General features: G+C 45.7%; 1 protein-coding gene and 1 non-coding gene across 2 annotated transcripts; both read left to right on the top strand.

The window, feature by feature from the left end:
• Nucleotides 1–14,487: 14,487 nt before the first annotated feature.
• On the top strand, nt 14,488–36,534 carry LOC121833464. The gene is made up of 5 exons (XM_042286786.1): nt 14,488–14,497; nt 25,690–25,758; nt 29,175–29,293; nt 29,381–29,500; nt 36,499–36,534. Exons 2-5 carry the CDS (start codon nt 25,707–25,709, stop codon nt 36,532–36,534), a joined length of 327 nt encoding a protein of 108 aa, XP_042142720.1. The 5' UTR covers nt 14,488–14,497; nt 25,690–25,706.
• On the top strand, nt 16,814–16,886 carry Trnas-gga. The gene has a single exon. It is a non-coding gene; the product is annotated as a tRNA-Ser (tRNA).
• Nucleotides 36,535–51,690: the final 15,156 nt, after the last annotated feature.

Here is a 51,690-nt window from a genome sequence, read left to right as displayed (position 1 = left end):
AATTTTACTTCTCTAGACAAATTTTTTTACGTGCGCTTAACATAGCCCAATTTTCTGAGGGCGCGGGAGCAAATATAGTCGACGTGCCTATCCCATTGAAGGTTGGAAGTAAAAATAACACCTAAATATTTGAAGTCGCTTACCTCCCTTAGTACTATTTCATCAATGCCATAGCTAAAAACGAAAGGTGATTTCTTATTCGTAATTTTCATAAACACAGATTTTTCAAAGTTTATTTCCATTTGCCATTGCTTGGTCCAATTGAAGAAGCGTGCGAAGGATTCATTAAGTAATAATTGGTCATTAGCCGAATGAATATCGTTATATAGGACGCAGTCATCGACATAAAGACGAACTTTAACGGGAATGTTATCAACAATATCATTAATATACAGGAGAAATAAAAGGGGCCTTAATACGGATCCTTGCGGAACACCTGAACTAACCGTAGCTTCTGATAAATTAGCATTCCCATACGAAACAAACTGTGACCGGTCCTTTAAATAATCAGTGATCCAGTCGAGTAAAAGGGGATTTTTAAGTATGACCTTTAACTTCAACAGTAGTTTAGAATGAGAAACTTTATCGAATGCCTTCTAATAATCTATGAATATGGCATCAACCTGTCCTTTATTATTTAAAGTCGTGGTGATATGAGTGAATTCCAGTAGTTGCGTGATGGTTGAAAAATGACGACGGAAACCGTGTTGCTGAGGGCAGATAATTGAATTGCATTCGAGGTATTCGGAAACATGGGAGTCGACTATATGCTCGAGGAGCTTACTACAGGTAGAGGTCAATGAAATAGGTCTGTAATTGAGAAGGCTCTGTTTTTTTCCAGATTTAAAGATGGGAACAACTCCGGCTGATTTCCAAAGTTTAGGAACTCTTCCAGAAGAGAGAGACTTCTCGAAGATTAAGGTCAAGTATCTCGATGTCCAAAGAGAGTTACGGCGAAGAAATGAATTAGGAACACCATTGGGACCTGCGCTTTTTTGCAGTCAATGTTTAGGAGCAAATGGAGGACGCCAGAAGTACTGATGGGAATGTTTTCTAACGACGAACACGGGAGATTGAAAGAAAAGGAAGGTTCACAACCGTTATCTTCAGTGAATACGGACTGAAAATGTGCATTAAAGCCATTCGAAATGTCTACGGGGTCAGTGACACATTCATCTTCAATAATAAAACTGCGGGAAATGTCATTTTTAGGAAGGATCGACCTCCAAAACTTAGCCGGATTTGACTTCATAAAGTTAGTCAATGTAACGTTGAAATAAGTATATTTAGCAGCTGTCATTGTTTCCACTAATCTATTTTTAGGCTTTCAAACCGTTTGACGTCCGAAGGACTATCACTAAGTTTTAGTTTCCGATTTCTTTTTAGTCTGCGGGTTAATAGCAATACCTCTCTAGTAGTCCATGGCTGGGCTTGATTTGTCTTTTTATATTTAACTGGTACAAATTGTTTAATACAATCATTTACTAATGAGCAAAATTTGCCAAGCAACACATCAACAATATAGTCACGGCTAAAGGTCTCGAAATCATCAAAGCCAAAACTAAGTTCGTCAAGTATTGACTCGTCATTAGCTCTATTAAAGTCTAAAACAGTAATAATCTCGGGTTTTACGTGTAAGGCACGAATATTAAGTGTCACAACAACAGCTCTGTGGTCTGAAATACCATCAACCTTTTTGCACTCATAACCAGATTTGGCAATGCTGTTACTAAGAAAAACTAGGTCAAGAGTTGAGTTATCTCTAGTACATTCACTAACAACTTGATCTAAATCGAATGACACTGCATTATCAACAAGTGCATCACATATAATTTTATCACGACTACCAACTATTAACGTTTTCCAATTTACGTCAGGTGTCTTAAAATCTCCAGTCAGAACGAATTTACCACCACCGAACTTATGCTTTAAAATGTAATCGTGAATATCAAAAATAACTTGAGGGGAAGTACCCGGAGCTCTATAAACTGCCCCAATAACAAGAACAAATTTATCGATATTGTTGCGAACAATCTCGATTGGTACACACACAGTTGAAGTCGCCAAGAAGGGCAAGATGTCTTTTTGTAGTCAAATAAAGGGATACAAATGAGAAAAAAAAATGTTCTTAGCCGACACTGCATTAGGGGCATAAACACACAGGAACTTCCAATCCTTATCATCGTATTGTAGGACGCACAAAAGAGAGCGCCCCTCCACATCAGTGGCCAAGGAAATTGACGAAAAAGCTCTGGCTTTCTTCAGAAACTAAAAACATCCAGCTAAAATACGGCGCCCATGACTTACGCAAATTTCAAAATCAGTCAAGAAAACTTCCCATGAAATTTCGGTTTCTGGCTCTGTTGAAATCAAGGTTTTTTGTAAAGCGAGGATGTCGATCTGTTGGTGACACAAGAGCTGAAGAAGTTGATGTTGTTTTCTTCGAGATCTTAAACCTCGAACATTTAAGGTGGCCACGCGAACCGGACGGGCGCTACGCACGACAATTTATGTTTGAGGGATTGTGGGCTGGAGAATTTTCCGCGACAGGTGCAGAACCTGTTTTATTCTTCTCGTACGGTTTATGTCGTTTGGCTGCCTGTTTGTGATCTAAAAGATCTGACTGCGGGACAGAGCTGTCACCTGGCATTTCTTCCTTGCGTGGGTCTTCGAGAACCATGCTAGTCTCAGTCGTGGTTCCCTGACCGTCTTCCTTGAAAGGCGTTGTCCCTTTAAGGTTCTTCTCTTGTGTCGTGCTGACAGTAAGAGGTGGAAAGTCCTCTGATGCTTCCCTCGTCGCGGAAGATCCCGAGCACACCATCGCCACAGGAACTGTTGTGTTCGCTCATTGGAGTCGTGCCTCAGCCTCGCATGATGACTGTGTATGGCGATTTTTTTACTCGTAGTGAACGGGAGAAGAAATGTCGCCTGTAGGTTCAACGACCTCACGGACGTCCCTGAGGTTTTCTTTCGAAGGTTCTTCGCTTCAGAACGTTCCTCGACACATATTGCCTAAGTAAGGACGCTGTCCTCTGCCGTATGCCAAAAGCGTCGGCATCGAGAGAATCATGGTATACGACAGTACCGGCGGATGTTCCCGATTTTGTAGCACCGTAGACAAAGCGGGGGTCGACTGTGTTCAAGCACGAGGCGCTGGCATCCGAAGACCATTAGCAGGTATTGCATATTTGAAGACTTCAGTCCTTCGCCTTATCGACAGTGTCACTTCTCTGTTTATGGTCTGCAAGTTCTTTATTTTGGGAGCCCTCTACTTTTCACGTTGGATTAAGATCACTTTTCCAAACGTCTCTAGTGCTTCAACTATTTGGCGGTTTTCAATGTGACTCGGTAACCCCAGCAATTTTAGCTTCACATCCTGGGTTTTAGGATCGAGCACAAGGCATGTTCGACCTTTAACGGCATGCTGACAATTTGGCTTTTGTAAGGGCATTCGCGCACGTTACCGTCCAGACATGAGATCTCTGGTATTTTTCGAGACTAATTACTTATGTCATCTTTTTTAATAAGGGGGAAAATGTCATCCCTAAAGTCCGAGGCACGATATGGTCGGGCGGCGGGCTGCCAACAGAAAAAGTCAAAAGTTCCCTAGCGGACGCCTAAAATTTCCCTATTTTTGCCAAAATTTCGTTTAATTTCCCAAATAATTTATAATATCAACGTTCATTGTTTTCTGAATCCCTTCCATTTTTACTATGAGAAATATGTTATATATCCAAGGACGTTTCAAATTACTCGGGTCACGAAGGTCCTCAAGGTAGGAAGAATTCCATGCCGTGTAGTATTTTCTCTAGTCCCAATAAACCCGGATGATTTTTATTCTGACTACAAAAACTGACACCGGAAACACGGAACTTGTGAAAACAAACGCAAGGACACACAGAACTTTGAAAAAAAAAATTGGAAACACGGAACCTTATTTTTCAGTACGGTCCCGTGATGTCGGAGTTTATTTTTCTTCAAATTCGGAAATATTTTTATTTACAAGTTTAATCCGTGCGTGCTGTCGTGCGTGCGTGCGCGGGCGTCCCTCTGTGTGCGTGTGTGTGTTGTGCGTGCGTGTGCGTGTGTGCGTGCGTTTCAAATCTGGGTCTTGAGAAAATGATTGACGGGAAGGGGATTCTTTAGCCTTGTGGGCCCGTGCACACGACCCGAATAATTTGAAAGCGCCCTTGAACAGATAAGATAAGGAAACAAAATAAGGGTTGTGATTTCCAAGGAAGAAGCCTCGCGAACGTTTCATTTGGGGCTCTGATCTGAATTTATACAGTTACAAAAAAGAAGAGCAAATCTTCTCCGGATTATCAGCTTTTCTTGTATTTTTAAGGAGAGATCTGATTTGGTGCTTTTTGGCGTTTCCATATTTCAATTAAAACGTCTCAAAATGTTTTTTTCTTTTTTTTATAACTACTATACTTTGATTTCTCGCAGTTCTCGAAGGAAAAAAAATACCGCGCACAACTCGCTCTAAGTCGCCTTTGAAGAAAGGTGAGAAACCCGTACGCAAAAAACCTCAAAAAGACTATAAGCGGGCTCCATCGCAGAAGAAAACAATGAGATCTGTACAGCAGGTGGCGGCAACACACTCGTAAAAAAACAACCCTTCGAACACCTGCGATCAAGTGTAACCATGACGCGCGTCGTTGCATTTATTTATTTATTGATTTATTTATTGAAAATCACGCTTACGTAAGTCATGATACCGGAAATAAAGGAGTTACAGCTCGAAACAATACAATTCTCGAATGACGTATGTCCGGTTCATAGGAATTTTATGCTGCCGTGGCGTGATTAGTTGGACACTCGAAGAAATCTCAAAGTAAACATATAAAATAGCGTAAAAAAGGACAAGAAGCACACAGGACAGGCGCTAACTTTCAGCTAGTTTTACTCAGGAAAAGCAACCATTTATATGCACACGGCAGGCAAAGCAGCACCAAATATAAGTTTATTAATTTCGTACCCGACCATTCTAAGACTGATATTCAGTCCCATGAAGCACAATAGAAGTGTCGGTGACACCTGCCGTCCCACTTTTTTTTTTTTTTTTATAAAGAATGCGTGCAATAGCTTTCGAGCTACCGTCTCTCGGCTTCTCGACAGCATCCTTATTTGCGGAGGTCGCAGAACACAGCCACAAGTGTTGCAATGTACAGGTGAATGAGAGCCATATTTATTTTTTACTGATAATGCGTGCTCTCGTGCAAGGTCATTGATGTACCGCCCCGTCTGGCCTATGTATACCTTACCACAACTCAGTGGTATATCGTAGACCACACCCACTGTGCAGTCTACGTAAGGGCGTGTCGTGTTTCTTATGACATGCACTTATGCTTTCTTATAATAAATGTGCGAGCACAACCCAGCCATCTTCTTTGGGGCAGAGAACACAACGGAAACATCGTATTCGCTTGCAACTTTCTTCAGATTGTCGGCGACCTTGTGGATGTACGGAATAACTTCTGGCATTTCTTTTCTCTGCCTCGTAGGGACCTTCCTTTTCAACCCCTTCATTTTTCGTAGGGCGGTCTCCGCCACAGAAACCAAGACCGAAAAGGGGAAACCAGCCAAATCCAGTCTAGAAATCTTACATTTAAAACTAGCATCCGCCTGGTGGTCTCAAGACTTCAGCAGTGTAGATAGACTACAGGCATGAAGTTGCATTAGCTCTCTTAACCGTCTTCGAATGAGCTCAATCAAATGTTCCCGTTGTGTTCTCTGCCCCAAAGAAGTTGGATGGGTTGTGCTCCCACATTTCTGATGAGAAGGCAAAAGTGCCGTGTGATAAGAAACACGTCACCCCTTACGTGGACTGCACAGTGGCGGGTGTGGTCTAGGAAATCCCACTGAGTTGTGGTAAGGTATAAATCGGCCAGACGGGGCTGTGCCACCAATGACCAAGCACGGGAGCACGCATTATCAATAAAATATAAATACGGCTCGCATTTGACTATAGATTGCAACACCTGTGGCTGTGTTCCGCGACTTCAGCAGATAAGGATTCCGGCGAGAAGCCGAGACATAGTCGCTCGAGAGCTCTTGAAAGCATAAAAAAAAAGTGGGACAGCATGCGTCAGCGGCACTTTTATTGTACTTCATAGTAATGAGTATCAATTCTTGAATGATCGTGCACCAAAATGGCCAACTTTTAGTTGGAGCTGCTTTGCCTGTCGTGTGTATATATATGCTTGCTTTTCCTGAGTAAAAACTAGTTGAGAGTTAACGCTTGTCCTGTATACTTCTTGTCTTTCTCTTTTTTGCGCTATTTTATATGTTTTACTAAGATGAAATAACTAGCCCAACAACGTACCGCACAAAATCTGAAGCGTCCCTTTTCACGCCATCGATAGACGGAATCAATCAAGCAGTTCCAAAAATGCATCGTCACGGCGTTTGCTGTCTCCCCGGGTTCCTCTCCCTGGCATAAACCCATCACCCACAGAAAAAAAATTAATAAAGCCCAGTATCACGGAGGGAGCCATTCCTGTTGGTGATCAGTTATATCGGTGATAGGAAAAATACAAAGTTGATGAGCGCCGCGGCAAAGCAATCTTGCCAACACTTGTTTAGATTTAAATTCCTGTACCTTGTCTCATCCTACGATGGACTGAAGGCCAAAGCCACGGGCCGCCAGGTCCAATCACGTTACCCGCTGAACTATGACATGCTTAACATTAATTAGGGGTGGACGAATAATGTTCCGAATCAGAAAAGTGCTGTATCGTTTCTATATCTTCGACACTGCAATGAGCCTGTATGTCGTGACTTCCTTTGCAATTTAAAATTGATGTGTCACTCACTGCTATTCGATTCTCGAGCCACTGTACGCCCGTCCCCATTAGTGATCCCAGAAGCGGGCACCAATACGTGCATCGATGCGAAACACCACGCAACCTCTAAGTGACTCATGATTGAATATTGCGGTCCGTAGCTTTTGCCTCTAGTCCATCGTAGGGTGAGACGATGTAGTACTTCTTTTACAAGTGACGACAGCCAATACAAAAGACAAAGCAAATTCCGGTGGAACGAAACGACGGCATGCAGTTCAAACCTCTGCTGTGCTCCGCCATCCGCTTCCCAATGCCTGCACCGCCGCGCAGTCGGTGCTTCAAAGAATGCCGCTATTTGTAGGAAGCTTTATCGGGGGACTTTAGTTCGGATTTAAGTTCCAATATATAAGAGCATCCTACAAGTAGCGATATTCTTTGAAGCGCCGACTGCGTGAAGGTGCAGGTTTTAGGAAGCGAATGGCGGCACACAGAAGAGGTTTGAACTGCATGCCGCCATTGCGTTCCAGCGTAATTTGCTTTGTCATTTGTATTGCTTGTCGTTAGTTTTAATGAAGTATCAAGGGACTTTAGCCTGGATCCATAAGGTCGTGGCGTAGGCTGCAGTCGGTTTTAAACGAAGTAAAAACTCAAAGATCAGTTTACCCTGCGGCATTCACCATGACGTTTCACTTTGCGGTGGCTCTTTCAAAGTTCCCACACGCATCCGGGTTAATGCACCAGGGAACGGCAAACAAGCTTGGACCAGGACGGGAAGAATAAAGAAAGGCCTGTCCTTCAAGGGACGCTTCAGTTGCCTGAGCTTCAAAGGACGCTCCAGATCCTTGATTCTTGATAGTCGACCCTGATCAAGTCACTCAAAGAGCATGTCGACCCCCCCCCCCTTTCTGGAAGGAGTGTGGTCTTACTGACGGTGATATGTAAATACACCCAGCAGCGCATTATAATTTGTCTTCTGCTGGCCCTCCTTTTTTTCGGCCTCAGCGTTTATGCTAGGAAGATTCCCAGCCAGCTGGCAAACGCAGCTTCTCTTAGAATTCTCAACGCCGCGAGAGAATTATTTCCTCAAACTCTGACACCCTCATCGAGGGAGTGGAGAAGATTAAAAAAGTACTTTCAAATCAAAAGCCTATCAAGCTTGTTACGGAGTTTTAGAATAAGTGGTCCCTACACTCGGGGGCCCCTAAAAATAAAGGCTCACCACTGTGCATGCGTCGAATTCTAACTGCTTTATTGGATAGTGCGGTCCCTAAGGCCACTAGGGCAAACATGGCGCCACCCTGCATCATTCTCTAAAGAATAAATGCGTCATGATCGCTGCACTAATAGGCACGTTCATCTGCAATGAAAGGTGGAGCAGGCTTTCGGCTACTTTTAAGCCTGAAGAGAAGCGGTAATCGTTGACATAGCATTGTCTCGCGAATCCCACTCGCTGTCTTGACGCGACTTTGCACACGGACGAAGACACAGAAGAGGAATGCGTAAAGCACGGTCTAGAGTCATTGAATGTTCCCAGTGTACTGAAACTCTCAAGCTTCGCTTCAGAGCCGACTAGCGGCGCAGTAGTCGCGATTCCCATTATGGCGCTGCCCTATGCCGTCGAAGCGCAGCACGCATAGTGTAGCATTCCCTCTCGTGTGAGCTCTTCAATCCACTTTCCTGGCCTGTGGCGACACAGGTTTGTTTTTATTAAAGTGCTTATTTCGTTCCGAGTGGTGCGTGACTTGTTCCTCGTTGTCTCCTCTTGCCCTCTCGCCTCGAAACACATCGAAGTCGAGTGTTGGGATATAGCGTCTGAGGCGTAGAGTTCGAAACGCAGCACCAGCGCAACCGGAGCGAGCAAACGAGCTGGCATTCTTTTTCGGCGAACCACATTAGCGGCTACTTGAAGTAAAAAAACAAACATCTAGAGAAAATCAACGACCCTTCCTTTTGGTCCTAACTCATCGATGCCTAGAGCACGCGTGCGAGCCATGGTAACGCGGAAATCGTCCTATATACGTTTTTTTTTTTGTTTAGGGCCAATCCTCAAGATGGCCGACTGATAACTTTCGTCACGAGCTAAACCAGTCAATCAGAACTGGCTTCTGCGGGATTGACTTCCGGTAAGCGGACTGAATGGAATTCGGTATTCTGGGGACATTCGATGGGTTCCCCAGCATGGTCTATACTCCTTTCACCCTTAAGCTGAGAACACAGCCAAAGCTGCAAGAGCGAGCTAGCTCGCGCTCCCGGCTTTGAAACGTGCATTTCTAGCAAGAGCGCTCGACCAGCGGAAGTACTGCTCAAATCAACGACCCTCAGCTCTTGCGCTTGTGCTTGCGGCATTGGCTGCAGGCTCAGCTTAAGGATGAACGAAGACGTTTTCTGTTTCCGGTTGTTCTCAGTCACGTGCGTTCCGTATCTGGTATGCTGGACAAAAAATATAATAACGCATTTCAACCTGGAATATGCGAGAATATATACGTGAAGCAAAGAGGAATGTGTGACAATCAAGCATTTTTCGTGAACATTTTCCAGCGGTCTGGAGAGATCAAAACTATGTTTTACCCTCTGCCAGAAGTGAGGACATTTAAGATGGCTGCGCCCTTGAGGAAAAGGTGTATAGCCATTCTCTCAAAATATCACAAGGAAAAAATTTGACTCGAGCCACATGCTCGAAAACAGCACGTCTGAATGTCTGTGCATTGTACAACGGGTGTGCTGTACAAAAAGCGAGCTACAAGAGAGAGGGAGAAACGTCTCTCGTGAAAAAGATAAATACGAAATTTTATTGATTTGGTCTTTTGTTAAAACATTTATTGATTGCTCATCAACGGGTAAATGTGGTTTTAAATTACCCTTTATATCTCTGACGCAAGCACCAGTGTTTGTCAAGCGCAAATATAATATGTGTTTATATTTTTCAATTTATTGATTTCGCGTGTTTACCCTATTGGCGCTGCAAGCGAAAAAAGGAAGCATGTCATGCTGGGCCGACAGCGCGAGTGTCGCTGAGCTCGTGTCCCCCTATGACTTAGGTGCCCCCAAGCGTAGGAGCCAATTCTCTAAAACTACCTATTCTTAAATTTTGTGCCCTTAATTTGCCGACACCTTCTGGTGTTGGCAAATGTGGACGTTTGCTATAACTGCGGTTCCCACAACCTTCAATAATTTTCGAACTATCCAAGAGTTCAAAGAATGCGCTCCCATCTTCCCATTCCAGTCAGAGTTGGGGTAAAAACTTCTTCAAATATTGAAATGTATGCCGAACAATTATGGAGTGGCTGATGCAGTTTCGTTATCTGCGACAGTACGGTGCTTTCATCCTTCGGGATTCCGCGCGAGTGACCGACATTCGCGGAGGGGCGCTATTAATGTGATATTATAAGGAATCGTGATGTGATTGCAACTGGAGCTAAAAACGCAGCCCTTATACGAGGCTACCAGAGACAACTCAAATCAACATATGCAAAAGCAGCCTAGAAATTATTCAGCTAGGCCGCCTTTATAACTGTCGTTTTGTCCTGTGCTTTATCACTGATTTAGATTGTTTAGTGTATAGTGTACGAGTATTGATTTTGTATATTTCTCCCTTGCCACTCTAGCTAAACTAGAGTAAAAAAAATTAAAAATAAAATACACAATTTTCAATAGAAATGAAATTTCGATAACTGGTTTAGCAGCCAGATCAGCAGTGCGGTCTACTGCGCCAACAACTGCGCTGCTGGGGACGTTTTTAGGTTTTATTGCGTATTATAAAGTTTTTTTAGCATTGCTCAGCAAGACTACAATGACAGGCCCGTGTACAGTCTTTTAAAACATTTCGTGTTAGTGTGTTACAAAACATGCTCCTAGGAAAGTTTGTTTCTACTGATGCCGTTTACTCACCTGACTAAAGACCTCAGATACAGCTCACGAATTCTTAATCAACACTTAGTTTTTTCCAGGAATTATCTGAGAGTAAAACAAGACGAAAAAGCACGTCTCGTTCCTGCCGTTTCTTTTAAAAAGTCAGGCGGATTTAAATCGGATCTAAAAAAAAGAAAAACTTCTTTCTTTTTACTTGTTTTTTTTTTCTTTGCACGAATACTGTTTAAGTGACAGCAACAGTTTCATATTGGAATTCGCTTTCATAATGATAACGTTATCATTTATATATTTCTAAAAAAAGAAAATATTTTTATTTTATTTTCTGGAGTACTACAGAGAGATCGCGGAAGTGGACATAGGCCCTAAATGTTGGGATTGATAACCCCTGAAAAAAATTATATTTTATTTTCGAAACCCAACCAGTCAGGGTAGTTATATTTTCGAGCTAAATACAGTCCATTATTCAAAACAGTTCTCTCACGTGCATGCGTTTATTGAGCTCTCAAAACCGGAAATTAGATGTTCGGGAGACTAGATATTGCCCCGGCCGTGATACCTTGGAACAGAGTGCGAAGTCCGCCTCCAGTAAACTCCAGTGTGAATGATATTTACAGCTCTAATCCAATTCACATTGTCCCATTGCAGCCAACGCTACTCTCCGATAAGGCAAGCAGCGCCCTGAAGCGCATCACTATAATATCTCCAGTCTTTGCGTTCAAAAAAGAAGCTCAGTCGCACGGCGCATTTTTTATGCGTAATTGTTTTTGCCGCTAAAAGCGCAAAGACGACCGTCGCCGTGACGATACACTTCTGGTGCTGCTTAATAGGCTTGGGCGGACCATAGCGTTGAGCGTGGTTTGACATAATAAGGAACAGAGAATAACTTAAATGCCAATGGACGCCAAGCTATAGGTGTCATGCTTTTGCTGATCGTCAACTTATCGTCAACTTAAGAAAAAACGAATTAGATAAACGTTCTATTTTTTTCTTTTTTTTATTTTAGAAAGACATTTGCGCCCTAGTGTAATATTTTAATCCTGACCACTCGTGTTTTAAGCACAGAAATGTAGAAAAATAAACGGTCAATACATAATCTGCACAACAGGACGACAAACAATGTACGCTCGCAGAAGAACGAAAATGAAAAAAAAATGCCCTTGCCATGACCGTTCGGTGAATCTTGCCTCACGGCTGCAACAAAATGCGAAATACAATGCGGCGCTGCGTTTGTTGACGTGTTTGTTGACGTGTTTCTTGACGAGCGAACGCCAGCAACAATACGTTCTTACAAAGAAGGAATGCGTAATGTCCTAGGAGCGACGGAGCGCATTCTGAAAACCTCAAACAAAGTGCATGTAGTATTTATTTTGTAATTCCTACGCGACAACTGTTGGAAAATCTTTTTTTGAAATTTTGAAGATAATAATGATCGAGGGTTTTATGGCGCAAAAAGCAACTTAGACCAAAGTGCGCAGCACTACATTATATATTATATTATTTAAGTATGCAGTGACCTGACAGATATAAGTGGTAATAGATCCAGTGTAAAGGGCCAGTGCTAGCAATAAAACTAAGCACACGAGCAATTGAGATGAGAGGGTTCTTTTCCAGTAAAATGATAGGGAAAACGAGTATACGATATAAAAAAAGACATGAAAATAATACCGTCGTTTTTCCTCAAGACCAGAGCAAGCCCCTAATTGATGTAGGATGGACACAGCACGTCCGCAGTCTGCACAGCGTGGTGGATGTTCCCACCACAGGAGGCGTTGGTGGGCGATATGCGAATGGCCTATGCGAAGACAACATATTAAGATCCTGTGGAACCAATGCCCGAATGAGGTACTCTCCAAGAATTCAGAAATGGGCTTCGGGAAGTGAAGCTTACTATAAGGTACTCTGTTCCATTTTCTGAGCCATCCTTTTGAAAATTGAAGGCCTCAAGATTCGTTTGATGTCCTGGTAACGTATCGAGCAGCTAATAGATCGATCTCACCAAGCGTTCGGCGCGAGCGTGCCGCCGCCATAACTTTCGTTCACAGGAGGCAAACGGCAGTACACGCGAGTGCGCGAACTGTCTTGTGCTCCACACGCGCAGAGCTCCAGCGAAATTGTCGCACGTCCAGAAAGACTAAAATTCCCTCGATTCATCGCGGCAGCGGTGGCGTAGTCAAACTGGCTCGTGAGATAGGTCTATTGCCGAAGATTCCTGGAGGACGAGACGAGCCCATCAGCTTTCTTGTTGCCTAATATACTCACGTGACTTGGAACCCAACAAAATGCAATGTAGCATCCGTTCTGCAATGTTCTATTAATCTTGACACGCACAAGCGCTATGAGCGCATTTTTGGTGTCTTTCAGGGAGATAATTGCAGTAATTACACTTTGCAAGTCTACAAATATATTCTACCTTTCCATTCTCCTCAGTCTAATGCACATCCTCTGCTAACAATACTGTATACAACTCTCCAATAATGATACTGGCAATTAAATTAATGCGTTCACTATGGAAAATTGTTGGGAGAGCATGGCGCGTTACTGGCCACACGGTGCTGGATTGGCGTTTAAAAAGGCGGAAGAAACTTGGATGTATTATGGAGAAGTATATTGGACGATGAAGGTTAGCTAAAACCAATAGATAATTTCTCGGAGTCATAAAACAATCCTGTAAATTATTAAATTATAATATAAAACTGGAAATTATCAGCATGCTTCACCTTTAGTTTTTCAAATTAGTGAACGATGACCATAGGAGCGTCAGTGTACTCACTAGAGTTTGTAATATATCTGTCGCAACAGACTGATTTTCTCTTCCAGCGAACGAAACAGTGAACTGGCTAAAGTAGTGTCAATTCCTACAAATTTGGTGCCTTTGCGCATAAGGTCGTGTTTCGTTGTGGCCTAGGAGGTTTTGGTTGATTGTACCCAAGTTCAAGCTTTATCAATATCAGTTTGCGTTGTGTAGGGTTCCTCGTCGTTTGGTTTTTTGCGTCCTTCCTTCTCTAGAGTTCTGGCCTTCGCCAGAAAAGTGTACGTTTTCAGTTATCCTTGAAACATCTTTCTTTTTAGTGGTTTTGGAGGCACTGCCAGTGCAAACAGTGTTGAAAAATGTTTGTCTTTTTTTGTGTTGTATAATAGAGGTCACTGCTTCTCAGTTCTGTTCTAACGTTTGCTTTGCTGTACTGCTTTTGGCGGAAGATTCCCCATTTTTGTCTCTCTCGCCTTCTCTCGTCTCTAACGTTTTGTGTAGGAATTGATGCCTATATAAGCCCTTTTGTTGTGAAATAAATTTCAGCTTTGTCGAAGACCTTGTGTTTGTCCGTCCCATCTCGTTCCAGGCTCGGGGTTTTAGTTAGATAATTAAATCAAATGCTCGTTGAGCTCACACATTCTAAAGGGCACATTATATTGCACCGGGTTAGTACCCAACTTTGGAATAGAGTACTTCCTGTGCGAAATGTAAATTGTTAGAAGTATGCAATATAAATATTAGAGCTGAATTCACCGTTGAAACGCTGAATGAGAACATTGGTAACATCTCTGACAGACCCCAAGACACGTTTTATGCAGGAATGGTAAAACATCGGTAGTCGCCTTTGATGTTTGCGTAGGCAGTCCCAAGCCTCTTTAACCGTACGAAAAAGTACTTACAGAGGAGAGATATCAAATCCAAGATGTCTTCTTTGCTAGCTTTCTTCTCTAGCGGGCTTGCGCTTTGCGCCTTTTAAAGGTAATCTTAGTCTTCAGAGTTGTCTACCACCGGGAAGCTTTCCAGGCTCGATTTTCCTTCGTTGTGGTGATTGAACAGCCTTCGTGCCAACACGGCTCGCGTTTCTTTGGTAAATTTCCGGAGGTATGGGCAATAGACTGCTCGGCGGCATTAATCATCTGTTGAATACCACACGTCGTAGCCTTTTCAGGGGACATAATAGCAGATAGTGAAGCCCTGAATGTAGCAACTTGGCTAAAAAGTTCCCAGACCGCTTTGTCTAGTTTCCAAGTATGCATACCTCTCTGAACTCAGGGAAGGTCAACAAAGCTTTCTAAGATATCTGGGAAGTTTTCACTCTCAAGTGGATTATCTGAAACCTTCCAATAAAGACAAGGAAGCCATATTCGTGATGAAAGGGAAATATTAATGCAGGTGAAAGAGCTGTGTGCAGCACTAAGAAATGTTGGGGGTTTGTTATTTAAAGAAAAATTTGAAAACAGTAGCGATCGCTCAATAACCCCACTACGGGAATCAATTCGTGCATTGTCCCTCATGGTGTTATCAGCATTAGATTTACCTAAATTTAATAACGGCTGTGAAAGTTGAGTTAAAATGTCCTGTATGTCATGCACGTGTTAGGGAATGTGTGCTGGGAGATACAAAGAAATAATTATAATGAGACGGTCAGTAAGAATTTTTGTGTAGAAACAGCCTCGAAAGAAGTGTGAAAAGGGACTCCAGTACACGGCACTTCAATCTGCACTACAATTACAACACCAGCAGGTGAATGTGAAGATGGGCGGCCCGTGCGGGGCCGCCCATCTATAATTGCTTGATAGAATTATTGCTTCGGTGTGACCCTTTTCAGAGGCGGATTGGGTATTTTGGTTTGCTTGGGAATTCAGTGGCTTTGGTTCGCCACCCACCATTCTGTCCCACAAAGGAAGAGGTAACACCTCAACAAAAAAGCCTTTGCTAAGAATGCTACTCTACCAGCGCATGCCCAAACACCATGCCCAAGTGTTGTTCTAAATAAGGAAATCCATACCCACCCAAGTTTGGTCCTTGCCCCAAAAGAAGGCACAAATTGAAAGAATTGAATAGGAGGAAAGTGAAAGACAACAGGGGATATCATAAGAAAGGCGACCGACTGGATTATCCTGGTCGGGCCTTACCAGGACACCATTCCGCAGGAAGCGGAGGCCAAGGTGCTGTATAGCCTTGCCGGGGGGGGGGGGGGGGGGGGGGGACGAAGGGTCCAAACCTTCCTTTTGCCCAGCACAACCATCATGAAATCATTTTTTCCTCTCATGGGCAGGCCACGAAAGCCAGACAAGTGTGGGTGAACCTACAGTCGCTGGATGTTCCCCGAGTACCGAAGCTCCCAAGCTTCACTTCTGGCGCTTGTCCTTGTACGTGTGTCTTTCGTTGTCCTCTTTTAGTTCGCGCCTTTTAACATTTTAATTTGTTTCAGAACCGAGTCTCGACGCAGCCGTCGCGCTCCAACCCATCGCCAATTAGGCGCTGCCATGTGCGGTCGAAGCGTACAGCGTTCTCGTGCGATCTCTTGAATCGACTTTCCTCGACTGTAGCGAGACTGGATTTTCTTTCTTTTCTTAAATTATTTCCTTTAGGTTTTGCGCGTGCTGCTCCTTGCTGTCTCGTCTCGTCTCTGTCTTTGTCTCTCTTTATCTCTCCCCTTAAAACACATCGAAGTCAAATCTTAGGCTTAGCGCCTGAAACGTAGTATTTGAAACACAGCACCAGCGCAACCGCAGCGACCAAACGGGCCGGCAACCTTCTTTGGCGAACCAGAGTAATGTCTACATGATATAAAGCAGAAAAACCAGAGGAAAGCAAAGCACCTTCCGTTCGGTTCTAACTCATCGATGTGCAGAGCTCACACTCGTGGTTACCCGTGATACCCGTGGTAACGCGAAATGTTTACATACGCTTTTTGTTATTTTGGGCAAATCCTCATAATGGCCGACTGATAACTTCCGCCACGAGCTAAACCAGCTAGTCAGATCTGTATTCTGCAGAATTTACTTCCTGTAAGCGGACTGAATGCAACTGGGTGCTCTGGTAACATTCACTGACTATAGGTGAACCCACGAAGCTCGGGGTCCGTAGTAACGACATTCACCAAACACTCACTAAAAAAGGTGCCCCCTGCTGGTTATCATTTAATTTACTCTAATCACGTTGACAAGTTATTGAGAAATTGAACTGTACAAGTACATATCTACAATATTTTTTTATATATTTACATAATATTGAAATTGGTCAAAACAAATATCTTTAACACTTGCGTTTGGAAACAACTTACAAAGTTCTCTTAAAGGGTAACTGCGAAGAAAAAAAGGTTTTTTTCTTTAACAGCCTACTTCGCTGTTAGACTGGTGGCAGCTGAGAAAACCTGTTTTCTCTACCGACGTTTAACCCCTGGTTAGTTCAGTTGGTAGAACGCTCCACTGGAAATGGAGAGGTCCCGGGTTCGATACCCGGACCAGGCAGACGTTTTTGGTCGCGCACCAGTCACCTAGCTGTGTTTGGAAAATTGTGTTTGTCCTTTGTCCCTCTTGTTCCCTTTCTGCAGGGATCATTTGCGTCACCCTTGTCCAGCCCGGTTGCACCTCTGCATTTAATTGCTTTATAAGCACAAAGTAATAGTATCCGATAAGCGGATTTGGTCAGTTCGTGACTCGAACTTCAATCCAAACAAATTCATTTATGTCAAGGTCAATCCGCCGAAAGAACGGTAATGATTTCTGTACAGCCGTAAGTACGCCTCCCAGGAGGGTGGAGGAGAAACCTTCCGAATCCCGGTCACATCTAAAAACCAGGTAATCGGAACTAAAGTACTCAGAACTAGCTATAGAACTTGTTAGCCAAGTTTCAGTGATACATAAAATGTTTATTTTCGAGGCCGAAACCGATGTAAAAAACATGTCAGACTTTGTCCGCAAACCACGCACATTCTGATAATAAATGTGTGTGCTATTTATTGTGTTATGGCGCATTATCTCATGTCTCGGAAGATCCAGAATCTACGAGCGGACCCCAAAATGGCCCAAACAAGCACCCCTCGGGCCACACGCAATCATCGTTGATAAGACTGAAATCATCAACGGTAGTGCGTATATGAAACGAAGCATACGTGTCATATTTGCTACGAAGCTTCTTGCAAGTGAAACAGCCCAGCTCCAAAGTGTAAGACACAAGTATATTTAACGAATTGCTATGTAAATTTACCTATATCAGGACGATTGATGTAATTTTATCAAAGCTATGCTGCTTCTACCGAACAATCTTTTAGGATCCAGGAATAGGAATAGTGCGTATACCTCGCTTACTTTATTCTTATATCTTACTTACTGTCGATCATACAATTTGCCAATTGTTAAGCAGGAATTTTCATAAACTTCGGCTCTCAGGGCATCTAAGAATACAAAAAACAAAATAAAAGAAAAAAAATTGATCTATGACGATTGTGAGTCGGCGACCTCCACGCACAGTAGAAGTATGCACTTTACTTCTTAAAAATTCTCGATGAATGTGCACAATAAAAAAGTGCAATAAACCTTTCGACCATGCACTTTTTGTGTGCTTGTTTCCGTCACCACTATATAAATCTTCTCAAAAACCTTAAGGCTCTTAATCAAATTCTTAAACATCTGACACCTGCAGACCCCAGAGCTTCGAAGATAATATTTTATTGGTAAGTTACTCTACACTCTATTTCGTTCAAATTTTATGAACTAACCTGGATAGGAAAATGCTTGATTTATCTTTATTTATGCAGAGAACGTCGGTATACACAGAACGTGTTACCGAGCCATTCATTGGGGTTTACAAAAGTTCTTGCAGGTTGTGTGTGTGTGTGTGTTTCTGGTAGCATGTGATTTTATTTTATGCTCTGTTATATTCTCATAGAATGGTGGGCACGAACTGTGTTTCTTGGTTCTTCTCACAAAACTGTTCTAACGCTAACGCCGAACGAAATAACGCCTGTGATGGGCGTTGGTGTTCAGTAAAGACAAGCCGAGCTAGCTTTGCGTTTACCCGCAACCGGGTGCGACAGTGAAGTTTACGATATGTACATGGCACGGTGGTAGAATGCCGAGCTCACAATCGTAAGGTCGTGGGGCGATTCCTGCTAAAGCGCGTTTGAAATTTTGATATTTCTTTCAATTTACCATTTTTTTTCCACAGTTCGTTTCTTGAGTAGGATCCTGAACACTTCGTACATTTTTTGGTGGCTTTCCGTCACACTTTGCTTGAGGATCCCAGCCATGGACATAGGAATAAGGGGAGGCGACATACCGGCTCATGTCAGCCTAGAGAGAAAAATCCAAGTGAAGCCGAAATTAAAGGTTGCGGTCGGCGGAACGCCCCCAAGGATTACCAAAACACAACCAAATCAGCTTTAGGCTCCAAATCAGCTCTCCTTTTTGCCTTATTCCTCAAATAGCACCTTTAGGTTTTGGTCCTCGTTGAAGGAGTGTCCCTCCAAGCTAAACGTCTCCCCCGGCTTAACCGCTGGTGGCGTTATGTCGCCTACCGAAGCTTCCTACCTCCATGACCCCAGCACATCCGCCAAGAGCTAACATTTATAAATATATATATATATATTGGCGGGGACCTTACGTGCTGCACTCCCGACGTTGTCTACCTCCTTGAGTGTCGGGTGTGTCAGATGCAGTATGTGGGACAAACCATGACAGCCTTCAATAAATTATTTCACAACCACCGATCGCATTCGACCAAATTACCCAGGCTTCCACTCTCTAAACACTTGGCACAAACTGACCACTCATTTCACAAACTCTCTGTCATTCTGCTTCAATCCGGCTTTAGATCAAACATAGAACGGAGCTCAAGGAAGCCCATCTCATATACAAATTTGACGCGGTCGAGTGTGGCATTAATGAGAGCCCGGGGAGACCGAGTGGCGTACAGCTCATGTGAACGGCCAAATTGTCGCCCCTTCCGATCCGCCCCCCCCCCCCTCTCAGCTCCCCTCTCGCTCTTTGTTTAGCAGATGTATTGTGAGCGGCGCCCTTTGGCGTTTCTGGTCCGGTGTCGGAGTCGGACGGACGTGGGAGCAAGTGTGCGGGACTCGCCTGCGGCGGGGCGGGCCGGGGTCGGCTCCAGATGCCTCCCTCTGCCGGCCGCGTGTGGCTTATTGCCCTTGGGGCCCTACCTTCGCGGTTCCGTCATCGAGGGAGGTTTTTCGGGGCTGCGGACACCGTTGTGTTCCGCCTGTCGTAAATCTTAACTTCAAATATAATTGCTGTTGCCGTGTCTTTTTGGGGCATTTGTGTTGTTATGTTGTGCCTTCTGTCGTCCCCTCTCATATACAGCTTTCTCCTCTCCCTCTCCGAGTGAGAATCTCGGTCACCATGCAACCCTATTCACTTTTATGTCACGCTTGAAGAAGGATGGTCCCCCTCCGAAACGCCCGATTAAACTGTCCAAGTTTGTTTGAACCTCGGTGGCTTTTTTACTTATATGCGAACGCCTCGGCTCCCCACAACTTGACGATGTCATTATATATATATATATATATATATATATATATATATATATGATAACTCAATGCAATTTTTACACGTTATAGTGATTAACCTTTGTTATTTATTAATGTGGTGTTAGTTTTGATATACAAAGTGTTCAGCGGTAAACAAAAACAACCATGGCCAAACTTCCGGAGGAGTAGATTGCTTCTGGTTGGCCATGGTTTTTGCATATTTTTGAGGACTCGTAATGAGTAGCGCGTACTTTAAAAGTTTCAATGACGAGGAAATACTTTGACACGCTCAGAATTTTACTTACACTGGATTTACTCGGCTTCCTGATCCCCTTGATGAAAATAATTACCGATTACTCCTCAAAGAAATAACGAATGTCTCCAGGCATCGTGGGCGCATCTTAAACTACTCCCTATTCGAGTCACCTGGCCCATATACATGTAAACGACTTAGGACATAAAAGTCGTTCAACTACTTCGTGAACGCAAAACCTCGTCAATGGGCACTTACCTCCCTGAAGCGCTGAAGATACGCACCAAGCTGCCCTAGGGGGGCGAGGAGTCGAGTCTTGGTCCTAGCAAACAGTCTAAGGAAAGTGTTTATTACGCTTTCCTCGATGCGACGCGAGTTTCTGTAATCTAATATTTTCTGATGCTTTGACTTGCTTGCTTTAATAGTTAAGTTTTTTAGAGCGCAGCTCTTAGGGGCCCGTTCCCGGCTTGAGCGGCGCCGCCGTCGCCGTCGGCGTCGCCGTCGCCGTCGCCGTCGGCGTAACCAAGGTCATCCCAAGGTCACTTGACCCCCAAGGTCATCCCAAGGTCACGTGACCCCTCCCCAAGGGTCACGTGACCCCAAGGTCACCCCAAGGTCACGTGACACCCAAAGTCACGTGACACCCAAAGTCACGTGACACCCAAAGTCACGTGACACCCAAAGTCACGTGACCCCCGGGGTCACGTGTCCCCCGATGACGTCATCAGTGACGTCTCTGATGACGTCACCGGCATCCGCATCGTCAGCGTCATCATCAATGATGACGTCATAGTGACGTCACCGGCATCCGCATCGTCATCGTCATCATCACTGATGACGTCACCGGCATCCGCATCGTCATTGTCATCATCACTGATGACGTCACCGGCATCCGCATCGTCATCGCTGATGACGTCATCAGTGACGTCACCGGCATCCGCATCGTCATCGTCATCATCACTGATGACGTCATCAGTGACGTCACTGATGACGTCACCGGCATCCGCATCGTCATCGTCATCATCACCATCCACATCGCCATCGTCATCATCACTGATGACGTCACCGGCATCCGCATCGTCAGCGTCATCATCACAGATGACGTCATCAGTGACGTCACTGATGACGTCACCGGCATCCGCATCGTCATCGTCATCATCACTGATGACGTCACCGGCATCCGCATCGTCATTGTCATCACACTGATGACGTCATCACCATCCGCATCGTCATCGTCATCATCACCATCCGCATCGTCATCGTCATCATCGCGAATGACGTCATCAGTGACGTCACTGATGACGTCACCGGCATTTGCATCGTCATCGTCATCATGACTGATGACGTCACCGGCATCGACATTGTCATCATCACTGATGACGTCATCGGTATCCGCATCGTCATCGTTACTGATGACGTCATCAGCATCGTCATCGTCACGTGACCCCCCTAGGTCACGTGACCTCCACCCAAGGTCCCTTGACCCCCCCCCCCCAGTACCCTTCCCTCCTCCTCCTCAAGAGCTGCGCTCTAATTTGGCGTTACAGGGAGTTGTAAACGGCTTTTTTTCAAGCGTTTTGTGTTACCTTGATTTCTACGTGCTCCAATGGCCAGGTTGCCTGCCACCTGTCGCTATACGGGGAGATAGTCGGTCGAGTCGCATCAGCCTCTCCTTTCTCACGTTGCGCCATCTGTCGGTAGCATATCGAAGTAGTCGAGCACAGTCTTCTTAGCTGCGATCATCTAAGCTCGGAGACGCTGGTGGCGTCACTCTTTTCATAGAAATGATCAAACTTCACTTTTAATTCTTTTTTTTTGTGCTTTTGCGCATCGGCCACTCAAATGCAAGGTACTGGCATTACTATAGTGTAGCTCTCGAATAATTGTTCGCTAGCGATCCGAAAGCCGTCGATCAATTATATATAGCGGGTCGCATGACTGGTTCTTGTTGGACCAGTCATGCGCCCCTCTTTCGACACGTCAACACGCTCCCGCCCATACCCACGGGGAGAGATAGCCGGGGCGTGTGACTAAAGGGAGGTGGCTGATTGGTCCGACTGTCACGTAGCTTCCACCGTAGTCTCAGCTTATTGGTGAACGGAGTGTAGGTCAGCCAATGAGTGTGTGCTGCCACCCATCGTAGCCGGAACATTCGATTATATTTTTTATTCAACCGTAATATTTTTTCATCTCGATTTTGCGTCTACTGTTTTACGTTTTACGTCTTGCCCCAAAAGTATGTTCTATCCCAAAAATTGTGTTCCACTCCCAAAATTGCGTTCTACGTTAACAATACGTTAATCGGGTTTCACCACACAATTAAGGTATGAAAAAATAGCGTCGTCGCCATTGCGCATGCGCCGAACGGTACGTGCGATTTGCACGTTGCGTGTGCTATGTTAGCGTATGCTATTTTTCAGTTATTGCGTGCGAGCTCAGAGTCCTTGCGCTCCTCCAAGAAGGATTCGTGATGAAGAAGTTGGCTAAAGACAAAAAAAGCACAGTTAAAAAATGGCGGCTCCGTCCCGACCGCGACTGCGGCCGCTTTGGCGGCGTCGAGAGCGCGACATAGGCAGCATCCTCGTGACTGCGCTTTAATGCAGGACGCCATTGCACTATACGCGAGGTGCACGTCTCGGACGGTTCGCAAGACTCGGCAAGGTGAGGAACGATCGCCGGCAAGTTGCTGCTTTCGACGCGAGAACGTTTCTCGGAGAAGGCGGCGAAAGTCCATACACGAGACCTCTCTTTCCGAGGCAACGGAAGCGGACACGATCGCTCGACCGCTCCCGTCGCATTCTTATATTTAAACAAACCTAATACGTTACTCTAAACCAAAAAGCTTGGATTTTTTAAATAAAATGATTTAGTGTATCTTGGTGGCGTTGCGACCGTGAGATACTTGGGCTTTTGCGTCGCGGCGGAGAAACTCTATTCTAAACACTCTTGCAAAGCGTGTGCTAACCCAAGCGCTAAAGTGAGCTCTAGCCTGCGCTAAAAGTGCGTACGTTATTCTAAAACTCCCTATTAAACAGTCGTTCCGGACTAAACACTGTATTCTTAATAAAGTCAAGGATAGAGAAAAAGGGAAGGGGAAGGGAGGAGAGGAATGAGGAGAGGGAATTGGTGTGTCACGTGATGTATATTTTGCCACTAAATTTAGCGAAAAAACTAAATTTTTCTACGGATTGCATGACATGAAGTCCAAGACATCGATATCCCTCCTAAATCTAGCGACAAAACTGGATTGCTGTTTAGGTCACATGACGTCAATTTGTTCGTGTTATTTAGCGGAGAAACTCAACTGAATTTTTCCGCTAAATTTAGCGGAGGAATTGAATTCACGTATAGGTCACGTTACGTTAGTTCCTTCACTTGATGCAAATGTCACGTGACATCAATTTCCGCGCTAAATGTATCGAGGAAACTAATTGACGTATGGGTGACGTGACGTCGAATTCTCCACTTGGAGTATATGTCACGTTAGGTCACGTGACGTGAATGTTTTCGCTAAATTTAACTACAAATGCACAGATGGACAAACTTTTGGGACTGCGGGGGTTCCGTTAAGAAGTGTTTCACGCCTTATTCAAATAATATGAAATAAATATAGTAAGTTGACGCGAAGACTACCTGTATCGGCCTCCACATATTCTCTCCCTCCGATAAGAGCACGCAAGAACGTTGTCTGCCCCTCCCGGGGGAGAAGAAGTGGCGTCAGGGTCTGGTATTCGAACGCTGAACCCCGCCGTCGTCTGCTAGTCGTAGAAACCGCCGCCTTACCTTGTTTATAGCTTTCGGAAATCCAACAGTTCTTTTGCAAACAAAAGCTTAGCTTTCAAGGAAAGGCCTCGAACGGTGCTTATTATTATTCCACTTTTTTTTGTTTGATAACAACCAGACGTGTTCCAAGCAGTGGCGTCAAGGGGGGAGGGGGGGAGACTGCCCCGTGTGCAGCACTCAGGGGGGTTTCGCGGCGGGCATTGAGCGCGGGGGAGAGGGGGGGGGGGGGGGGGTCGCGGTGTGCTACCGCCTCGGGTGCTGCGGACCCTAGTGACGCAACTGGTTCCAAGTTCCAACGGATAAAGAAATCACGGCCCATGCATCGTCCAGTTCGGTCCGCAGAACTGCTGCGAGTTTGGAGTTCCTTGGCAAACGGGATTACTCACTCGCGACGCGTTTTAGATACGGAGCATCTCTTGCTCGGGCGCTATGTCCCGCGGTGTCGTAGTCCGCACTCACACTACGCATGCGCTACTCTCCTGCTTCACTCTCTCCAACAGCTCCGCGTTACTCCTCTCCGCTCTCTCTCTCTACCAGCTGCGTGCACCTCGCGTGCGTACGCTTCTACTCACACCGCGCGCGCATGCGCTACTCTCCTCCTCTAGTCTCCTCTCCTTCAAGTGTGAATATAAGCTGCGGTACCTCACTGCGCGCGTTCAGTTCACCGCTGTTTCTCTCTCTCTGGTGTGCGCTGCTGCCAGCTCTGCCAGCATCAGCGACGGCGTGTGTCCACGCGCTTTTCCTCCTCGGCCGCCGGGAGGGAGGGCTGTCGACCCTCGGGGCGAGCGAGCGAGCTCGTCGGCGCAGCGCGGCTGTTGAGCCGATCGCTGGCTGCTGCCGGCGGCAGGCTCTTTCGGGGACGACGAGAGAGCCCCCCTCCACTCCCCGCCGCCGGAGCACCCACAAGAAGAAACGGAAACAAAATTGCACCATCTTCCCGAGGGGAACCATGGGGTGATGCGGAGCATCGCGGAGTTTCCAACAACGTTCAAGCGATGTGTGGTAACCAACGCAAGTTAACAACGTAATAACACGCAAGTTAACAACGTTACTAACAACGTTGCTAACACCGTTAATAACGATCTGCGACGCTCCGCATCACCCCTTAGTTCCCCTCGGGAAGATGGTGTAATTTTGTTTCTCCTCTCTTTGACTTACACATTGCATAAGACAGTTTCGGCAAAAGCTTCGAACCTGATGTTGGCGCATTGTGAAATAACGTACTGAGTGCCGCTAACAACAGCTACGAGAAATAAAAATGAGTTGATTTTAATGCGTGCCCGGTTCTGGGCATCAGCGAGAAAGTTTATTTCGGCTGTAAAGATTTTATAAAGGTTTAAGTAATTTAAAATTAAATGCTTTCCGGAATTGACCATTATAATTATGCACAAATTTGGCTGAAGCCAACCGGAGAGGGCAATGTTTTTTTTTTCTGGATCACGTTTACGCGACTCTATTTTGAGCCAACAAGACAGATGAACGAAAAGCGCGAAGACACCTTCGACGTTACCATAAAGTGTTGAACGTGAAGTGATTGTACTAGAAACACTGATGCAACAGCCTACCCAATGGTGCTAACTTTGTATTTGTTACAGAGGTTCACGCATAGACACGCACACACACCCACACAAAACAATACCAGCCGTACGAATGCTAGCAATACTTAAATGGAAATGGTAAATTAATAACGCAATATTTGTTGTTCTATATATTTCCTTACTGACCGTTGATATCGTTTTTTCCTCTCTAGAACGAGATACAGAGGACATGGCTCGACTCGCTTGCGTATTTCTGGTCTTTGTGCTGGCCTATCAGTGTGGTAAATACTCGATTTTTCTTCCTTTGTTTGGGTGTTCTTGGAAACATGTCGGCGTAGACGAAATTTATCTCCATTTTCACTTCGCACATTGCTTAAACACAAGTACGCGACTCTTCGCTTTTAGGGAGATATACACTTCGTGTCCCTGGTTAAAAAAAAATATTTATAGAACTGTGTTTTTATGTTACGAAACGTTGGGTGAAAAATTGAAAAATTATACATGATGGTATTAGCTCCTTCTGTGCAGTGTTACGCTTAGCCGGTAGGGACGCGACAGTTGAATCTCCTGCCCATAGTCTGAAAAGAAACGGCAACACAATGAGTACACCGGAGGGAAGAGAACGACGTTTGCCTGGGGTTATTTAAAGAATTATTCATAAAGGACACGCAGTGCTACTGCATTTCGAAGTAGTCTAAAGGCCTGTCTAAAACGGGACATATCAAATGGCATAAAGCAACACTTCACCGTCATATCAAGCAAAAAGTTACTGTTCGGCTGTTCGTTTTATAGCACAGCTCTTAGGCGCCCGTTTTCTGCTTGAGCGGCGTCGACGGCGTCGATGTGGGTGTAACCGCGCGTTGCATTATAGCGCGTATCCCAAAATCACGTCACACGTGACGTCACGTGTAACGTTACGAAGGTTACCGTCGTGAGGTTTGCAAGGGTTACCCTCACGAGGGTTAAGAGGCTTGCCACTGATCTCTATGTCTATTTGCTGGATCGCGCTTGACCACCTCCGCCTATAGACGGGAATAGGGCTACGGTCGGCCGTCTTTTTATAGAGTTATATTATCTCTAGCCATCATACTAATATGGCGGACAACGCAATGGCGGCTGCGGCGGCAGGCTGCCACAAAATAGCTGTGGATCTAGTACACTGTACCGTGGGTGATATTTCGTGCCTGATTTAAGTTGTTTGACGAAGCAGATTTTTGAAACACAGCGTGAACGGTAGCCTCACGTTTGAGGACCCGGCAAAAGTTCTACGAAAGCGCAGCACCGGTGGAAAGCAGCGCAGCTCGCATCGAAAGCAGACTTCGTACCGGCGTCTGCTTTCGATGCTTCTTTCGATGCGACTTTGGATGGGTGCTGTCCTGCTTTTCCTCGGTGCCGCGATTTCGTAAAACTTTCACCGGGTCCTCAAGAATCGGGCTACCGTTCATTCTGGGTTTCAAAAATATGTTTCGTCAAAAAATTTTAATCAAGCACGAAATATAACTCACGCTATGCTGATATCAGCCTGCTACCACAACTGCCACAACGATGTATGCCATGGATGGATGATAGCGGCTGCAGCAGCTGTACCTTGGCTAGAGGTAATATAACTTTACCAAAAAGATGGGCACCAGTGGCCACATTCGCGGAGCGGGTGAACACGATCCAGCAATTTTTATAGAGATCAGCGAGGCTTAACCTCACTAGGGTCACAAGGGTCGCGAGGGTTACCCTCACGAGGGTTACGAGAATTACCCTCACCAGGGTCACGAGGGTTACCCTCACGAAAGTCACGTGGGTGACCCTCACGAGGATCACGAGGAATACCATCGTGACCCTCGTGAGGGTCACAAGGGTAACGTCACGACGTTACCATCACGTGTGACATCACGTGTGACATCATTATAGGAAGCGCGTAATGTATGACATCCCGTGACGTTGCGCGTGACGTCGCATGACGTTACGTGTGATGTTATGCGCAACGTTAAAATTGCCGCTAAATTTAGCGGGGAAATCTTTCCGCTAATCCTGGCGGAAAATATTTCCGCTAAATTTACCCTTGTGACGTCACGTAGGACAACACTTGTGACGTGGCACGCGACCAGGTGCTTGGCGACCTGTGTCCTGCCGGGGAGACTCCCTCGTTTTGTTATGTTTCTCTCGTCGCGATAATAGCGTCGGTTGACTGAAAAGTGTCCCACTGTATACGTTCAGGAGAGTCCCGCGTCACGAATGTGAGAAACACTTTGCGGGGCTGGCGTATCTGTCCGACACAAAACAAGAAGTTCCCACGTAATTTGGGATCGCATGTTTACCGGAGACGTACCAGCCGACGCTGCCGACACTGGCTGGAAGTACGGGTATGGAATGTTGCCCACCAGGGATAAGTTGTAACATTGAGGCGTTACCGCGACAGACATCTTCCCCCACTGTACTTGCCCAGAGACAAATGAGCATGTTTTCACCTCTTGTGTAGTTGCGTGTACGTTCTTCACTCTTGTGTCTGGACCGTTTGGGATGTGCACCCATTTCCAAAGGCGTACACACAATCGCTTTGAGAAACTGGTTGTGATACTAGTACGCTGACTCCTGTGGAAGTACAGATGTAGGGCCAAGAGTCAGCGTCGCCGTTTGAGGCCCATGTTCCCAATGTTTCCCATGTTGCCCGAGTAGATAGTGGACTACTGTTAGAGTGAACTGTAGACGCTTAGAGTGCAGGAATTCCTTCAACGATGGCAATATAGGTTTTTCATAGTGAGTAGAGCAGGGTCATACTGCCCCCCCACACACGTGTTTAGATAAGCATAATGTAGGGTCTCTCAGTGTGGCCTGCGCGCCACACAATTTGTAAATATGTAAAGAAGCTTTTCTTACACCAATCAAAAAAAAGATTTGAGTGCGTTCTGAATGTCGCCGCGACGATACAGTTACGTGCTTTGCCTTTTAAGTTACGAAGAGTCGCGAATTTAACTCTGGCGAGCCTAATTAAAATACTTGAATACATCCTTAGCTGGAAATTGTGACTGGAGGGTATTTCTTAAGCTCATTGCCTCCACTAGAAGAATAATTGTGGCTTGTAACAAAAGTAACAAAATAAAACATGGTTGCATAACGACGGCGCACTTGATGCCGACGGATGTCGTCTGCGTGTCGTCTGCTTTCTTTAGCTGGTCGGCTGCATCTTACACGCTGCTTTCGACGCATCTATCAATACGTGCGCCCAAACGCACCCCGCCACTCGACTCGGTCGTTTGCGTCGCCGTCCGCCGTTAACCCTGGCAAGTGTTTTGGCTCTATCCTTTACAGAAAGGGATAAACGCCCTGGAATTTTACGAGCTCAAATCCACCTATGAAATAGGTCTTTGATGAAAGGCCTAAATTGCTACGCGCAGCCGCCGATTTTTACGGCAAACTTTAGAACCACGATAGAGTGATTAGGCATGTGAGCTGGTTGACGTTACACTTCTTTTTTAAACCCGAAACAACGGACAAAAAAGTGGATAGCACACAAGACGTCTCAGCGTTTGAAACACACTATATTTGCTACCTTCGTCAAACACCTACGTTGATTGAAAATGTGCTTTGTATACCACTCGATTCAGCCGATAACGTTCTCACTCACTGGTTCTGATTGGCTACCGCGGTTTTGATACGTAATCCTTATTAAATGCACATGACAGCACTACCATTGTTGTTCCAGCTGACGTGGTAAACGGTGCTGTAGAAGTGGTAAACCTTCCAAGCTTCGTGGGGAATAAAGGAGAATTCCTTCAGACGTTGAAGGAGCTTTGTTACCAGCGTCATAACACGAGGGTTATTGTGAGTATAAAAATAATTTAAGAAGCACTAAACATTCGATTTCATATATTGTGTCCTTTGTAAGCTGTAAAACATTTTTCTTTGTAGTCTGCACTTGACTTATCTCAGTGCTACGTTTCCTGCTACATCCGTCATGCCCGGAAAAATGGTGGACGGACTTTTATTCTACTGCTAACGAACAGAGAACCATGCAGCAATGTTGGCGGGGTAAGTCAAAAACCCAAACTTTATTTGTTTTATGCGCTACCATTAAATTAAGAATTTTAATCACGGCCCTGAAACTTTGCGGTTCAATCTGGCCACCCTGAAGCGAAGTTCGTGTTACTGTCTCTGTCGTATGCCACGGAAAGTGTAATTTTAATTGAAACGAAAATAAACTCGGCGTCTTCATATCTTAGCTGAGACATGCACCATCATTTTTGTCAAGTACTGCACGAAGCATGCATCTCTTGGAATGGTTAATTTGTCGGTGCATGAGATGCCTAAATTCCTTCTAGAAACGTATATGTTTGATTTACCTTGATCCTACGGGTGAAGTCGCTATCTCAGAACATGTTGGATTTGCTAGCTTCCCTACCCTTTTGCGGCTTTTTCGAAACCTTTCCGTGACATCAAATCACGCGAGACTGTCTTGTGATATTGTCACGCGGTTACTCACACTTTTCCAACCCTTGGCGTGCTGCCCTGCAAGAACCTGCAGTGCATTTCAATTGTAAATTGCCCTATGCGGTCTGTCCTTTGCAATAATGAGAAACAACGGCTCAAAAAGCGCGTGGCAAAGTTCCGCGCGGGAAGCCAGACGCCGAGGAAGACGGAACTGAGCTCCAATGTTCTTTCTTCCTAGCGCGTGAGAGACGAGGAGCCTTTCTTAACGTAGCACGTTTTATGAGTCTATATTGTTGTGGCGACATCAATAAACAAAAAAAAAAAAAGTTGTAGCGACGTGACAGATTCGCTTTCAGAAGTCTCTCCCTCGACACAATGCTAGAGTGTATATGGATTTCATTTTTTTTTTATTTTCATTTTATTACCTTAAGGGCCTCTACGTGAGGCATTACATAAGGGGGGTACATCAAATTCACAAAAATTGGGAAAAACATTGAATGAGAACAATGAGAATGCATCATTACACAGAGATTACTGAAACAACTTAAGAAGCTCCTGCGTAAAATGGTTATGGTTACATATCGTCACCAGGCTTGAGGGCATGCTATTCCATTCAGAAATGCATAGAGAGAGAGGTGAGTATTTGTAGGCGTTAGTTCAAGAGAAAATGGGTTCGACTTTACATGGATGATCTAGGCGAGATGAAATATGATGAGCTGGGAAAATAAATGTTTTTGGTGACCATGGGTTGTAGTATAGTCGGTGCATGAAAGAGAGCCGTTCGTTTTTTCTACGAGTTTTGAGTGTATGAAGAGATATGGACTGTTTTAGACAGGAAATGCTTTTTCGAAAATAAACGCGAGTAATAAAACGAGTGGCGCGAGTTTGGACAGCTTCGAGTTGGTTAATGAGATACAATTGATGAGGATTCCATATGATGGACGCGTATTCCAGTTTCGTCCGAACTAACGTAGTGTATGCTAAACGTTTGACATACGGGTCTGCGAGATAAAGATGTCGTCTTAAAAATCCTAATGTTCTATTTGCTTTAGAGCAGATATAGTCAACGTGGCACTTCCACAACAAATCGGCAGAAAGGAACACTCCTAGATATTTAAATGTGGCCACACGTTCTAGTTCACAAGATGAAATAGAGTAGCTGTAAGTGAGTTTATTTTTTTGATCTGGAGAACGACATAATTTTAGATTTATCCAGATTAATCGTCATGAGTCAAGATTCACACCAGGTAGTTAATTTTTCTAGATCGTCTTGGTAGAATTATGCAATCATTGATGGAAAAAAGTTTGCGATAGAGCACAAGGTCGTCAGCACACAATCTCAAGGTGGAAGAGAGGGAAGAAGCAATGTCGTTTATATAAATTAAGAAAAGAAGTGGGCCAAGAACTGAACCCTGAGGGACGCCGGAGATGACATTCAGTGGAGAGGAGGTGACATTAGTGACAATCACAGATTGGGTGCGATGAGACAGGAAGGCCCGAATCCACGAGACAAGGTTACTACTGATGTTTAGATGGAGGAGCTTAAGTATTAATCTGTTATGGGGAACACGATCAAAAGCTTTTGAGAGGTCTATGAATATTTCATCAGTTTGTTTTAAAGAGTGCATGTTGGTATGAAGGTCGTGGGTGAGTTCGAATAATTGGGTAACACGAGACAGTTTTTTGCGGACGCCATGCATGATTAGAGAACAACAAATCGTTTCTATGGAAATGTGACATTATTATGCTAAAGACGATATGCTCTAAAATTTTGCATGACACACTGGTCAGTGAGATGGGCCTGTAATCTTTTAGCTCATTCGGATCACCTGATTTGAAGATGGGTAGTACGTTAGCATTTAGCCAATCAGACGGCAATTGGGAGAAAGCTAGGGATTGCTCGAAAATAAGGAGAAGAAATTTGGCGGAAGTATATTTCGTTATTTTTAAGTCTGGAGTTAATTCCGTCACAGCCAGGTGAGGAGTTCACAGGGAGTCGATCAATAACATTCGAAATTCCGTCTATGAAGAGGTAAATATCCTGCATGACCGTTGGGCTTTCGATGCTAGATAGCCAAGTTTCTGGAAAAGTTTCGCGTGTAAATATCTCACCAAAATACGCGTTAAAATTGGAGGCAATTACCGCGGATGATAATGGGCTATCTTGCGGATCTACGGTAGAACGTTTGGCGCCCCTGGGTGTAGGATTAATTATAGACAAAAACTTTTTGGGATTTTCAGTTAGTACCTTTTTTAGGTCAACATTAAAAAAACTCATGATTCGTTGACTGGATTACGCGTTTGCACTCTTTGGAAAACGCGTGAAAATGAAGCCAAATTTTATCAGTGTTTAACTTTACAGCCTTGCGGTATAAACGTTTTTTCTTATTTAAAATGCGCTTTATTTTCACCGAGAAACAGGGGGGAGATGAGTTTGAGGTAAGTATCTTTTTTAGGAATAAACTGGTTCGCGGAGCTAAGCAGTGTGTCCTTGAAAAAAGTCCAATTGACCTCGACTGAACGGCCATTGAAGGAGTTTTTGAAGTCTACAAATGCCCGGAGGAGAGCGGAATTCAGATCCTCTATATTTGCCTTAGGGTAGTCCCAAACGATTTTCGAGGTCTTCTCTTTGTCTGGTACCTTTTGTGAAAGATTGATGGTTATGAGGGCATGATCACTAATCGGCGATAGGAAATGTATGGAAGAGATATGTTCAGAATGAGTAATAAAAAACAAGTCTAATGTTGAATCGCCACGTGTTGACTGAGCAATTTGTTGATGAAGTCCAAATGCAGAAAGCAGGTGCATAAATTCTAAACACTCTAAGGGGCTATTACATGAAGGAACAACAGAACTGTCCGCCCAGTTAATGCCGGGAAAGTTGAAATCTCCTGCTAGGATGATAACGTTGTCAGGATAAGTCAAAAACACTTCTTCCAAGCTGGTGCCAAGTTCATCAACAAAATCTCTTCCAGAGCTGAAGGGCGATAACACACACCCAGCACAAATTTTTGAAACGATATTTTAATTTCAACCCATAGAAGCTCAAGATTAGTAGTGACTGTCACAGCAGCAGACTCTAAACCTTTAATAGCAATCAAAACGCCTCCTCCTCTGCGATGAGTACGATCTTTACGGTATATAGAGAAATCTGCATCAAGAAGCAGTTCACTTGGAACGTCACTATTCAGCCATGTCTCTGTGCCTAAAATAATCTGAGAATTGCACATGCGCACATGATAAAGTAAAATATCTTGTTTATTAAAAATGCTGCGAAAGTTTGTGAACAAAAATGAAAGTTGGTGTGCATGGGAGGCAGGATCAGGTGACCTTGCGGGAGGTAGTCAAGGGCGCGTTCCGCTGACACAGTGTTTTTCAGTCACACTTTCGCTCTGAACGTCGTAAACAAACACCTTATCGCCTACGTACAATTTGTCGTGCACAAGTCTGGTTCTCATCCTGTCCGCTCGAAACGTAGAGCCGTATCCCCAAAGCTTGCCACGTGCGAGGCTTATCTTCGGAGAATAGTCGTTTTCTATCCATACCTTAATGTTCAGGTTTTTTAGCTTGGGAGCGTTTCTGAATATAGCCATCTTGTCCCGGAAGTCCAAGAGCTTTATGATGAAATGTTCGTGTCTTCGGTTCGATTCCCGTCAGGCGATGTTCGGGATTGCTTTCTGTCCTATCAACGTTTCTTTGCATCTTTGTTTTCATTTCAGAAGATCTTAAATCAAAAGAAAAGATAGGTATTTTAATTTCAGGAGATAGTTAATTTCTCCTGAATTTCGTCCCACATTTTTTGTGGCGGTTTCAATAGCTTTTATTCACGCTTTCTACGGAGATCCAAGACCTTAAACAGATTGCGTGTAAAAGTTTTAAAGCATGTGCTCAAAATAGCAATTACTCTCCTGCTGGGTCTTCCAAGCATTTAGAGGTATAGTTAGTCTCGCAGAGGTTATACAAACATGAATTACTTATATCCACATCTGTCTAAGGTTAGCGAGTGTACCCATGGAATGATTAAACTTAAACTATAGGTATTTTCGTCAAAACATGGTAAAGAGTCAAATGATTGACTGCAGTGCCCAATCGGAACGCTGGAGGGAAGTACGTAAAAATGCAACGCCAAAGAGCCCTTTTTGCCATCACATGACTTTCGACCCTTTACCGAAATAGCTCACGGAGTCATAGCATACCTAAATTTTTAAGTAATGTCGAAAGTTACTATAGAAGTAGAACCAAGGCAAAGCAATAGAAAGACTGAAAAGTGGGCACATCGGTCATTCAGCCCCACTTTGCGGTTGAAAACATTTTTTTTCCAAATTGCAAGATAAAAACACGTTGTTTCTTTTGTTGTTGTTATTGTTGTTGTTGTTGTTTCTTTCTTCTTGTGTAAAACTGGTCAAGATATTAGAGGATAAAAAATCAGCCATCCGCGTTAAGTCATTTTTTTAACTATTTTTGTTCACGCTGCGCCCTTGAAAAGCTCGGCGGAAGACCCTGCACGCACCTCACCTCGCCACCCCACTGTGTCCTTCGCATCATTAAGTTCGCCTGCTATGGTCAGCGTCACCATGGCAACAAAGTGTCAGCTGAGTGAATTCACACATTAACGTACAGTCTGAAGCCCGACACAGAGTACATCATAATCCGAATACCGACTGCTGAAGTTAACCTGGCAACGCTTGTTGAATTCGGACGCGTCGGTGCGGCGGTCGACGCTGGGATCGGGAAGGGGTCGACTGGATAACCCCTGACGGTTTCAACGAGGCTTGACGGAAGCTCGAACCTGAGATTAGGTACTTTTAGAAGACTGTATTCTATACTCCGTTCGCAATTAAGCTGAGACTGTAGCCAAAAGTACAAGTGAGAGATAGCCCGCGCTCCTGGCTTTTATACATGCGTTTATAGCGCGAGTGTTCCTTCTCCGGAAGAATGCTTCAAAACAGCGACCTCTCGCTCTCGTGGTTGTGGCATATCCTGCCGTCTGAGCTTAAGGGTGTAGGGAGTATAGAGGTACTACACACTTATTGCGGAAGCTGATGCCTTTACTTCAAAGCATGCCCGCTTTCCACAGCGTTTGATCTACTAAAGTCCTATTTTACGGACTTTTATATTACGTTCACCCTCTAGTTCACATTAGAAGGTCCGCCTTCCGCGTGAGTTTTATGCCCTTGCTAAAGCAAGTATGAACGCGCAGGCCCGCGCAACCAAAAAACTGCGAAAGCCAGCGAGCTCATGCTGAAGGCGGAGCTTCTTGTTGCAGCTTAAGGGTGAACAAATTATAGTTGATCGAGCGCTAGAGCTCCGCTGGACCCGCTCTCGACTGCGTACGATCTGCTAAAACTCTCTAAGTAGAACGTACACCGCGGAAAGCAGCGGGCGCGGGCTTAATCCATGCTATGAAGTGACGGCACAAGCTTCTTCTAGTAAACGGAGCTCTAAAATAAGCCCTCCTAAAGGCTCTGTTATACTTAGACGTCGAGCGTAGCAAACACTGCGGAGCGCGGAGCACACAGCTACTGATTGGCCACAGATATCGAGTTCCAGCTCGCCGGCCAATCGAAGGTCTACGTTCTGCGCTACGCTGCGTGCGCTGCGCTCAACAACAGAGAATATCAGCCTTGAATTCCCTCATTTTTAATTTCTTTTTTTTCTTTTTTTGCGGAGTGGAGCGAAACGAAACGAGTGGTGAACGTGCGTACGGCGGTCTGCTTGGAGGTCTAGTTTGAGACCCTAGGCTTTGCTTGAGCATCTGTTTAGAGGGCAACGGTCGGAACTTCATAGTATCGTTATACCAGGAATACACCTGAATAGGTATTTTAATGGAGACATACGAAATAAAGGTGGGCACATGGTACCGCGATGCAGAAATACAAATATAAAACGTAGTGAAAAAATACTCTCCAAATAGATATGTATCAGGAAACTGCCCAACCCTAAATTGACGAGTTGCTAGCCCGCAAAAATTAGGAGACAACGGCATATGGTACGGATTCGGTGACGTGACACAAATCTTAACTTTGCCCGCATTGAAATAAATTTAGCATTAAAAGGTGCATTCGCATCATGGGTAAGCAATTAACCTATGGGCGACTGCTCGAATTAGCACATTAGAGCTTCTTTTATAAACAATGTATGCTGAGAACTTTTCCAAGCCATAACATGATAATTGCGAAAAAGGAAGTAGGATTTTCCGGAAGGACGACGGTAGGTTAGACTTAAAGGAAAACATGGCCGATGGTAATAGTATGAGCAAATTAAAATGAAGAAATTCAGCGGATATTTCGGCAGGCAAACGATTTGGACCACGCAATCGGCGTAAAGCCAACGATACCCAGGGTGTCTTAGTATGCCAAAAAAACCATCAATATTATATTAAAGGTGTGGCTCGTTGTGCATCGAATAATTCAGCAAAAATTGAACATGAAATAAAAAGATCGAACCCCCCATGAGAGCATATAAATTATACACAAACAAAAAAAGTAAAAAGCTAATCACTACTTCTGACTGCCCTTCTTAGAATTAAAGCCTGCCATTGTGAACATAGATGTCAATAATTAAGTTGTGCAAGTTAAATCGATGCAATTTTTTTTCAGATATGCATCCGAGGAGAATGCGTCTACGAGTCATGAAGCGGTCAAGTATCCAGGCCGATGCCAAATACTTCAACGAAAAACTGGGTTTTTAGTAATAGGATAAAAAAACAGAACTGTAGTCAATAAAGATTTTCTTACAATTTCTCACAAAACGTGGTGATAATTATCATGCGATGCATCATTTTTAATGTGATAGCGTTCTGTAGTTACGTCATCCGGTTTTCGCGATACGCTCTTTGATCTTGAAAGCGCCGTGCCTATGAGCGGCGCGCGTGTGCGCCGCCCATATGCGGAGGCCCCTCGTGGCGGCGCAGCTTCTCCGCATAAGCAGCACATCCGTATTGGCAGGCGCTGGGCGTCGTCCTACAGGTCGTCCTAGAGGTCGTCCTTCAGATCGTCTTCGAGGTCGTCCTCGAGGTCGTCCTTGAGATCGGCCCAGAGGTCGTCCCAGAGGTCGTTTCAGACATCGTCCTTGAGATCGCCGAGAGGTTGTCCTAGGGGGTCGTACTAGACGTCGTCCTTGACGCCGTGCTAGACGTTGTCCTTGATGTCGCCCTAGACGGCGTCCTTCAAGTGGCCTTAAAGGTCGTCCTTGAGAGCGCCCTAGAGGTTCTCCACGACGTCTTCCGGGACGTCGTTCTACAGGACAACGTCGAGGACGACAAGCCTAGACAAGCGGTAGTATGCACACATTGACATTTTCATCCAAGCTAAGAGGCAATTATCGGTTTGAGTTGAGCTAGCTGGTGCATGGTGAACGATGGTGGTGAAACAGCTTAAACTAGAGCCACTAAATGAGCTGCGCTTAGAGTATCGGCACTCCCTTCCCCGACCACTCTACCCCTGCATTGATGAGGCCGCCACCATCTTGGTTACTTGTGCACAGCAGACGCGACTGCCGATTTTCTTGATTGAAAAGTGCGGCTTCCTTAGCATTGCATTCGGTGTGAGGAAGCTCCTGTAATATTTCTTTGCTCTGTCACGAGCTGCTAAAACATTTGAGGAGGGCAGAAATACGTTTTCTGAGATTTCAGACAAAGCTTCAGAAAATTGGCAGCCATGATTTTAAGCCACAATATGGACAAGTACCGTTACTCTGAAGCTTAGTTTTTGGTGGCACTAGATTGAACATTAAAGGATTACAGATAGACAGGACAAGAAAGACACACGAGGTTGCAATGATGGTCGGCAAACAGCTTGATCATTAAGGGATCACACAGAGACGAAAGCTTAAACCTTGTGGTCGGTTTGCCTTGCGGCATACCCGACCCGGAAAAATAACACAGAGCCAACGGTTTCAACAACAAGCAACTACATTTAATGGGACATGGACGAGACGATTAACATGGTTACCAGCGGCGCCTGAGTCCAGGCAGCGATTCCCCGTGCGCCGTCTTTGATCTGCCTTATCAAGGCGGCGCATCCGATGCGCGCATGGCTTGCGTGACGTCGTCGCACGCGAGAGAAGTTCGGCACCTTTGCCTCGCAGTCGGGCAACTGGGCTGGGAAGCAGCCAGGGTGCCCACAACCTTTACAGAAAGGCGAAGCAATCGCTCAATTTCCAAGTGCCGCACTGCAGTCACGCTGACGTCAATGATTAAATCCTAAACCAGCCGTAAAATAAAGTGTTCAGTCAAAATTTGCATTGTTGTATTCACAGTGAGCTGCGTCGTGAGCCTCATGACGAATGCTACTGCAATTCATAGACAACCAACAATTGTGGTTTTCGCAGCCAGTTTTTGTACACCTTAGAAACAATGACGTGTCGTGATGTTTGGGGGGGGGGGGGGGGGGGGGAGGCGTTTTTATAGAGTCCAAGAGTAGGTACGCAAAACGATGAGGTAGAAGCAAGTTCAAAGTGACCGACGCGAGCAAGCGAGCCAGCCGAACGCTGCAGTCTGCCAATACCGGAATTACCCTGATTAAGAGCCATGTATACAGAAAGTTTGGTCAATGGAAGGCGCGGGCAGAGCCAGGGCGTGCAAGAGACGTAGAAAGTGGGCTTGACATGCTCTCTTGGCCAACAAGAAGCTTAAAAGAATATCCTAGCGGCGGTGTAGGGAGAATCTGTTTCAATCAAATGTATATATTGGTATATGGTGTTAATAAGCACGTAAAGGTGGTAGCCCTCCATGGTTGAGAATAGAAAGCTCGTGATGTTTCGATCATGATCATGCAGAAAGATGTAAGAAAGAAATGTGCCGCTTGACTCTGTTTTGCTTGGACAGAGTGTGACCACTTGGACGGCTGCTTGGACGGCAGATTCCCGGCCCTCGGCGCTTGGCGTACGGATTATGTCGATCGTTTCGCTAGCAGCACTCTTCCACCGGGATTTTTAATGACCGTGATTGAAACATCACGTGCATCATATTTTCAGTCACCGAGAGTTACTCCGGCGGACTTATTAGGCTTGCTTTTCGCGACCACCGCCACGGTATTCTTTCCGGCCTCTAGATGGCCACATTCCAGTTTGTAAAGACGCCCTGGGACACGCCCAGCCCGCTTTCGGTCAATGCGCCTCCTCATGTGTCTCCGATACTTCCCAACGAATGGCCAAACTCTCTGCATATACGGCTCTGCCCGATTGTAAATGCAGTAGTTGTTCCTATATGTACTATATGCTTATTCGTAACGACTACGATTACTCCATGGCCTTAGATATACAACAAACTGGCGACGAGGTGTCAAACTAGTGCACAAAATTTAAGGGCGCAAACGAGCTGGTGTACATTGCACATGGTTGAAAAAATCCCGAGACTGCGGGTAAACGACCCAACACTAAAACGTCTCTTGAGAGTTTTTAGTGTTGTGTCGTTTACCCACGGTCTCGAGGTTTTTTCAACCATGTGTCAAATTAGATCAGATCTACCAAGGCTTCTTTCTTTCTCCCTGCGTTTTTGGCGTATTTACCACACACTTAAAATTTTAATACCCTTATTCGTGTAAATGGTTCGTCCTCTGGCTAACGCCTTTATTCGTGTAAGGGTTTAAGCCGCCGGAGGTGAATAAAATCGAGTAACTGCTAACGCCCTAAAAACAATATGGCGGCCAGTATGCGACAGGCGATACGATTAAAACGCTTGGCGAGCCGTACGCGGCTTCTCGCCGGAGCGAGAGCATACGGCTCGCACGCGCATTTGGTGTCTACTGTAGGCGCAAACAACTTTCCAAAGATCTCTATGTCAAAGCGCCAGCACCGCAAGTAACACGAGTAAGGCCGAAACCGCTGGAGGCTGAGCAGCCAAGATTGTCGCCGGAGTCTCGCTAGGCCTGCCTAATGCCGGTCGGATTTTCATCGCATCAGAAGCGTTTATAAAAGAGTGATAGCTTTACAAACACTGGCATGCTGTCTTTATTGAACACAACGCCCACTTTCCGTGAGCGACAACGAATCGCTCCGACACCCTCTGTCGACAGCGGCTAGGAGGTATCGCACTCGCGCTTCGTGTGGCTCTCGATCAACTAATGCCCGTGCGCGTATTTCAAAATCCTACCCATTACAGGGAGGTGGAGCTAAGGAAAAAACAAAAAGAAACAAAACAAAAGCATGTCAGCTCCTATTGGTCCAGCTGACTATGACGTCACTGGCTGTCTCCTTTAGCGGCAGCAGCCTCTTTTTTATTTATGTTTTGTTTTAATTACAAATTTGCTGTAATAGGCACTTGCGCGGAGTGCAATAATAGTTAAAATAGTTGGCGATGCTTTTAATTCGGAACAAAACTCGTTGCGCTAGTGTTAAATAACGTCCAAAGATGCGATTGCACGGCCGAGACGACGCGGACGGACGTGTTTACGCTGATGTGCGCGCGGGTTTTATCTCGCACACTTCCAAAGGTTTGTGGTTTCTAGTTCATGTCATTGTGTTTTTATAGTCTTGAGCATCTCCGTGCAATAAAAGACGCCGTACTCAAGAATGCCAGTGCCAGTTTGATGTAGGCGATACTGTTTGTATTGTACGCCAAACTAGTGAAGCCTTTAAGCCTAGTTGGAGAAAAGACGATAGACTTTGTTGCATTTATAACGTTAAATGTCGTGTTCGAAAGGTACGTACAATGCCAGACCAGCTGAACCAGTCCCACAAAAACAGTTGTTTAGACTGGTGCTGGGCAGCGAGTAGCGCACATCCGGGAAACTGCCTATGATAGCAGCCAACCTCGCTCAACTCCGAGACATATCAGAACGGTTCCACACCGCGAAAGACTGCAACGCCAAATTTGACTGGCAGGAGTACCGAGGAGTCGCACAGGTTCGCTTGCGAAGGACCTTAACACGGTTATATACGAAATATAAGATAGCCACACTTTAGGGACGCCTATAGAAACTTTGTCATGCACTTGTAAAGTATCACAAAATCTGCAACTCAAAATTTGTTTCTAGAATAATGCGGGTTGACTCAATACCTCCTCAAACAGTGCAACCTCGTTTGAATATTTCAACCAACCTAGGCCTTACCTAGGCCTTCACAGTCATGACGCAGTCTCTCAACATGAACAATGTCGTCCAGTCACCGTATCAAATGAAAAAAAAAGAGTTTGCTGTACCGTTGTGGGATTAAAGAAAGTATATTTAGAAATCGGTAAAAATATATACAAATGTGCAAATGAACTTAAATCCTACTCAGTTTCTGTAAACTTATTTTGCGGGTCTTGTCACCCTCCCGAAGCTCTGGCGAAGTTCTTCATCTGCTTGGTCGTCGAATCCAGGTGCTGGATTCAACGTCTTGCGGGCACCGACCAATCTTAAAATGCCCATGCCTCCGCACCTGCCAGAAGTGAAAATAGTTGGGTGGGTCCCTTCAAGTCATTGCCAAGAGTTGCTCCTGCGGGTGAATTATCATTCCAGCTTTTCGTCTTCAGGTGCCCTGGGTCGCTGCCGAGAATTCCCGCAAGGACCTCGGGTCATTACAGAGTTTGTCTGGTTGTCGCTCAAACACTCATCTGGATGATCGTCGGAGTCGACTTGCACGGAACACGCCAGACTCGGTTGTTCAACCCTTGCCACTAGCTGCTCGCTCCCGGTTGGTTCGCCCTTCCTCTTAATGGCTGGATCCCCTTCGCCAGAATTTAGTTGCACTATATTTCTCATCTGCCATGTTATGCAATATGTACACAGTTATCAGTCACATCACTTTGTAGCCCTAAAATAATTATGTTGTGTGTGTGTGTGTTTAGGCAGCCAGAATTTAGGCTCAGCGGGCATCAAGTGCCTCAGCTGTAGGTGATAAATGTGGCCAGTGCAGTACCCCTGCTAGCCTAGGGTCTTTAACGTCCACTAACATCCGAACAAACACGATATATTTTGCTGCACAACCATATGGTACAGCCAACAATCTTCCCATTTTAACTATGTCTTTAATTAACTATAAACTTCAACCAGTATATTTTTCAGTAAAGCTAGAACATGCAATCTTTCCTACCTACCAAGGCTTTCCACCTCCCGTATTGTAGCTTGGGGCTCATACAGCAAAAGCTTCTGCCACACGCAGTTTTAGCTTGTCTTAATAACTGGGGTTGTGGGGATATTTATAGAGCATATAGTTGGTCAGCCAGTTCAAAGTTGCCACGAGTAACTCGCTGTAGATGAGCAATTTAGTCAATGCTGTACAACCGCTAGCCTGGGGTGTTTAACGTGCAGTAGTGATATACGACCACACGCCAGTACGGTGCTCATCCAGATTGAAACGAGCAGGGGTGGCGATTGAGCCCAGGATCCCTGGGTTCTGCAGCGCGAGCTTTCGCTCCACGTGCTCCTAGCTGGTGTGGAACGACTGGCGTTCTCACGAAGCTCTCAAGAAAAGTTCAAGCCTCGAAAATCAAAAGATCAGTTCATTAGTGTAGAGTGCGAGCCGAATGAACGCAAAAATACTGTCAACAAGTTGATCCCTCAAAGAGATTTACAGCATTTATGTCTCAAATCGCCAGATCTGAAACTGGAAAAGCCTGCGAGATAAATTTTCTCTGTTTATTTTTCAACATCACGCATCGTCGCAACGGTCTACGTATTTCGCGGCTCTGTTGGCCTATCAGGCGCCAAAAAGGTTACGATGCTGCGCGAGAGATGCGCCAAGCACTAGAAGGGCTCCGCAGGCCTTTGCAAAGTCTCAACGACAAAGCAGCCTCTTGTAACACCAGTGAGCTAACGGTGCTCGAAATTCCCACGCTCATATTTCAGCAGAGCGAGCGCGGTCGGCCAGATCGAGGCCCAGTCGGTTCTCATGCCGCGATGGCTACGCCGTTGCTGTCTTGTACCGACATTCGAAACAGCTCGCTCAAGGCTGCATGCGGGCCAAATATACGAGTCTATAGCGCGATATAGTGTCGTTACAACGTGAAAAAATTAGTTCTCACCTCGACAGAAACGCAAGCAGCGGCGCTATGTCCGTCGACGCCCACGTCGAGAACAACGAAATATACATTAAAAATTATTTTTAACACCCGAAACAAATCTTTAATTGCTTAATCGTGAATTTTGCGACACCTTAGGGACGTCCTATTATCTCACTGTTCTGCAAATTCCACAAATACGCAGACGCTATTGCAGATATATTTCTTTTTTTATTACTCTGCAATACGATAAGTCGTTAGCACTTTCGAGCCCTGAATCCCTCAATTTGTTGTCATCGTTCTGTTAGATTCGCGTTTTTTTTAATCTTCAGCTTTGGGAATCTTTGCATCCGTGTTTCATGAATGAATACATGGTTTAAGAAATGGTATAGTTTTTGTTACATGCGCACAACTTTCGCGAAACAAAAAATATGTTATCAGCGTGCTGCGAAATATACGGCACGGCCTATTTCTGAGTAATATTTCTTTCTTCGTAATTTCAGTTTATTTGGGGATATCGTGTGCAGAAAGAAGACGGGGCTATGTTTGCATTTTAGTTCAAGTGTGGGTTTTGCGGCGTAAAACATAGCGTCGTCATACCTCCCATTTTTGTTTAAAAAATGGGAAGTGCAGTTCCTTTGGGACTCCAAAAACTGTCTCGGCGAGAACTTTTCTTGACAATGTAGTGGAAAGGAGGAGAGTCTGCGCACAGCTTTATTCAACGCTCACAAAGGGAGAGGGAGCGCGGGCTGCGCCTTCCACTGCACTGCCAAGAAAAGTTGTCGCCGAGTAGCCTGCGTGCTGCTGTCCGGTTCACTCGGTATTGACAGCAGAGTAGACACTATGCGTATTTTAGGCCATGCGTGTCTCCGGTTGCGGTCACGTGACTATAGTCTCCAAGCGGGTCACAAGGCAGAGCACGGCAGCTACCTGAAGGGCACTGCTTGTTAGGCTACTCACATACCATCCACTGCACTATCAACTTTGAGACGAACTCACAAAAGTATTCACTGACAAATCCTCTTGCTATGCTCATTGTTCGGATAACCCTCGAAGATGAGCCTTTTGTGGGCGCACCCGTCTGGGGATCCTGAAGAAGCAGGATGCAGGCGAAATGCTGGAGGGAGGGGAATGTTTCCTCCTCATCTCTCCAGCAACCCTCTGCTTCCCCCTTCCAACATTTCTTTCCCTAGCCCTGACTGAACTGTTCGCTGCGGCCCGTGTGGCTCAGAGTTTGAAAAGTCCTAGACGTATGTCGGCAACAAGCGATCTTTCAAGACCGCTAATTTCTTGGTAAGTGCACTGTAACCCACTTGTTCGCAAAGAGTGACCGCTGTTCTCCGGGTACTCTTCCAGATTATCTATAGAATTACGCAGTGTCTTTTCTCCCGGCAGCCGCGACAATAATTTTTCCGAAATTCTACTGAGAATCACCTCCCATTAGCTGCCTGAAATAGTGGAACGCCCGGTAGAATACTAACTTTCTTGTTCTCCCGGCTGTTCGTGGAAACACGTTTCATAGACAACTTTTCATGGATACACGTTTCATGGACGCGTTTCGTAGACACTAACATATCACCGACACCCGCTGCGCGAATGGCAGGCTACGGGGAACTTTTTTCGCGAAAGTGGATATTCTGCCGGCAGCCCGGAAAAGAATGCCGGCAGTTTTCCCCTTTTGAGTCTCGTATAAAACGAATTGTGAAAACGGCTATCTGAAGCTGTAGAGTAGCTCACTGATAAGGTGTCTGTCTCACACACAGCGGGACCCTGATTCAATGCACCAGTGTGGTCTCATTTTTTTTAGAACATTTGTTTAAGCTTTTGACAATATTTACAGCCTGTTTTTTATGCTTAACACTGAACAAAAACGATTGTTTTGGACGAATTTTAGTTGAATTAAATGGTATGTGACTGCGCCCTTCCCGGGGGTGAATGGAGGACATAGCCCGGGGGAAACAAATTCAGCCAGTTTCGGACAGCCCGTGTATCACAGTCTGCTGCTGCTCATTAGAAAAATATCAACCCAAATGTCCCACCTTTGCACGCCGCTTCCCAGCGGCCCGTCGGCGGCCCAAGCCTCGCTGTCCTCCATTCACCCCCCGAGAGGAAGTGTGCTATGATTTAATTGAGCGAAGTTTCGTTGACAGCATTAATTTTTTTTTAGTGTTAATCGTAAAAAACAGATGCCGTGGGGTATCGCCATATTCCTAGAAAAAAAAATTATCCCACTCTGACGATTAAACCAGAGACGGACACCTTACCAGGGAGTCACAGTTTTATACGAGACCCAATAGGGGGTAACTGCCGGCATTTGTTTCCCCGGGATATTGTTTCGGCTTCAGAATATCCACTTCCTTTTTTTGCGGGTGTGACACGGCCCGGCACACCCGCAGCTTTGCGGCGACGTTCTGCAACGGCTCAGTACAAGACTGTTAACCCACACGTCCCGCCCTACATGCCATTTGCCGCGAGAATTTGGGGTAACTTGGTACCAGAAAGGAAACAAAAAGCTAACCAAATTATTTTGTAAAACAATCTGCTGATGAAACAGCGTGTCAATAAAACGATCTGCCAATGAAACGTCATTCGATGAAATGCTTGCCACTGCCAGTGAGAGGCGTATGTCAGGAGAATTTCGGGGTGCCAGCTGCTGGGAAAACAGACAGTATGGCCTAGAATTACCCCGGTTCTGTTTGCTTTGCAATATTTTCAGTAGTATAAAAGCTTAACAGTACCTCTTTACAGTTCTCAGATCGCTTGCACGTTTGTACTTCTCTACGGAACATGCTGTGTATAATAAACTTCTACGAAATTTGAAGAGAATATTTTGTGTCTGTTTTGGTGCCTGATTACAATCAAATGCGCGAGTACTTTTTCTTACACGTTTCCTTCGTGTATTATATAGGTTAATTCAGTACGGGACATTTTAAATAGGTTTCAGATATCCAACCTTCCAGACGATACACATTCAGAGATAACGAATAATTCAGAGGAGTGCCAGATGCAAGCTCGAGAGCAATTCATTTCAGCAAGCATTTGTCAGCGGAAGGATGCCGCGGCTAGGCTTCAGCTAGAGCAAGTGAGCCAGCACTTCCTTTCGTGGCTTGATCGCGTCTGTTAATTTGCTTGTGCATGATATATTCAGTTACATAGTTAAAAAAACAAATGGTGGCCACTCTTCCTTGACTTCGCGACGACTTGGTTAAGGTTGCGGAAGAACTTTTAGTCCATTGTGAGCCAAGTTCTTCAGAACATCGCGGTGCTATAGCTAAACAAATAAACTTATGTAGAGCCTTGGCCTATTCACAATGTGCTGCTTGGGAGTGTGCTTTACTAACACCAATGTGGGTTTCAAAGCGTTGATCTTCGACCTTCTGATCTTTTCGTAGATGCCATTAGTGCGAAGATAAAAATTGAAGAATTGACAGCTTAAAAAATGACGCTGAAGTGGCTGCCAGGGTTTTTGCGACAGGGGAGGCGGCAGGAAGAGGCGTTCAGAAACAGTGATGGCTCTCCAGCCCCAGGACTCGCCCCAGGATCCTCCCCAGGACCCTCCCCAGAACCAGGCATAGGCCCCCCCTGAACCTCCTTGACTCAGACTAGGACTGAATCTGAAGATTGGGGCGCATTCTTTGAACCTGTAGCGGCAGCTGGCGGCAGCGATCCAGCTCTTGAACGGCGCCAACCTCACGGGACAGGCACGAGCCAGGGACACGATGTGCTTGCGCCACGAGCTGCTCGGAATCTGGGATTCGGCGAAGGACCCCCCGATGAGCTAGTTAAAAAGCAAGTGTAAATATTGTACATAAATATGCAGAGTGTGATTTACCGAGACTCCACTCCTACATACTTCTGACCTCGGACCGAGCTACCCCCGACTACGCCCAGCTACGCTGCCATGGAGCCCTGGTTCTTTGGGAGAGTCCAGCTTTGTGCCCCCGTCATGAGCCTCAGAGACGATGGCGCCTCTCCCGGAGCCCCGATGACACTGGGGGCGGTGAATCTCAATATCAAGTTCCCAAAGTTCTGGTCATCCGATTCCGAGCTGTGGTTCCTGACCGCGGAAGCAATTCTCCGGAAAAGCAGGATCGCCTCTTGTTTGACCCAATTCGACTACGACGCCGCTGCCCTCCCGCAGTCAGCCTCATCCATGGGTCGCCACATTCTGTGTTCTCCACCCGCAGATCAGCCCTATAAGACTCTACGGAAAGAACTGATTCGTCGCACCACAGAGTCTGAGCAACGGCGCCTTCAGCAGCTGTTGACTGCCGAGAAGCTGGGCGACCGAAACCTACGGAATTATTGGGGCGCATGGAGCACCTCCTTGGGGACAAAGTCACGAAGATGGACACTTCCAAATATAAAGAACTTTGTCTCCAACGCCTACCAAGCCAAATCCGGATGATGTTGAGCACATCTGCCACCGACTAAATCTCTATGCTTGCTCGTATGGCCTACCAAATCATGGACGTAGGCTTCCTTACCATCACAGCGGTGTGTCAAGAAACCTCCTCAACGCCGTGCACTACTGCGGCCGACATCGGATCCCAGCTCGCTCGACTTCTTAGGTTCAACGATCGCATAGAGGACAGCGTGAGCGAGCTCAGTCGTGAGAATCCTAACCTCCAATCACGACCTTGCCTATCCTCGACCGTCAATCCACGAGCTAACGCTGCCCGACGCCGCAGTGAATCAAGATCTGGGTCTTCCCATCCAGGAGTATGCTAGTACCACCAGAGATACGAATCCCGAGCCAGAGCATGCTGCCCACCGTGTAACTACTTGGGAAATGACATGGGCACCTGCTGAAGGCCGCCAGCGACGAAAGCCCAACTTCAGGCCAGCTTTGCTACGTGACGGACCGCAATAAGAAGGTCCGCTTCCTGGAAGATACCGGGCTGAGGTAAACGTGGTACTTCCTACGCCGGAGGACCGCCCGTTCCGCTAAGAGTTCCCACCGCTCCAGGCTGTTAACGGATCCCCGATCAAAGCGTACGCCGAAAGGTCCCTCACGTTGGACATCAGACTCCGCCAGACATTCCGTTGGATTTTTATCATCGCGGATGTTCGGCAGCCAATCATAGGAGCAGACTTTCTGCGGCAATTCACACTGACCGTGGACCTCAGGAGAAATCAACTTCTTGATACCGAGACACAATTGAGTGTGCAAGTTATCGTGTCGAAGTCTCCTCATCTTAAACTTGCTCTTCCGCGAGCAGAAACGAGTTCTGCTTTGCAAACCATCGGCGACGAATTTCCAGCCGTGTTTCGCCCACCTGCTCCCGATCAAGCCATCCGACACACCGTCACCCATCACAGCGTGGCGAAAGGGGCCCCGATTTCGCCAGACCACGTCGAATCACTCCCGACCGCCTCAAGATAGCCAAGAATGAATTCCAACACGCGCATGAACTTGGTTTTATCAGGCCATCTTTGAGTCCCTGGTCTTCGTCACTTCACATGGCCCCTAAAAGGACTGGGGACTGGTGCCCGTGTGGGGACTACCGGTGATTAAACAAGTGTACTCTGCCCGACCGTTACCCAATCCCTCATATTAAGAACTTCGGTGGCATCGTGCAGGGCGCGAAAGTTTTCAGCAAGGTGGACCTCGTGAAGGCACTTTACCAGATCTCCATAGAACCGGCAGACATCCCCAAGACGGCTGTCATCAAACCGTTTGGATTGTACGAGTTCTTGCGAATGCGCTTCGGACTGCGCAACGCTGCACAAACCATTCAGCGATTCGTTAACAGAGTCCTCCGAGATTTGTAAATCACCTTCGCGTATATCGACGATATCCTTGTATTCAGAAACACATCGGAAGAGCAATCCGATCATCTACGTCAACTCTTCTTGCGCTTCCAAGAATACAGACTTCTCGTCAATCCGACCAACGAACTTGAATTTTTTGGCCACCACGTTGATAGCCTTCTTTTCGAAGAAGCTGACTCCGACAGAACGGCGATATAGCACCTTCGGACGTGAGCTGCTGGCAATATACCTTGCCACCAGGTACTTTCGCCACTGGGTAGAAGGCCGAAGCTCCTTTGTCTTAACAGACCATAAGCCGTTGACTTACGTGCTAGCCTCCAACAGCACGGCACATACTTCGCGTGAGATGCGGCCGATGGTGCATATCTCGTAATTAACCACAGACATCCGCTTCGTTAAGGGCAGGGATACCGCCACAGCTGACGCACTCTCCAGATTTGGGGTCAACCTATGCTTCACGGAACGACCTGCAGTTCCTTACGAACCGATGGCGGAAGCACAACGAGGCGACCTCGAACTACAACGCCTACGGACAACGTCAACGACATTAGTCTTTGAAGACATACGCATGCCCGACTGTGACGACACAGTTGCATGCGAAGTAACTGATATTTTCGCGGTTTATATGGCCTCGTATCAACGCTGACGTGAGGCCCTGGACCAAAACTTGCATCCAGTGCCAACGCTCCAAAGTTCGCCCGCACACCAAGGTGCCCTTGGGAACTTTTAGCACACCGGACAGTCGCTTCGCCCACATTCACGTTGAAATCGTGGGACTGCTTCCTCCATCACAGGAAAACCGTTATCTTCTGACCTGCGTCGATCGCTTCACGCGGTGGCCCAAAGCGGCACCAATGAAAGATATCACCGCAAGAACCGTCGCTCGCACATTGATTGAAATGTGGGTCTGTCGCTTTGGTGTCCCACAGACGAGCACAACGGACAAAGGATTGAAATGTGGATTTATCGCTTTGGTGTCCCACAGACGAGCACAACGGACAAGGGACGTTAGTTCAAAGCGACTTTATTTCTAGCTCTCTCCCACTTCCTTGGAGTTCAGCAACATCTATACGACGTCGTACCAACCAATCTCCAACGGCATGGTAGAGCATTTTCATCGTCAGTTGAAAGCCTCCATCAAAGCACAAACCAACAGCTCAACATGGGCAGAGGAGCTTCCACTCGTCTTGTTGGGAATCAAAACAGCCTTCAAATCGGAAAATAATTACAGTGTAGCTGAACTCTTTACGGCAAGTCACTCCGCTTGCCTGGTGAATTTTTTTCATCAGCAAACATCTTACAGGAAACAGCAGAAAACTATGTCTAGCGGCTGCGACTACTAATGAAAGACCTTCAGCCCCCTTGCTCAAGCACGCCCTCCACAACGAACACTTTTGTTAGCCGTGACCTCGACAAAAGTACGCACGTGTTCGTTCGGCGCGATGGCATGAAGAGCCCTTGCAGCCCCCTTATAACGGCCTTCGTCTTATACTGCGTCGAGACAACAAGAACATGACCCTCGACGTCAATGGTCGAGAATGAGTAGTCTCTTTGGACAGAGTGAAGCCAGTCCACTTAGCACCCCATTTGTACTCATCCGGAATCACACGCCTTCCAAAGCCACCTCGCATCAGGTTCCATGTTAACTCCCACCTGCACAGGCACCCCGTTGAAGCGAGGTTTTTTTCGACAGTCCACTTCCTTGCATGAGGGGAGTACTTGTAGCGGCAGCTACCGGCAGCGATCCAGCGGTTGAACTGCGCCAAGCTCACGGGACAGGCACTAGCCAGGGACACGAGGTGCCTGGACTACGAGCTGCATGTAATCTGGGATTCGGCGAAGGGCCCCTCGATGGGCTAATAAAAAGGACCGTGTAAATATTGTAAATAAATATGTAGAGTGTGATTTACCGAGCCTCCACTCCAACAAACTCTTCGATAGATCGGGAGATTATGAAGATTGTGGGAACCGCAGGTGTAGCAGATTTACAGATTAAATCTTGCAGCTAATTTTGTTAAAAAAGGTGGGTATTGTATTCATATTAGTGTCAGATTTTGAATTGCATCAAAATAATTGAGAGCTTGAACCACACATTTTGTAATCTACGTTCACAATTTTCTTGATTGTGCTGCCTAATTCCCTCGGTGAAAGGATAAAGCACGTCGCATTTTTTATATACCATGTATATCTGGGCAGTTGAGAAGCGATTGAAACATACACCCAAAAATATATTTGAGATTTTACGGTCTTTTATTGAAATTAGTATACTCCAGCAGAATTTCTACCGACTGATCCCTATTGAAAAATCCACCAGACCGGGTCGGGTGCGTTTCTGACGTCTATACCAGAGTGAAAATTCAGACACAGGTCTGTCTTGTTCCGCTGTCTTGGTGTTATGGTGTATTGACCTGTTCTGGTGTTGTGACGTATTTTGGTGTCTTGGCGTGTTGTGGTGTAGTGGCATGTTCTGGTGTAATGGCATGACCCTGCAAGTGTGTTCTGATGTGACCTGGTCGATCTCGTATCTTCTGGGATGACCTCGTCATGCATGTTCGGTGTAATTTAGACGCAGAAAGGACTGCTGATGACAACAGCTAGCTAATTGGGCAAAAGGAGCACCAATTTTTCAAATGTTTAGGTGTTCATTCTGCCATAAAACAAAACTACAAAGACAAGCACAATGAAAATTACTATTTTATTTTATTCCCAACATGCACCACTGGCGCACATTCCCATGCAAACAGGCAGTCCATGGCTCTTTTCTTCCATGCCGTTTTTCAGAGCACACCCGGATGGCTAAGGTGATGGCGAGGGCCACGTTGGTATGGCGTGATAAAACATACAGTGCATAAAATAAAACAACGACACGAACACTATTCATAAAAACCTTAAAATAACAAAATCACAACTACAACAGTAAACAAGGAAGTTATGTCATGTCCAGCCTGATAATCAGAAGGAATTTATCACTCGGCCGCCTTCCCGCGTTCAATCTGCTTTCTCCTACCTGTGGGCAACATAATACAGTAAAACCCGATTAGATCGAACTCGCCAAAAACCGTCGACCTGTTCGATATAGCGGGTATTTCTACAC

Source organism: Ixodes scapularis, unplaced genomic scaffold, assembly GCF_016920785.2.
Source record: "Ixodes scapularis isolate PalLabHiFi unplaced genomic scaffold, ASM1692078v2 PGA_scaffold8__174_contigs__length_109621045, whole genome shotgun sequence".
Classification (NCBI taxonomy): domain Eukaryota; kingdom Metazoa; phylum Arthropoda; class Arachnida; order Ixodida; family Ixodidae; genus Ixodes; species Ixodes scapularis.
This window is presented reverse-complemented; position numbering and strand designations above follow the sequence as displayed.

What these genes read in the sequence shown, in the direction of transcription:
- LOC121833464 (XM_042286786.1), top strand. Translation starts at nt 25,707, where the DNA reads ATGGCTCGACTCGCTTGCGTATTTCTGGTCTTTGTGCTGGCCTATCAG. An exon ending in GTCATAACACGAGGGTTATT is followed by an intron (nt 29,294 to 29,380) that starts GTGAGTATAAAA and finishes TTTTCTTTGTAG; the next exon opens with TCTGCACTTGACTTATCTCA. An exon ending in CATGCAGCAATGTTGGCGGG is followed by an intron (nt 29,501 to 36,498) that starts GTAAGTCAAAAA and finishes ATTTTTTTTCAG; the next exon opens with ATATGCATCCGAGGAGAATG.